The sequence below is a fragment of the Adiantum capillus-veneris genome, chromosome 11 (assembly GCF_014529385.1).
Source record: "Adiantum capillus-veneris isolate H3 chromosome 11, ASM1452938v2, whole genome shotgun sequence".
Lineage (NCBI taxonomy): Eukaryota > Viridiplantae > Streptophyta > Polypodiopsida > Polypodiales > Pteridaceae > Adiantum > Adiantum capillus-veneris.
Genome location: NC_140941.1, coordinates 156,492,593 through 156,564,681, shown reverse-complemented (window position 1 = coordinate 156,564,681; position 72,089 = coordinate 156,492,593). Strand labels below are relative to the sequence as shown.

General features: G+C 42.8%; 1 non-coding gene and 1 pseudogene across 1 annotated transcript; both read right to left on the bottom strand.

The window, feature by feature from the left end:
• Window positions 1–39,632: 39,632 nt before the first annotated feature.
• On the bottom strand, window positions 39,633–46,575 carry LOC147448284 (callose synthase 12 pseudogene; annotated as a pseudogene).
• Window positions 43,159–43,235, bottom strand: LOC147448285 (small nucleolar RNA J33). Its single transcript, XR_015189751.1, has one exon. It is a non-coding gene; the product is annotated as a small nucleolar RNA J33 (small nucleolar RNA).
• Window positions 46,576–72,089: the final 25,514 nt, after the last annotated feature.

Below are 72,089 nucleotides of genomic sequence, written 5' to 3'. Positions count from 1 at the left end.
ATTGACGACGCTCCATCTCTCTTTGCTCCGCCTGAGTAGGCCGAGGCGGGCCATACTCTCTGTCTGAATCTTCGTTGTGATCCCAGCCCGCATCTCCAGATGCAGAGGGAGTCGACTGATCATTGCCTGAAGCCATAGGTGCCGCGGAAAAAAAATTCGGGGATCGGATTTCTCGTAGAAGAGAAATTGGCCGTGCTCTGATACCACTGTAACAAACTTGGACACTCCAAGTCAAGAATCAACCGCGACAGCACCAAATAACCACTTCAAAACAATTCACAGATCACAATAGATTTGCACTGGCCCGGCGGAGTTCCGTGCCTAGAGATATTGGCCCCAAAGACTGGCGCCCCTTTCGGTATTTCTTTTTGTATTAATCAATCATCAAAGTACAAGAGAGCGGTTAGGGTTTCACTCTCAGACTCTGCGTCCAGATGCTCTGAGAAGTGAGGCCCTCACCACTAATTTAAAGGTTACAAGGGATGCCCAAAAGCAGAGGCCCAAAAGCTTTAAAAATCAAAGCATCAGTTCTCTCTCTTAGAGAGAGTCTCTTTTTTTTTTTAATTAAAAAAAAAAGCAAGTTCTCTCTCTTTTATGCAAAAAGCAACGCCCAAAAGCTGCCAGCGCAAATTGCGGCGCAATTTCCGGAAAATCTGTACAACCCTGCCACGTGGCACTGGCGCCAGAAATTAGGGTTTCAGCCAGCAGTTAGGGTTTCCAGAAATTAGGGTTTGCTGCGAATTAGGGTTTCTGGCAGTTTTTAGGGTTTGCAGGAATTTTAGGGTTTCTGGCAGAAATTAGGGTTTCTGCTGTCCGCCACGTCATCACTTTGTGACAGGCACATTGGGGTCCACTATTTTAATTATAGCTCCATGTGCATAGCTTCAAAAATTCTAAAAAAAATTGAGCTCACACGCTACAACTTCCATGTTGAACACTTCTTTAGATTCAGAGCTCTTCTATGCGCCAAAACTCAGCCAAATACTATATTATTTGAGCCCCAAAATTCTTTTGGTGGTCCCCTTTTAGTAGACTCATTCCTTATGCATCCCAAAGAGTCTCTATCCATGTCTGAAAGCACCACCGAGGGCCTTGAATTTCCTTACTAATATGCAAATGAGGTCTCCTTTATTGATATTTTAAGACCTAGCCCATAATGCAACTAGTCAACATTGTATTATTAAAAAAATTAGAGGTGGAATAATAGTAATTACATGGTGGAATGAAATATAGTTAAAATCCCAAAAAATTATAATGAGATAGAAATAGGTAGATCAAATAGTAATGGTCATAAGTTTTATCTTTTTGTGAATGTACAAGGTATAAAGTAGAAATAAACTTAGTTGAAGATAAATAGTAAACGTGAACAAACTAGGTGAGGTTCTTGCACAAAGGAGATAGGTGGACCAAAAATTTGAAAGGAGGCCCTCAATATCTATCTACATGTGAAGCACCTCTTATAAGTAAATTTATTAACTCATCAATAAGTGACATCTCTAAAAAACATGGGAGTTTTAGTTGCATTGTTGGACCCAACTTTAATTCCCTATATAAGTGACCCTAGGAGTCACTCTTCAAGCATAAGTCAATACCCTTAGTATAAGCACCAAGTACCCGTAGTACATCAGCATCTTTGACGTTTTTGCATTAGATCAGGCCATCAGTACTAGCATTTTCAGTTTTTAGTCATAACCTTGCCGTACCGTTGCAAATCGAGCCGTCAGTACCACCACTTTTAGTTTTCAGCTCAAGACAGCAGATCGGCCAGTGTTTTCAGATTCAGCCTTCTAATTAGCCAGCATTTTTCAGTTTTCAGCCCATCACTGACAGTAGATCCAAGCATCAAGAGCCTCGTCGTAGTCGAGATTTCATTGAGTCTCCCTAGTGTTTTCAGTTTTCAGCCTTTAGCCTCGTAGATCCAAGCATCAGTAGCAAGATGCCATCAACATCTCAGCATCTAGGACCATTGTATCAACATGTCACGTGACACATCCAACACTCCGTGTCCGTGGACAAGCTACAGCATGATCAGGGTTCAGTCAATCTAGTCAGTCTAGATTAGAAGTGATCTGGCACTTTTGTGAGTCTATTCGTAGACCGTGCATGCCCAGTCACTTAGCATAGATGCATATCCTCTGGTTGCACACAGCATGATCATCAGTATTCCCTTCAGAATCCATTAGATTCAGTTAGGAAAATTTTCCAATGCATTTAGCCTATTTTCCCTATTTTTGGTATTTTTCACTTATTATTTTTAAGTGACTTTCCAACAAAAGTAGGTACGGCAATTTTGCTGAGTTAATATATAAGCAAACACAAGTTAGCACTTTCTGGCAGAAGAGGCAGCAGGAGCACATGCTCAACAGGCACCTTCTCAGCAAGAACCCATCAACCTAGCGTTTTTGGACCTCCCTAGCAGTACCCCCAGACCCCTGACGTTTTTCAGCCCTTGCATCATCGCCATCAACAATTGAGCCCTAGTGTTTCCTGCTTGGCATCGCTATCACCTCCAGAACCTCAGAAATTCACTAACGCTAGCAAAGGCAGTAGCGTTTTTGGTTTTTAGCCGTGAATGCAGCAGATGCATTAGCGTTTTTGGGTTTCATCAGCAGCTACAGCAGGCAGCCTCAGCGTTTTGGTTTTCAGCCCTTATCACTGCAGAACAGCGTTTTCAGCCCTATTGGATAGCATCAGATTCAGCCTTAATTGATTGCAAAAGAACCCCCATTTTCAGCCATAAAAACGCAGCCAAAACAGTCATTTTCAGCCACCGAAACAGCCCCGAAATTCAGCAATTAGAAGACCACAGATTTCAGCCCTAAAGTCGTCGTCGTCAGCACTGTCGTCGTCATCGGCATAGTCCCAGATTGCATCAGTCCATTGCATCGTCATTGTACCACTTTGTGCAATCAAAGAGTAGACCACTCTCGCCGATGAGAGTGGGGCCTTCGGAGGAGGGTTTTACAATGTCTCTGGTGTCGTATCTCTCTTCTCTCTCTATCTCTCAGTCTCATACACTTTCACGCACAGTGTCCATTCACTTTCTTTGTGATCATAGCACTTTCCATTAAGAACGGAAGGCTCTCCCTTCCATAAGAACTAAAAGGAACCTTGAGCAGAGTTCGGAGCACTCATCTTGAGCAAAGCGCAAACAATCATTTCGTTGCACCTAACACAACATTTGTGCAAACTAAAGCAAATACCTCTCTAGGGATAGAGAGGAGGCCCCTTGGAGGGGGTTTTGGGACCCCATCTTGGGTTAGTCTCCTTTCTCACTCTCTTTCACTCACAGAACCTGCACTCAGAGTATCATTCTCTCTTCTCTCTCTAGTCTTTGCGTTTCTCTCATGAAGTAAAAGGAACTCTCTCAAGAAGTAAAAGGAGTCTTGAGTATGCACTGAGCACTCATCCTCCATCAATCACTTCCGATGTACATTACAATTGTAGGTTTTGCATCACCAGTAGATGTCCCGTTATCTGAGATCTTGCTTGCACAGTCTTTGTGGTTGGTCCATGGAGATTTTTAGATGTCTCTTTGAGGAGTGGGCCACTATGTGTCGACATGTTTTTTTGCGGAACACGTCACATTTTCCTTGGGCTAGAGAGAGCTTCAATGATCAGATTTAGAGTGTAGGTTTTACATGAGGACTCCTTGTGGAAGAGTGAGGCTATTTATGATACCATACAGGAGCAGACAATGGTTTAGGCCAACTACTTTCTAAATATCCAGACAATTAGCAGATTTGTTTGAGAGTCAGTTTAGTGAGGCCTCGAGGAAGTTGGTTTGGTCAGAGAGATGTGCATCTTGGTACCTTAGCTTTTGTGGTGGATGACAAGTGGGTCCCTCTTGCCTCGCTTACATGATAGTTGTGCCATAGGTCTGCATCCTTTTTTGGGTACATCGTCAAGAAATGTTAAGAGTGGATGTGGATGATTTTGGAGGCACAGCCTAGGGGTCTCAATCCCTTGGCTTTAGTGAGCTTCCACATGAGGTTTGTATAGCGGATGCTTTATATCAGTCAAATACACAACATTTGACTTTGTGGTTTTCGCTACACTTGAGGTGGACAGAGCTTTGGCCAGATTTGTGTAGACTTGATCACAATCTAGATAGCTACATTTCACCACCAGATTAGAGTATCTTTATCCCTAGATATATCGTGTGGTTTGTTTTTGAATTTTTCCTCATGATCTGTATGCCTTTTATGGTTTTCTCATATTTCTTGTATATGGACCTCTGGTCGATTTTATGTAGTACAAAGAGACAAACCCCCACTTTTATTGCGCACACAGAGAGAGAGAGAGAGAGAGAGAGAGAGAGAGAGAGAGAGAGAGAGAGAGAGAGAGAGAGAGAGAGAGAGAGAGAGAGAGAGAGAGAGAGAGAGATATGAAATGATATATTAACGTCTTCAAAAGGCCAAAATAAAAGACCAATCTGTTACAAATTGGTGAATTTGATATTATGTTTGGGTACAAAATAGAGATTCTAAAATGAATCTAGAAGTGCTACTAGCTGGAACTATGTGGGGTATGTTTGATCACTGATACAATGGGGGCGCTCAAGACAAGAGGGTGATATAATGGGTGATGAATCCATCCTCATCTGTACTTTGGATGTCGAGATAGTATGGCTCGAATCCTCTGTTGTAGTTTTCGTCGATGCCGTGAAGCTCCTCTCCTCGGTCGTGGGTGTCTTGATCTCCCTAGCTCCAATGATCGGTCAATGAGAGTACCGCGGGTGTGAGTATGAGCTGAGCTTTGTAGTGGTGGCCCATAAGCTGTGGATAAAGGAGACTGATCTGGTAAGCGCCTCTATTTCCACAGGGGCGCTGCTAACTTCGTTTCAATGATCTTGTGTGGCACGGAGGCCTTGGCTCTAATCAGCCGAGAGATCATAGATACCAAGGGCCTCTCCATACCCCTCCACCCATCCTCACCCATAGAGGGTCCCCAAACCTGAATCCCATAGAGCACAATTTTGAAGCAACCAAGGTATCAAATAGCCAGAGCTTTGTTCGGGGTTCCGGGAACTGAACTTGGGAACACTTCCTCTTCAATCCTTCCAAGGCCACACACGCTTTGGTCAATCTAGTCTTATTTGCTCTTCAAAGAAAACCTTGGGCCCAGTGAAAACTACCCCAAGATAATTGTATGCATCATTGTACTCCACAGTCTCATAACCATGAGTGAATGTAGGTGCTTATCTCTTGATCCATTGTAGTCTGGTGTTAAACACCATAACCTTGGTTTTACCAAGGTTTATAGACAATCCACTAATGCATCCAGATGTCGCTACATACCCCCCTCTCTGTCAATGTAGTCAGAAACCTCATCTATACACATACAAAATAGAGTACGAGACAATGGACAACCTTGTTTCACTCCAATAGTGGAGTGAACTAAATCAGACAAGCTTCTGCTACAGTCTAGCGTCAGTCTTAGCTTAGGACCTAGCCTGACACTTTGTGAGCCTCTAGCAGGACGTGCGTGCCCAAGCTGGTCATAGTTGCATACCCTCTCTTGCACAGTACTGCATTCCAGCATATGCACTTTACCGTGTGTGAACCACCTCTAGCATGGCATTTTATTATTAAGTGACTCTTGGAATTCCAATTGTGAGCTGATTTAGGAGGCTGCTTGACCCAGCATTCGACACCTATAAATGAAGCCCCTTGGGCGCTAGAGAAGGCAGAAGACGCAAGGAACCAACAGTAACACAACACCCCGCAATGTCAAGCACCAAGTACCCAACGTTTTCCAACCCTTCTCATCAGCGTTTTCAGCCCTTTAGCACCAGCGTTTTCAGCATGGAGCATCTCAGAATTCAGCCAGCAGTTCAGCGTTTTCAGCATGCAGATTTCAGCCCCTTCATCGCCAGCTAGCTGTAGATCAGAGCCGTTAGTCCCTAGCATTTTCAGCATTCAGCCATAGCCTCTTCGTCGTCGTCGTCTTCACAGTACCAAGCACCAACACTGTCAGGTGCAGCGGAAGTGTTTATGGATTTAGCTCGGATCTAGTACTCCGCACCAAACACAAGGAACACTTTACTTCACTTGAAAGAACTGAACTGAACTGAACTAAACTAAAAGAAAGAGAGAGACAAGAGAGAGAAAAGAGACGATGCAGGAATGTTGGGTCCCACCCTCAAGGGCCCCCTTGCTTTGTTGCCAGAGCAAGTACTTTCTTTATTCTTGCACAATGCTGGTACAATGATGCTAAATGTTGAGATACTGATGCTACTGATGTTGTGTATTGGCTACTGATGGGACTATGTCAACGATGATGAGGTCGACGAAAAGGTACTGCGGGGGACTATGTCAACGATGATGAGGTCGATGATGAGGTACTGCGGGGGTTTATGTCGACAACGATGACGACGATGACGACAACGATATCAAGGTTAAAATCTGAAAATGTTGATCAGATCTGAATTTGGAAACGTTGATCTGATCTGAATTTGGAAACACTGATCTGATTAGAATCTAGAAACATTGAACTGAACTGAAATGTTGGTGATGCTGGGCTTGAAACGCCTGATGGCTAGTGGGGAAAAAAGTTGAACTTCTGTGGCTGAAAACGTTGGGCTAATCTTGGAGAAAACGCTAGAGCTCGTGAGGTGCTGCTTGACTGCGGGTGCCTGCCTCCTTGTGTCTCTGGTTCTTCTGCCTTCTATTGAGCGCCCAATGGGTTTCTTTTATAGTTCCCTAGCCATTTGCCCTACCTACATTCCAACAAGGGTAAATGAAAAGTCACTTATTAATAAATGGCCTATAAGAGGTGGTTCACGATGTACATTGCCTACATGTTGAGAATGACTGTTCCGTTCAAGAGAGGGTAATGCAATTGTGACCGGCTTGGGCATGCACGTCCTGCTAGAGGCTCACAAAGGTGCCAGGCTCAGTCCTAAGCTACTGGATCATGCTAGACTGTGGCAAAACATATCCACGTAGCGCAAGTGAAGTGTGCACGTGACAAGCAGTACCAAGCACCCGCAGTACGAAGCACCAAGTACCCGCAGTATCCAGTCCTTATCCTCACAGTATCAAGCATCTACGCAGTATCCTTCTTAGCAGTACTTAGTATTAGTAGCATCAAGTACCCATTAGCATCTCAGCATTGGTATCTCAACATCTCAACATTTAGCATCATCGTATCAACATTTTTATGCAAGAAAGGAAGCAAGTACTTGCCTTGGCAACAGAGCAAGGGAACCCTTGAAGGTGGTTGGGACCCGACATGCCGTGTCGTCTCTCTCCTCTCTCTCTCTCTCTCTCTCTCTCTCTCTCTCTCTCTCCTTCATCTATTCAGTTCAGTTTCTCATTTCAAGTGGAGTAAAATAACCTTGTGTTTGTGCAGAGTACTAGATCTGAGTAAAATCCTTAAACCCTTTCGTTGCACCTGACATGTCACGTGACACATCCAACCCTATGTGTCTGTGGACAAGATACAGCACGACAAGGGTTCAATCAGTCCAGTCAGTCTAGATTAGAAGTGATCTGGCACTTTTGTGAGTCTATTCCTAGACCGTGCATGCCCAGTCACTTAGTGTAGATGCATATCCTCTGGTTGCACACAGCATGATCATAAGCATTCCCATCAGAATCCATCAAAATCCTTCAGGGAAATTTTCCAATGCATTTAGCCTATTTTTCCTATTTTTGACATTTTTCACTTATTATTTTTAAGTGACTTTTGTTGGAAAGTGGTAGGGAAAATTGAGTAAGTTTGTATATAAGCAAACCTAGACTAGCACTAATTGGCAGAAGAGGCAGCAGGAGCACCGCTCAACAGGTACCTTCTCAGCAGGAACCCCCAACAAGGCCTAGCGTTTTTGCTACACAGCAGAGAGACTAGCGTTTTGCACCAAGACCCCAGATCAGCCAGCGTTTTTGCATTTGCAGATTCCCGGCGACAATAGAACATCAAATCAGCCTAGCGTTTTGCATTGGCAAGACAACCGGCGACAGATTTGCGGGTGAAAGCATGAATAGGTGGAAAGCTATATATGTGATATAATTAAATAGCATAGCATGACATTGGGGGTGTGGTCACTGGTGCCATATTTTAGACGTCCAAATTTATATTCTAAAAAATGTTATACTGAAAAATTCAACCTCTCTCGCGCGCGTGCTCAAGGTCTACTGTGCTTAGAGCTTCTACTGTGCAAGCTTGGCTGCTTAAAGGACGATTGCAGTAACGGCTCTCTTCTCTTCGAGGTATGTCTCTCCCATTGAACATGTACACTCTCTACTGCTTGAGCACGCGCGCCCCACCTGGGATCATTTAGCTACATTAAGTTGCATTTGGAGCTGCATGAGTGCCACACCTTGCTCATTTGCAACAAGAGACGAGCAAAACCTAATGCTGCTGCTGGCTGCATGAGAGGACATAGACTCCCGAGGTAATTTGCTAATTCACAAGCTGCATGCAATCTTGGTGCAAATCCCATAGCACATCACCTTGAATGCCTTGCTTACAAGAGCAGGCCCATGAAGTTCTTGTTTCTTTTTAGCAGGGATGATAAGCGAGGGCACACTACGTCTCATGAGTTCATTGGATGATGTGCAGGTATATCACTTGAGACTGCATCATGGCACCTTCCTCAAAGCATCCGATTCAAGCAAGCAGCAGTCTAGTTAGGAACATCGAACCACCTCTGCATACGAAGTTTTGTCGTCTTGCCGAGGAATTTCATATGGAGCGTGGATTGCCATTGGAGGGAGTTGATCCGTGTAGCTTGACAGGAAACAATGACATCTCTGAGGAGGACTGGGAAGCTGTCTTTATATGCCCAAAGCCTGTTTCCGGTAGCCAAAAGAAAGTGAAGGTATACCATGCTCGGTCGGAGTTCTTACAAAAGCTTGTGTGGAGACATTGGGATGTCTACCAGGAGGGTCCCTTCATGTATGAAGTAGGGACTCAATTTGCAAAGGCCTTTGCATTGGAAAACTGCAGTGAATCTGGCAAACATCAAATTTCTTGGGCTATCTTTGCAGAGAGGGCAATGAGAGCCTCAGAAGAACGACACAACTTGCAAAACAAGATCAAGAGGTGGGAAGAGCAGATGAGTGGTAGAGGGAGAGGTTCCAAAACCACTGTTGCCTCTACCAGATCATCATTGAAAACAGAAGGTACGTTTGTACTATTGTCAAGCGTGCCTACAGGAGGATGCCTGGTACAATTGGCAGAGGAGGATAGCAGGGCACTTGCAAAAATGAAGAATATTGCAGAGGGCAGATTGCAAGACTATAAGTCAAGACTTGAGGGTGCAAAGAAGCAGGTAGAGGATCAAGTCAGAGAATTGCATAGGACTGAGGGTGCACAAAGCTCAAACACTTTGGCCATAAAGTTGCAAACGGAGATTGATTGCGTGCAAGACCCTGTAGCTCGACAACGCGTGATTGATTTGATTGGACAGTTCTCGAGTACTACTAGAGAGAACGTTGCTGAATTAGAAGCCAATGTGGCTAAAGCAAAGGTGCATACCCTCCTACATGTGCTTCACTTTGTTTTGGAGTATGTGGTTCACTTCCATGTGGTTATGTGGTTAGAGTGTTTTGGATTGTATGGTTATGTACTGTATGAGCATATTCTATTTCTGCTATGTGCTATATAGCACAAAATATGTGCTTTATGGTCACAACATAGCCATCATCTTCATGGAGTGGGTGGTTATATGCTATGTGTGGTTATGTGCTATGTGCTTTATAGTTCAATCTAGGTGCAACATGTTCACAATAGTACCCTCATCTATTTGGAATGTGTGTAATTCTATGCTATGTGCTCTGTGTGGTTATGTGCTATGTGATACATAGCACAATGGACATGTGTAATATGTGCTATATAGCATAACTTGTATGCTATATGCTCACAGTATAGCCGTGAAGTGTGTTAAATATTGATATGTGCTACATAGCACAATCTTTTTATGTCCTATGTGCTAAATAGCACATTTTGTGTGTTATATGTTCACAACATAGCCCTGGAGTGTGTGGAATAGTGAATTGTGCTATATAGCACAATCTCTATTTTTGCTATGTGCTACATAGCACATCTCTAATTATGCTATGTGCTACATAGCACAATATTTGTGCTATATGCTATGTGCTATCTCTCATATAGCCCACTGCATATCATATACCCAACAAGCTTGTGCTATATAGCATATAGAGAAAATGTCTGGGCTATATTTGGTATTTTAAAAAGTCTCTCTACTATGATCTACAGTGCATACTCTATGTAGCACTTATAGCACATTATTCTTGGACTGTGCTATGTGCTATATAGCACAGTGCATATCATATACCACATCAAGCTTGTGTTTATAGCATATAGAGTAAGTGCTTGTCTTATATGTGGTATTGCAAATAAGGGATAAGATTCACGCTGTATATTCTTTTCAGCAATCTGCTTTTGTTGGGTTATTGAGACTTAAATTAGATGTGTTGTCTTCTTTGTTTCACAAGCACTACTTGTAGAAGTAGAGACCAACATAGCACAGGAATCAGAGTACTTTAAATTTTGTGTTACCATGGAGAGGACTTCACATAACGTGGGGGCCAGTTTGATGAAGCCTTTTCCTCCTGTGGATTTTAAGCAGAGCATTAGCGAGGTGGCACTTAATGGGTTCTACCATTGTGTAGGATGTGGATTCCCGTTCGATGCCAGAAGCTTGGATGTATTCTCCTTGCCTTGCACCCATGTGTACCATATGCTATGCTTCGCGCATGTATGTAGGGACTATGGCTATTGTGTTGCACTAGATTGAAACATGTCTGTTTCCCCTAGAGCTAAGCATATGATTGGTCTGAAGGTGAAGAGTGAGATGAAAGAATCAAGTGTAGGTAGTCACTGTGTCAATTATTTACTAGTACTATTGCAGGCCCACTTTCCATTGGTAGCTTAAACTCTTGCATTTAATGAAATCATTTGCAGGTACAGACATCGCAGCAGAGACCTGTATACAAGAATCATTGAGGACAAAAACAGAGAGTCTCTACGCAGGCCACTGGTAGGTACCAAAATCAGTATTTATGTGTGTATTTTGGAATACTCCAAGTGAGACTTTGTAAATAGCTTGCTTTGTAGAACAATCATCGCATGCTTGCTCCAACAAGACCATGCATTCCACAAGGAAGAATGGCCTGATTACCCCAGGGATGCAGCCAGGCCTTGAAGCGGAGTCTACCCGAGGGATGCAGCCAGCCCTTGAAGCGGAGTCTGCCGTAGGGGATGCAGTACGTGGAGTAGTTGAAGACATCTTGATGGCAAAGTCTTCTGCAGTCAAATCACCTAGGCAACAACTAACTCCAAGAAGACTGTTGCGTTCTCCGTTGAGTGCCAAAGCATCACCAAGTGTGGACACTAGAGATGAAGCATCAGATGAGGCAGTTGCAGATGCGGTGAAGGCAACACCCTCTCCAGCGGGGAAGAAGCCAACACCAAAGCGCAAGAAATCGACTCCCAAGAACTTAGGTGGAAGTCCCACAATGGATATACCTCTTGATTTATTTAGGAAGAGAAAGAAACCAAATGCAAAGCAATGAGTGTGTTTTTGTTGTAACTTCATGCAATTAGAAGATGTCTTTAGAAGGCATGTGCAATCCTTTGCACCTCTATTGCATCCATGCTCATTGATGAATCAAGTGTTGGAATTTGTTAGTGACATGTCTCTTAATTCTTTGCATCGAGTCGTTGCAAACTATTTGATTTATTTTCTGTACATGTTTAGTAATATGTTTCTACTTTCTCTTGTCGTAGATAATCAAGAAGCTGAAAAAAGAGGAACTTGCATGAGACGCACTCGCTCTTCAGGGTTTCTAGATGAGGGGTCTGTAGGTTTACTGGCTCAGTCTTATCTTGTGAAGAATCCAAGAAGGGGTGCTACAGCTTCAAGGGGGGTTACAGGCAAAAAAAAAGTGTCTTTTGATACAGTTGAGGGGTCCGTAGGTTTACTGGCTCAGTCTTATCTTGTGAAGAATCCAAGAGGGGGTGCTACAGCTTCCAAGGGGGTTACAGGAAAAAAAAAAGAGTCTTTTGATACAGTTATCCCTGCACACCTACTAGTACTGCTGAATTTGTTCCAAGTGTGCCTAATGCAGTTGATGTGCAGGTTGTGCATGATGATGTGCATACAGATGTTGACCGTGCTAAACTTGAAAAGGGTACATTACCCACCCCCACCACAGTTGAATCTGGCACAAATGCCATTGATGATGCTATGGTAGTTGATGCCTGCACAGATGCCATTGCTGATGCTATGCTAGTTGATGCCTGCACAAATGACATTGTGGATGCTATGAAAGTTGATGCTCGCACAGATTCTACTGCTGATGGCAATGTTAATGATGGTGGAACAGAAGGTATTGTTCATGCTGTCATAGATGCCCTTCTTGATGCAGTTGTGGCTATGGGTACAGATGCCACTGTTGAATCTGACACAGATGCCATTGATAATGCTACCACAGTTGATGCCTGCACAGATGCCATTGCTGATGCTACGGTAGTTGATGCCTGCACAAATGACATTGTGGATGCTATGGAAGTTGATGCTAGCACAGATGCTGTTGCTGATGGCAATGTTAATGATGGTGGAACAGAAAGTATTGTTTATGCTGTCATAGATGCCCTTCTTGATGCAGTTGTGGCTATGGGTACAGATGCCACTGTTGAATCTGACACAGATGCCATTGATGATGCTACCACAGTTGATGCCTGCACAGATGCCATTGCTGATGCTACGGTAGTTGATGCCTGCACAAATGACATTGTGGATGCTATGGAAGTTGATGCTAGCACAGATGCTGCTGCTGCTGATGGCAATGTTAATGATGGTGAACAGAAAGTATTGTTCATGCTGTCATAGATGCCCTTCTTGATGCAGTTGTGCCTATGGGTACAGATGCCACTGTTGAGGATACCAGAGGCAGGGGTGAGGAGGTCCTCATTGAGAGAGAAGCTGGAACACGTGAGGCAGTGGGTGCAAGTGATGTCACAGCCCAAGCCGAGGTGGTCTGTCCAAGTGATGCAGCTGACGACATTGTTGATGCAGAGGAGGCAAAGGGTACATATGCCGTTGTTGAAGATCTGGGAGGCTTGGGTGAGGAGACCTCACTAAGAGAGTACCTGGAATAGGCTCAGCAGTGGATAACGGTGATGTCGCGGCTTCTGCCGACACATCAGAGACAGGTGACAGAGCAGTTCAATCGGGAGAGGCAATGGGAGAAGTTGTCGTGGCTGCTACAGACATGAAAGAGGCAAATATACATAATACAACCGAGGCATGTATAGAGCAAAACAATGAGACAGGGAAAGGCACAGAGGTGTCCACTGACAGAGCAGCTCAATCGGGAGAGGCAATGGGAGAACATTTCATGGCTGCTGTGGACATGAAAGAGGCAGTTGCACATGATACAACTGAGTCTTGTACAGATCCCACTGTTGGGAATACCAAAGGTAAAAGTCTAGAGGTTTTTATGGGTTGAGCGGCTGCTACAGATACAAATGAGGCAGGTACAAAGAATGCTGATAAAGAGGCCAAAAATGGACATGAATATGAGAGGCAAGAGAGGCCGGAGTGTCTTGTGGTAATGCCAATATAGATTGTTGCACTGCCTCCTGCGTCTCTTGAGGACAAGAATTTATGCATCATATTGGATGTGAATGGGCTTCTCATAAGTAGGTATAAGGTCTCCTTCTACAAAGGAATAGCGAGAAGCAGTACTCCTGATTGGGCAAGATCAAGGTATCAGATAGTCACTGGGCCAAATGCTATAGGAAAGATGCAATTTGAATATGTGGTCAGGCCCAATGCATCAATCCTTTTGCATGCACTGCTGCAAAGAGTACAAGTTGCACTATGGAGCTGCATGACCCAGGACAATCTAGCACTTGCTTTGAGTGCATGCTTTCCTGGCTGAACAAACAATTTTTCCTCGATATTATCGATCAAGAGGGGTGTAGAGAGGCGAGCTTCAATCTAAATGAAGTTCTTGGGATCCCTCCATGTAGAGATAACGCAAAGCCGATATTTTTCAAGTGTTTGAAAGACTTTTGGAAGCACCAGCCTAAGTTCAACTCTGATAATACACTGGTGGTGGATGACACACTCTACAAGTGTCTGCTCAGCCCTCCTGGGACTTGGGTCTGTCCTACTTCATTTGAACCAGTAGATATTTGTCAGTCCCCAATTTACCTGGTTAGCACATTGTTCCCTTGGTTAGTCAAGTGGACAGTCTCACCCAGCCCTAATGCTTATGCAAAGATGAACCAGTTTGAAAATCCTTCGGACATAATGTCTGCTCGTGTCATCAGCCACTATAGAAGTCAACGAGAAGTATGTAGGGAAGGTTCATTGTGGTTATGGAATCATGTATATAGCATTTTGCACACTGAATGTACTTGCGATTACTATACAAAAAACTGACCTGTTCAAAGTTCTCTAAACTTAATGATTGAATGATGTAATTTTATTTTGGTGATATGATGTTGTCATACTTTGATAGAGTCCTGCTACATGGCACACATAGTAGCATAGACAGGACCATCGGGCTATTATTACACATAGTTATGCTGTATAGCACTCATACTGCAAGAAATACTATGACATAATAGCATAGATAGGGAGATTGGCCTCTTATTACACACACTTACGCTATATGGCACACATAGTGCTCTCAATATGTAATATAGCTCTTTCACATACCACACATCATCATATCATAGACAGGAACATTGTGCTATGTGATACACACACTTTTACTGTATAGCACACATGTTGCTATCTTACTACAATAGAGTCCTTTTATAGCATAGACAGGGACATTGGGCTATTATTACACACACTTGTGTAATATAGCACACATAATAGCCTAGGTAGAGACAATGGACTATCTTGACACATTATTTGGCTACATATCACATATAGTAGCATGTACACAACTCCATAACACCCAATGGGTAGCTATTCATAAGAGTGAGATGATTGTAAGAATGAGACATGTTTACCTGAGATTCATCAAGAAAGTGAATGGGATGCTCTTGATAATGTTTTCTTCCCAATCGTTTCCGACAAATATCTTGGCTAACTTTTTTCAAGGTGCAACATGTTCACAACAGTAACCTCATTATCTGAAATGTGTGTGATTCTATGCTATGTGCTTTGTGTGGTTGTGTGCTATGTGATACATAGCACAATGGACATGTGTAAGGAGGTACTGAATGGTGAAGGCTATATAGAACATAATATAAGCCTGTTAAATAGGTATCATGCTGCTTCATAGGGCATGGCATTGTAAATGGTTTCATGTATTTCCGGAGATAAATAATATGTCTTTGAGGCAGCATCTACCAAAGGCATGTCAAACTTGATTGCCCGAACAAGATGAGAGTATAGGTTAGTAACTCCCCTATCATCAAGTAGAGTGTAGTGATTTGGGTCCCCCTCTTGCTGTTGATATAACACCCTGTGACAACATAAGTGTTTTTATCACATTTGTTTCTCCACTTATCCCTTAAGATGCAATCTGTCATCCATTTTCTCTTTGTTCATCTCAAAAGAAAGAACTCTACACCTTTTGCATTGCCAGCGTCTGCATTGATTGCAAAGTTATCACCTGCAATGAGATACTCACTCAGCATATCCTGGGATCCCTCAAACATTGCAGCTTCATCTTCTGGTACCTCAGTCTCTCCTGCTACCTCAGAGAGTGGTTTCAATGCCTTATGTGTCCACTTGCCTGTATATGATTTGCTGGAACAAGTCCTCCAATGGCCCTTCATGCAAGCATCACAAAAACAAGAAAGCTGCCTGGTCCTTAATTGAGTAGGATCATGACGACAAAAGCCTGAAATGCAATGGAGTGATCGAGATCCTGGTACTCTCTCAAAACCCCATAGATTAGACCTGTCCACTTCTGTCTCTTTTACTAGCCAAAATTTCCTGTTTATAGTAGGACCTGCTTTAGTGGATTGTGCATAAGAGTTACATGCAGCATTGGACATTGTTCTCGTCAAAAATGCAACCACGTCTGCAGCTTGCCTAAGAACAACTCCATTACTCTTGAGTTGTTCATGTGTAAGGGCTCTCTTTATCACAGCGCCAGCGCCATCATACTCCCCCTTGCCATGGCCAGAGCCAAAAAAATTCCATGTCATCTCTGTATCTGTTAGGTGGTAATATCTAGCAACAAAGTAAAATGGCCTTGCAGCCTTGAATTGCGAGGTTGCACCATCCGACCACACCCAATGCTTCTTGAAATTCAGCCCCTGGTCTTTAAGCCACTGATCACAAAGAAGAAAACAATGCTGGACAAATAGCATATCATGTTGCCTATCATCGGAGATGTAGAAATGCATATGCTTGATAATATTGTCATCTTCGTTGTCACGCATGTATGTTATGTGAACAAGGATGTTGCATTGATCTGTATGCCAATGCATGGATTGTACTTCATTTTGCTCTTTGAACGAGTAATTTTCAGCAAAGTCTACTACAGATATAATGGTATCTGAAGGAAACACCTTCAAACATTCTCTGTATTGATGTGCCTGCCATCTGTAAGTGAAATTGTGCTCGATGAAGATTCCGATGTCGTCTTTTATCCTCCCTGTCAGCTCACTTAAAGCCACCTGTTTGAGTGACAACATCTTTTTCTTACTTAGACCACGCTTAGTTTGAACTTTAATGTCCTCGAAGACTTGCAGTGGAACTGTCTTTGTCATCTCTGCAAGTTCTCGTGGACAAAGACTGAGCTTTTCCACACCACAGTTTTTGCATTGGCCCATCAAGCAGGTGTGTTTATGGAACATATCCCCCTCAGCCTTTGTACATACGCATGATTCCCACAACTTCGTGATCCTTGAAAACGAGTGCTCAACAGCAAGACATTCTGCATTCACCCCATTTGATTTGCAAACATTGCATTTACATGTACATGACCTCCCATGAAAACCAAAAGCAGATGAGCGCATAACATTAAACGCATCTTTGAGAGACATAAGTTTGATATGATAAACACAACAGCAAGTATTTCGATTTTTCAACTTTCGCACGAACCAACGCTTCAGCTTCTCAAAGGACCTTTGCCCAATTGTCATATGTGGGTGGCTATCTTTAAACTTCAAGAAATACTCTGTCTGCTTGAAAAAAAAATGCATTAGAATTACATTTTGCTATATATCACACATAATAGCATAGCTATAGATGCATTGGTATAAATACATATAGCTATGCTACGTAGCACAGATAATAGCATAGATAGATAACTCAGCTTTCATTACATGCTCAATTTTGTTATATAACACATAATAGCATAGATAGGGATTTTTAGCTGTTATTACACACACATCACACACGTCTGCTATATAGCACACATAGTGCTCTCATATTATAACACAGTTCTTCTACATAACACACAAAAGAGCATAGACAGGGATATTGTGCTATTATTACACATATCACACTCTGCATAGCACACATAATAGCATAGACATGAATACCGTGCTACTATTATACTAACATCTGCTATGTAGCACACATAGTGCTCTCATAATATTATATAATTTGATAGCACACATAATACCATAGATAGGTATATTGTGCTATTATACACACGTCTGCTATATAGCAGACATGATGTTGTCATACTCTGATAGAGTCCTACTACATGGCACACATAATAACATAGACAGGACCATCGGGGTATTATTACACATAGTTATGCTATATAGCACTCATACTGCAAGAAATACTATGACATAATAGCATAGATAGGGACATTGGCCTCTTATTATACACACTAACGCTATGGCACACATAGTGCTCTCAATATGTAATATAGCTCTTTCACATACCACACATCATATCATAGACAAGAACATTGTGCTATTCTTACACACACTTTTACTGTATAGCACACATGTTGCTATCTTACTACAATAGAGTCTTTTTACATGGCACACTTATAGCGTAGACAGGGACATTGGGCTACACTTGTGCAATATAGCACACATAATAGCGTAGGTAAAGACAATGGACTATCTTGACACATTACTTGGCTACATATCACATATAGTAGGATGTACACAACTCCATAACACCCAATGGGTAGCTATTCATAAGAGAGATGTTTCACTTGAGAGTTATTCATTGTAAGAATGAGACATGTTTACCTGAGATTCATCAAGTAAGTGTATGGGATGCTCTTGATAATGTTTTCTGCCCAATCGTTTCCGACAAATATCTTTCTTGTTTGGAGACACCCTACTATGCTCTATACAAAATGTAATAATTGTCTGCTTCAATTCCTCCGATAAGGACCCAACATTTCTAGACTTCCTTTTGAATAAGTCGAACCTCAACGTACTTGACATAGGATCGCTGTCAAGTCTACCCAAAGCTGAATATAAATTCCTTGGATGAACATTTAATAGCTTTGCCACTTTATGTAGAGTAACACCTCTACCTTGGCTCCCATTATCATGCAGTAATCCATTCACCAGCATGCTGAATGTGCTTCGTTTTAAAAACATCTCGTCAGCTGATTTTGGAATCTTTAATTCTTGTAAGGAGACCTTGAGTGCAGAAATAAGGCCATTTGCAGGAAGATACAAATCTTCACAGAATGGCAAGATTCTATCATCATTGAAAACACCTTGAAGAATTGCATTCTTATCTTCTTTCCCGTAACTATGCAACTGTCTCACAATGTGTTGAACAATATTCTAAATAGTATGTTGCTTCTTGTCTTCCTTTGTGTGTACATCGACGTCCTCCCTATGACAATCTTCCGCTCCAATGTTGACGCTTGGCTGTACTTGCTTTCTTGCACGACATTGCTTTCTGTACTCACGTTTAGCCTGTGCTTCATACTTCCTCATTGCAATAATTTCATCCTCATTTAGACAAGCCTTTCTCTTGGAGTGCACTTGCATATGAACTATATCTATTCCATGTGCCTCATCATAAAATCCGTCGTCCACCATCCTGGAACAGTCTGCAGTAGTTTGAAATGAATGAAGTCGTACAAAACTTCCTGATTGCAATAGTGAACTGAAATCCATTTGTGCTGCATTGTTGAGTTCAAGAAGCTCCATTGCTGCTTGTGAGGAGGTATGAGCTGGAACCAAAGCGAGAGGAAGGGAGTCTCCATCATCCATATTCTGAACTGGAGAGTAGGAGAGAGAGAGAGATGGAGATGGGCATTGGAGGCCATCTGAGAGAGAGAGAGAGAGAGAGAGAGAGAGAGAGAGAGAGAGAGAGAGAGAGAGAGAGAGGTCCACGCATGCTAACTGCTCCATGTCTTTCAATCCGAGTAGTGGAGTCAATTATCTTACCTATATTCTTTTAAAATTTATTGACTTAAAAGCCTAGCTATGGTGCCATCCATAGCATCATACTTGGTGTCCATGGACACCAAGTATTTAGACACCATTCTATGCTTTCACCCTTGCAGATTTTCAACCCTAGCGTTTTTGCATCTGCATCATAACCTAGCGTTTTGCAGATTGTCCGCGACGGAACCTCAGGAACTATCGCCGTTTTCAGTTTTCAGCCCTTAGACACCGCAGATCAAGTCCTGTACCTCGCAGATCTCACCTTCCCGCAACAGATCCTCGCCGCTCGGTCAGTTTCTGCAAGGTTTACAGTTTCAGCCCGGAAAACGCAGTATTCAGCATCTGCGTTTTCAGCGCGTCATTGTCGCATTGTCGCCATCGACATTGTCACAGACAGAGTCAGAATTCAGCATATAGAAGATTTGCAGATTTCAGTCCTTAGCGTTTTCAGATTTCAGCCCGTCTCATCGTCGTCGACATCGTCGGCAAGTCCAAGCATTGTAGAGATTTGTGCAATCATAAGTAGACCGCTCTCGCCATAGAGAGTGGGGCCTTCGGAGGAGGGTTTTACGTCTTTGGTGTCGTATTCTCTTCTCTATCTCTCAATCTCATGCACTTCCATTCATAGTGTCCATTCACTTTGTTTGTGTCCATTGCACTCTCTCACTAAAGGAACGGAAGGCTCTCCCTTCCGTAACTAAAAGGAACCCTTGAGCACAGTTTGGGGCACTCATCTTGAGCAAAGTTAAACATTCATTCCGCAGCACCTTACATTGGTATCAGAGCTTTGGCAGTGTTCTGTATCACTCAAGGAAAGAACCACAAGAATCATAGAAATTTTTTTGCTTGTTGAGGTCGCACGAACCCAAGTTCGCTTGGGCGTGTCGATTCCTAATCGTGCTTTTGAAGAGTGACAGGAATCCCAGGAAAGAAGGGCTTGTCCAGCCTCCCCTTGTGCCTCTTTTCACTCATTGAGAGCGGACCGTGCACTTAGCGGCCGGCCAATTGATGTGAGGTGGGAAAAAGCAACCTTGGTGTGAGCGCAAGGCCGCCAAGGGGTGCGCCCACGGAAAAGAGCAGAACTCGGGTGAAGAGAAGATCCTTCTCAAACACAGATTGCAAGCGAAAGAAGAACCCAAGAACCTCAAGACCCTCAAGAACCCCAAGACCCACAAGAACCCAAGTTCCTCGTGAACTAAAGAACCCAAGACCACAAGAACCCACAAGAACCCATGACTTCAGTAGATGGTCATCACTCGAAGCAGAATGGATACTTCGCTTGGAGATGATGAGCATGAGAGAGGCGAAGAAGACTTTTCCCTACCAGGAGGTTTTTTCCAACCCTTCCCCATCAACGCCAAAGATTGCACCAGATCCTATGAAGCTTTTCGACAAGATGGTGATGGACATGAAGTTAGACCGCAAAGCACGAAAAGCAGAAAGAGAAGCAGAAAAAGAAAGGCCTACGAAGAAGAAATGACAGCCATAGATCGTGACTACGAAGAAGAAATGGCAACCATAGAGCGTAAGTACGACTTGTAAGCCAAAGAAAGTCAAGCCAAATTAGATCGCGAGAACAACGAAAGACAAGCACAACATGACCGCGAGAACAAAGCAAGACAAGAATAGAGCGACCGACACATGAAAGAGTTCTTGCGACTCTTTTCTCAAGTGTAGGCACATATGCAAGAGATTCAGGAGACGGAGACTCTCTGTCTCTTCTTCTCCAAAGCATGGCACATAGGATTTGCATGATTATGAGAAGCATGATGAATTTAATGATAATGATGAGCATGATGATTTGAATGCCAATGATTTGCATGATGATTTGGTTTGCAATGACAAGCATGATGATTTCCATGATGATCAAGATGTGATTTCTCACAAGCATGACGATTTGCATGAAGATGACGTGATTGTTCACAAGGATGATGAGTTCGTTGATACTTACTCTAGTGAAGCTAATCTCATTGCAGAGACGATCAATCATGAAGACCCGATCTTGGCTCTCGAGCCTAGGTCCCAAGAACCTCTTCAAGAAGAACCGATCTTGGCTCTCGAGTCGAGGTCCACAGAATCCCCACAGGAAGATTCGATTAAACAGGAAGAACCGATCTTGGCTCTCGAGCTTAGGTTCAAAGAACCCTCACAGGAGGTATTATGTGTTCACATGATTAGTCCGCACGTATTGTTCGATTGTTTCATTCGTGATCGTTTTCTGTATTTTAGTCAACGTCTTTATGTGATCCCTTTTCCTAGGCATGACATATTGTACGTTGAGCACGTTTCCCTCATGAATGAGCATGAATGTATGTGGATTGTTCATAAAAAGCTGAACAGTATGTATGTAAGAAAGTCACATTCCATGTCTCTTCCTTGGCATGACGCATTTGTAGAAAGAAAACATGAAAGTATGAGCACCAAGCATCGGCATTTCCGTTGTGAATTGCCACAGTTGATTGATTTAGATCAGCAAGACAAGATTCAATCTCATTGTTTGCGTGTGTGTGGTGAACGGTTTGGCACTCCGTCTCTTTGTTCATCTAACTTGCATGCACAGTCTTTTAGGAAGACAAGATTTTTTCCAGTCACCTTACATGGAATAGGTATATTCATGTTTTTGTGTTGGAAGTGGTTTCAAGAATTTTCAGCCATGGAGATTCTTGAAGAAGAAAGAAGCACGACTCTCGACGAAGTTGAAGCATTGAAGGAGCCTCAAAAGACTTTGTCGCTTTTGGTGCGGCCCAAAGAAGCAAGCATTGCAAACCTTTATGAAGTTCAAGTACCGCACGACCCACACATCAGAGTGGGCCGGCGAAGAGTCCCTTCCAGGATTCTGGATGCTATTGGCGATCTCCCTCGACGCCATACAGTTCAGAACCAGTACCTCACTTTGAAAAGGAGGGGATATCACGTGACACATCCAACCCTATGTGTCCGTGGACAAGATATAACACGACAAGGGTTTAGTCAGTCCAGTCAGTCTAGATTAGAAGTGATCTGGCACTTTTGTGAGTCTATTCATAGGCAGTGCATGCCCAGTCACTTAGTGTAGATGCATATCCTCTGGTTGTACACAACATGATCATAAGCATTCCCATCAGAATCCATCAGAATCCTTCAGGGGAATTTTCAGTGCATTTAGCCTATTTTTCCTATTTTGACATTTTTCACTTATTATTTTTAAGTGACTTTTGCTGGAAAGTAGGTAGGGTAAATTGAGTAAGTTTGTATATAAGCAAACCTAGACTAGCACTAATTGGCAGAAGAGGCAGCAGGAGTACCGCTCAACAGACACCTTCTCAGCAGGAACCCCCGGCATAGCCTAGCTTTTTTGCTACACAGCAGAGAGATTAGCGTTTTGCACCAAGACCCCAGATCAGCCAGCGTTTTGGCATTTGCAGATTCTCGGCGACAGTAGAACATCAGATCAGCCTAGCATTTTGCATTTGCAAGACAATCGGCAACAGATTTGCAGATTTTCAACCCTAGCGTTTTTGCATCTGCATCATAACCCAGCGTTTTGCAGATTCTCTGCGATGGAATCTCAGGAACCATAAGTGTTTGTGTTTTCAGCCCTTAGACACCACATATCAAGTCCCGAACCTCGCAGATCTCACCTTCCTGTAGAGCAGATCCTTGCCGCATGGTCAGTTTCCGCAAGGTTCCTGGTTTACAGTTTCAGCCTGGAAAACACAGATTTCAGCATCTGTGTTTTCAGCGCGTCGTCGTCGCATCGTCGCCATCGACATCGTCACCGACATAGAGTCAGAATTCAGCAGATAGAAGATTCGCAGATTTCAGCTCTTAGTGTTTTCAGATTTCAGCCCGTCTCGTCATCGTCCTCATTGTCGTCGACATCGTCGGCAAGTCCAAGCATTGTAGAGATTTGTGCAATCATAAGTAGACCGCTCTCGCCATAGAGTGGGGCCTTCGGAGGAGGGTTTTACAACGTCTTTGGTGTCGTATTCTCTTCTCTATCTCTGAGTCTCATGCACTTCCATTCACAGTGTTCATTCACTTTGTTTGTGTCCATTGCAGTCTTTCACTAAAGGAACGGAAGGCTCTCCCTTCCGTAACTAAAAGGAATGCTTGAGCACAGTTCGGAGCACTCATCTTGAGCAAAGTTAAACATTCATTCCGTTGCACTTTACATGACATTGGTATCAGAGCTCTGTGCGTGCTTCGGTTTCGCGAACTCAAGGGAAGAACCCCAAGTACGCAAGTACCCCAAGTATACCAAGAACCCCAAGAACCCAAGTAGAACCAAGAACCCAAAGAACATCGCTTAGTTGTTTCTATGAAAGAACCTTCGTGTCCCAATCCCGGACTTATTAGCCACTCCCACCCTTAGTCCATGCGCATTGGACGCGCTTCCGTCTACTCAACCCTTTTTTTGAACGAAGATTGACATCAGATACACGAAAATCTAGATTTTGAGTACCGAGATCTACTTGCCTCCTATGCCGATATTGAAGGAGTTGGAGATAGGATCCCTAACCCTCTTCTGCATTCGCCTTCGCACCTAGCGAATCCACTTCCGTCAACAAGCAACCATTGGAAATACCTCCGAGAATCCTTACCTTTCATCTCCACCCGCAATATTTTCACGACAGGACTATTCGAGTGGTAGTACTTGCTCGCAAGGCAAAGTCAGCACCAAGGCTGGTATTCTGCGACAGTAGTCAGCCAACCTAGTAACTCGGTTGGTCGGTGTTTACATCGCAACTGTCTCTACATCCGCAGTATCCACAAGTTTGGAGGAGTTTTCATCGGTTTGTGCATCCACAAGCATCGGAAGCATTCACTTCATAAGTACAAAGAGAATCTAAAGGTAGAAGCTCTGCAATTGTGCCTCACCTTTAATAGGAGAGGATGTCACGTGTGCACTACACTTGTGCCACGTGGACAAGCTTCTGCTACAGTCTAGCGGTCAGTCTTAGCTTAGGACCTAGCCTGGCACTTTATGAGCCTCTAGCAGGGCGTGCATGCCTAGGCCGGTCATAGTTGCATACCCTCTCTTGCACCATACGACATTCCAGCATATGCACTTTACCGTGTGTGAACCACCTCTAGCATGGCATTTTATTATTGACTTTTGGAATTCCAAATCGTGGGCTGATTTAGGAGGCTGCTCGACCCAGCATTTGGCACCTATAAATGAAGCCCCTTGGGCGTTGGAGAAGGCAGAAGAGGCAAGGAACCAACAATACCACAGCACCCCGCAGTACCAAGCACCCAGTGTTTTCCAGCCCTTCTCATCAACGTTTTCAGCCCTTTAGCATCACGTTTCAGCATGGATCATCTCAAACTCAGCTAGCAGCTCAGCATTTTCAGCATGCAGATTTCAGTCCCTTCATCGCCAGTTAGTTGTAGATCAGAGCCATTAGTCCCTATCATTTTCAGCATTCAGCCATAGCCTCGCCGTCGCCGTCGTTGTCGTCTTCACAGTACCAAGCACCAACAGTACCAAGTACCCACAGTATCCAGTCCTTAGCCTTCAGTATCAAGCATCTACACAGTATCCTTCAGTACCTTAATAATACCCAATATCAATAGCATCAAGTACCCATTATTATCTCAACATCTTTAGCATCATTGTATCAACATTTTTGTGCAAGTACTTGCTCTGGCAATAGAGCAAGGGGTCCCTTGAGGGTGGTTGGGACTTGACAGGCCGTGTCGTCTCTTTTCTCTGTGTGTATATGTCTCTCTCCTACATTGTATTTAGTTCAGTTTCATTTCAAGGTCACGTGACACATCCAGCCCTATGTGTCCGTGGACAAGCTACAGCATGATCAGGGTTCAGTCAGTCCAGTCAAGTCTAGATTAGAAGTGATTTGGCACTTTTGTGAGTCTATTCGTAGACTGTGCATGCCCAGTCACTGAGTGTAGATGCATATCCTTTGGTTGCACACAGCATGATCATCAGAATTCCCATCAGAATCCCTTAGAATCAGTTAGGGAAATTTTCCAGTGCATTTAGCTATTTTCTCTATTTTTGGTATTTTTCACTTATTATTTTTAAGTGACTTTCCAACAAAAGTAGATAGGGCAATTTTGCTAAGTTAATATATAAGCAAACCGAAGTTAGCGCTTTCTGGCAGAAGAGGCAGCAGAAGCTTACCGCTCAACAGACACCTTCTCAGCAGGAACCCCCATCAGCACCCTTGGCGTTTTTGGTCTCCATCCTCGCCACAGTTACCCCAGCGTTTTCCAGTTTGTAGCATCGCCTGCAATATCAGATCCCTAGCGTTTTGCATAGCGCCAGCACTTACCCCAGATCCCTGGCGTTTTCAGTTGCAGATCGCCATCAACAGTTCCCGACAGCCTAGCGTTTTTGCTAACGATAGAAGAACAGCCAGCGTTTTTGGTTTTCAGCCCTTATCGCTGCAGAAGTTCAGCGTTTTCAGCATTCTACAACAGCAGCAGATTCAGCCCTAGTTGGATGCAGAAGAACCCCATTTTCAGCCCATAAAAACGCAGTCAAAACAGTCATTTTCAGCCACCGAAACAGCCCCGAAATTCAGCAGATAGAAGACCACAAATTTCAGCCCTAAAGTCGTCGTCGTCACCATCGTCATCGTCATCGGCATAGTCCCAAGTTGCATCAGTCCATTGCATACGCATTGTACCACTTTGTGCAATCAATAGTAGACCATTCTCGCCAATGAGAGTGGGGCCTTCGGAGGAGGGTTTTACAACGTCTTTGGTGTCGTATCTCTCTTCTCTCTCTATCTCTCAGTCTCATACACTTGCACGCACATTGTCCATTTACTTTGTTCGTGATCATAGCACTTTCCATTAAGAACGGAAGGCTCTCCTTTCCATAAGAACTAAAAGGAACCTTGAGCAGAGTTCGAAGCACTCATCTTGAGCAAAGCGCAAACAATCATTCCGTTGCACCTAACATTGGTATTAGAGCTTTGGCAGTGTTCTATATCACTCAAGGAAAGAACCACAATAATTTTCTTTGCTTGTTGAGGTTGCTCGAACCCAAGTTCGCTTGGGCGTGTCGATTCCTAATCGTGTTTTGTTGAAGAGTGACAGGAATCCCAAGAAAGAAGGGCTTGTCCAGCCTCCCCTTGTGTCTCTTTTCACTCATAGAGAGCGGACCGTGCACTTAGCGGCCGGCCAATCGACGTGAGGTGGAAAAAAGAAACCTTGGTGTGAGCGCAAGGCCGCCAAGGGGTGCGTCCGCGAAAAAGAGTAGAACTCTGGTTGCAAGCGAAACAAAACCTCAAGAACCCAAGACCCCCAAGAACCCAAGTTCCTTGTGAACTTAAGAACCCAAGACCCCCAAGAACCCAAGTTCCTCGTGAACTTAAGAACCCACAAGAACCTACAAGAACCCACGACTTTAGAATGATCATTACTCGAAGCGGAATGGATACTTCGCTTGGAGGTGATGAGCATGAGAGAGGCGAAGAAGAATTTTCCCCACCAGGAGGTTTTTCCGACCCTCCCTCTTCACCATCTACGACAAGGATTGCACTAACTCCTATGGAGGCTTTCGACAAGAGGATGATGGACAGGAAGTTAGAAAGCGAAGAAAGAATCGCAGCCATCGAGCGTAAGTACCAAGAAAGAATGGCAGCCATAGCGCGTGAGAGCAAGCAAGCACCCTTGGAAGCCAAAGCAAGAGAAGTGGAATTTGATCGAGAGAACAAAGCAAGAGAAGCAAAATTTGATCGCGAGACCAAAGAAAGAGAAGCAAGATTTTATCACGAGAACAAAGCACGAATGCAAGAGATGTTGCGACTCTTTTCTCAAGTTCAGGCACTGATGCAAGAGATTCGGGAAAAGAAGACTCTCTCAGTCTCTTCTTCTCCAAAGCATGACACACGGGATTTGCATGATTGTGTGAATCATGATGATGATTTGATTGACAATGACTTGCATGATGTTTTGATTGACAATGATAAGCACAATGATTTGCATGATGATTCGAATGACAAGCATGATGATTTGGATGACAAAGATAAGCATGATGATTTGAATGATATTGCTCAACATGATGATTTGGATGCCAATGACAAGCATGATGATTTGCATGATCAAGATGTGATTGCTCACAAGCATGATGAGTTGCATGAAGATGATCTGATTGTTCCCAAGGATGATGTGCTAGTGGATGCTTTTTCTAGCGAAGCTAACCTCGTTGTAGATTCGATCAATCACGAAGAACGGATCTTTGCTTTCGAGTCGAGGTCCAAAGAACCCCCACAGGACGATTCGATCATTCAGGAAGAACCGATCTTGGCTCTCGAGCCTAGGTCCAAAGAACCCTCACAGGAAGTATTATGTGTTCGCATGATTGATACGCACGCATTGTTCGAATGTTTCATTCATGATCGTTTCCTGTATTTTAGTCAGCGTCTTTATGTGATCCCTTTTCGTAGGCATGACATATTGTATGTTGAGCACGTTTCTCTCATGAATGAGTACGAATGTATGCGGATTTTTCATGAAAAGCTGAAAAGTATGTATGTCAGGAAGTCACATTCCATGTCTCTTCCTTGGCATGACACAGTACCCGAAAGAGCACATGAAAGTATGAGCACCAAGCATGGGCATTTCCGTTGTGAATTGCCACAGTTGATTGCTCTAGATCAAAAGAGAAAGATTCGATCTCATTGTTTGCATGTATGTGGTGAACGGTTTAGCACTCCGTCTATTGGTTCATTTACATTGCATGCAGAGCCTTTGAGGAAGACACGATTTTTTCCATTCACTTTACATGAAATAGGTATGTTCATGGTTTTGTGTTGGAAATGGGTTCAAGAATTTTCAGCCATGGAGATTCTTGAAGAAAGAAGAAGCACTACTCTCGACGAAGTTGAAGCATCGAAGGAGCCACAGAAGACTTTGAGTCGCTTTCGGCGCGGCCCAAAGAAGCAAGCATTGTAGACCTTTATGAAGTTCAAGTACCGCACGACCCACAGATCAGAGTGGGCCGGAGAAGAGTCCCTTCCAGGATTCCGGATGCTATTGGCGATCTCCCTCGACGCCATATAGTTCGGTACCAGTACCTCACTTTGAAAAGGAGGGGATGTCACGTGACACATCTAGCCCTATGTGTCCGTGGACAAGCTACAACATGATCAGGGTTCAGTCAGTCCAGTCAAGTTTAGATTAGAAGTGATCTTGCACTTTTGTGAGTCTATTCGTAGACCGTGCATGCCCAGTCTCACGGAGTGTAGATGCATATCCTCTGGTTGCACATAGCATGATCATCGGAATTCCCATCAAAATCCCTTAGAATCAGTTAAGGGAATTTTCCAATGCATTTAGCCTATGGCTCTAGATAAATTTCGGCTAGCTTCGCTGTGTGTAGGTCACCGTGACCTGCGTAGCTGGTCGAGGCACTTTTTGGGGGTGCAGCGCACAGCTTCAAAATATTATTAGCACACGCTCCTTCCCCTGCATGGATGCGCACGCAGCGCAGCGGTATGTACAGTGCCTCCCACAGCAAGGTTGAGGGTTCGAGTAGACCGTGTGCAACCCGTGTGTTGACTTTTTAGTCAAAAGCTCCCAGCCGGTTGCACGCAACTGGTAACCGGCAAGGTTACCTTCGCCACGAGAGCAACCAGGTCGAGATTTAACGAAATCCTTAGCCTATTTTTCCTATTTTTGGTATTTTTCACTTATTATTTTTAAGCGACTTTCCAAAAAAAGTAGGTAGGGCAATTTTGCTAAGTTAATATATAAGTAAACCCAAGTTAGCACTTTCTGGCAGAAGAGGCAGCAGGAGCTTTCCGCTCAACAGGCATCTTCTCAGCAGGAACCCCCATCAACACCCTTGGCGTTTTTGGTCTCCATCCTCGCCACAATTACCCCAGCGTTTTCCAGTTTGTAGCATCGCCTGCAATACCAGGTCCCTAGCGTTTTGCATAGCGCCAGCACATTCCCTAGATCCCTGGCGTTTTCAGTTGCAGATCGCCATCAGCAGTTCCCGACAGCCTAGCGTTTTTGCTAACGATAGAAGAACAGCCAGCGTTTTTGGTTTTCAACCCTTATTGCTGCAGAAGTTCAATGTTTTCAGCATTCTACAACAGCAGCAGATTCAGCCCTAGTTGGATGCAGAAGAACCCCATTTTCAGCCCATAAAAACGCAGCCAAAACAGTCATTTTCAGCCACCGAAACAGCCCCGAAATTAAGCAGATAGAAGACCACAGATTTCAGCCCTAAAGTCGTCGTCGCCACCACCGTCGTCGTCATCGGCATAGTCCGAAGTTGCATCAGTCCATTGCATACACATTGTATCACTTTGTGCAATCAATAGTAGACCATTCTCGCCAACGAGAGTGGGGCCTTCGGAGGAGGGTTTTACAACGTCTCTGGTGTCGTATCTCTCTTCTCTCTCTATCTCTTAGTCTCATACACTTGCACGCACATTGTCCATTCACTTTGTTCGTGATCATAGCACTTTCCATTAAGAATGGAAGGCTCTCCCTTCCATAAGAACTAAAAGGAACCTTGAGCACAATTCGGAGCACTCATCTTGAGCAAAGCGCAAACAAGCGTTCCACTGCATTTAACATCAAGTGAAGTAAAGAAACCTTGTGTTTGTGTGGAGTACTAGATTCGAGCTAAATCCTTAAACCTTTGCGTTGCACCTGACAGCCATGATCCCCCAAATCAACAATGGGCACTCCCATCTCGTGTAGTCTGCACATCAATCTGGCACTATCTGGCACTGGGCATCATGTCAAATGCTTTGCGGAAATCGACAAAGCTACAATAAATCTCTCTCCCATGTGCTCTACCCTCCTCAATGATGGCTCTGAGTGTCTGAATATGGTCAAGGGTGGAGAAGCCTCTCCTGAAACCGGTCTGTCCCATTGCCCGTATGCTCTCACTCTTTGCCTATCTGCTCAATTGCTGCTCAAGGATAGATGCACACAACCTTGCCAATGTGTGTTCAATCATAATAGTACGGTAGTTTCTAGGCTCCGTAGGATCACCTTCCTTGAAGATAGCACAATAGTAGACAGTCTCCAAGTCTCAGGTAGACCCTCACACATGACACAATTGAACAAAACTGCAAGAAGCTTTGCCAACAAATCTCTAGCATGTATAAAGTGCTCTGCTAATGCATGCTTTTAACAACCCCTCCCAAAGTGTCACCTGTACATAATAGAAGCCAAATGAAAAATTACAAAAAAAGTAAAAAAAAAAACACTGGCCGAGCAAGCTTGCTTGCCTTTAGCAAATGCAGGGGATTTAAAATGCGCTTCGTTTTAGTTACGTGCCATCTCTTGGAATGCTTCAAATCACGGGTTCTTTCAGTCAAAGAAAAGTGGACCTCGGAGAGTTTGCTCGGAGTCATTATGGAAAAACGCTACTGGTTCTGGATGTTTTTTTGGCAGAGATGGCATCCCTCGGAATGTGGTGATAGTAGCATAGCCACAACAAGGGAAGTTCTGGGTTGTTTTAACGAAGGTCAACGGTTTCAGGTGAGCAAAGTCTTCCAAAGTTGTAAAGACAGTAGTATTAGAGAAGGACGAGAAGATCTTAATGGCTTTTCAGTGAGGACGTCATTTCTTGGGACACTTGCATCACGAGGTATGATAACTGGAGGCATCTTCTTTTTATCCTTTTTCCCCTATGGGGATTCACCTCAAAAGATTATATATATATATATATATATATTAAAGAGTGGAGTTGCCAATATGGCCACCACCACCCCTACCTTCCATAGATGCTACCTTCCCATAGGTGGTGCCAAGAAGAGGGGGGGGCCTCCCCTCCCCTCGCCTACCCGTACACTCTCTTCCACAAAGTTCTCTCTCTCTCTCTCTCTCTCTCTCTCTCTCTCTCTCTCTCAATCACGGATTGCTTCTCGGCGTTTGGTATGACTGAAGAAGAGGGCGTTTCTAGCTTGGCTAGAGCGGGATTTATATGAGTTGTTTTTGAGCCAGAATTCATGCAAAGGCATGGCGACTTTTCCATGAGCACTCCCCCTCACCGATCATCACTTCTACGGAGGTATGGGGTCAATATGCATCATCTCTCTACACAGTCTCGGGGCAGCCACCTCTTCCAAGTCCGCTAGAGTCATGCCCGCACACATGTGCTTTCTTTACCGCGAAGATGGTAAAGAAAGCCATTGATAGGATGAAGACTAGGAGAGCATATGATTACGATGGCCTTGTAGTAGAGTATTTTATACATGCTAGAGATTTGCTTGCAGAGCTTCTAGCAGTGATGTTCAACCGTGCCATGTCCAAGGGCCCCCCTTTCTATGGTGGGAGAGGTCTATGCTATTGATTGCACAAATCTAGTACAATGGTCTAAATGCAATGGACTTGCCGACGATATCCACGACAATGATGACGACGACAAGGACGGGCTGAAAACTGAAAACGCTAGGGCTGAAAAGCTGAAATCTGCAAATTGCTTACTTTCTGCTTAATATTGACACTGTGTCGGTGAGGACGGTGATGGCGACGACGCAACGACAATGCACTGAAAACGCAGATGTTGAAATCTGTGGACAGCGGGCTGAATCTAAAAACACTGGCTGGCTCGACGATACGGTGAGGATCTGCTACGGGTAGGTGAGATCTGCTAGGCTAAGGGTTGAATCTACTGTGTCTAGGTGTTGAAAACTGAAAAGTTGATGTGTTGGGCTGATATGACACTGGAATCTGCAAACGCTAGCTTGAATCTGCAAATTGAAAATCCAGGCTGATCTATAGCAAAAACGCTAGGGGATCTGCATCCAAAAACGCTATCTGCTGTATTGGCTGAAAACGCTAGGGCCTCTTGTTGGTCTTGCTGAGAAGGTGCACTGTAAGTTCTTCTGCCTCTTTTGCGAGAAAGTGCTAGCGCTAGGTTTCTTTTATACTGCCTTAGTAAATTTGCCCTACTCACTTTTTCAACAAAAGTCACTTATTAAATAATAAGTGCAAAATGAGTAAATTGGGAAAATGGGTTCTATGCGCTGTAAAATGCTCATGATGGGTACTGAATGTCATGCTGATGATCATGCTGTGTGCAACCAGAGGATATGCAACTACTCTAAGTGCCTGGACATGCACGGTGTGCGCACAGGCTCACAAAGGTTCCAGAACACTTCCTAAGCTGACCTGAATCCTAGACCTGAGATAGCTTGTCCACATGCACATAGGGTTAGATGTGTACGTGACATCTCCTCTTTTTCAAAGTGAGGTATTGGTACCGAGCTGCATGGCTTCCTTGTAGTCCGCCAACAACTTTGGGTAATCTCTAAAAAACTCTTCATCAACCCACATTGCCTCGTGGGTTCCTCGATCCTTGAACTTCAAAAAGTACTGTCTGACTTGCTTGTTTGAGCCATGGCGAAATCGATGTAACAACACTTGCTCCAGCTCCATGACTACAGCTTCATCGATGATCTCCGGCTCTTCTTCTTCGGAAATGTCCTTTGGAGGTGTGCCCTGAAACACTTTAACCAAGACACATGGAAAACGTTGTGCATTGACCATGAGTTAGGCAATTGCAAATTTATAGAAACCTCATTGATCTTTTTAATGACAGGAAATGGACCATACATTTTGAAAGACAATCTTTCTTTCTGACTTGCTTAAGACGTTGCTTCATGATTCTTAAATAAACCCAATCCCCTTCCTTGATAGAAACATCGTGACGATGCTTGTTAGCCTATCGTGAGTAAGACTCCTGAGACCTGCTTAGCCGAAGCTTCACACTCTCAGAAATCTCATCCAACGACTGACTTTCACCATTGGCATCAGACATTTGACTAAACGAGCGAGTCAAAAGTGACTAAAACGGACGGCCGAAAGCTGTCTCATACGGAGTTCGACCAATGGCAGAGGAAAAAGAGTCATTCACAATAGCCTGAACCAATGGGAGTTAGAGCTCCCAATGAGACTGCTTATCATGCACATATGACTTTAAAACATCAAAAGGCAAATGATTGTAAATCTCTGTCTGACCATGTGACTGTGGATGAAAAGTCGATGAAAAATTCAACTTAGTGCCAAAATTTTTAGAGAGTGCGCGCTCAAAATTGGACGTGAACTTAATATCCCTATCTGAAACAATCGATTTTGGCAAACCACAGAGGGGGTATCAATGCTTTAGGAACAACCGTGCTACATCTTGTGCGGTGATTGTGGCCTTACAAGGAATCAACATGCAAAACTGCTAAAATGATCAACAATTGTCAAACATTGAGTGTTCCTTGAATGCAAACTAGGTGAAAGGTTAGTCACAAAATCCATGGAAATATCCTGAAAAGGTCCATCCGGAATCGGCAGCGGAAGCAAGAGGCCTTGCTGCTTACCCCAAGGAACTTTTACCTTTTGACAAATAGTGCACTGTGTGACATAACGATACACATTCTTTCGCATTTAAGGCCAATAAAAGAATCTTTCTATTTTTTTCAGAGTAGTGTTCATTCCCCTGTGTCCACCCGTGAGAGAGTCATGTGCATCGTGCAATATGGCTGTCCTGAGAGAGGGCAACACACATAGACGGTGATGAAAATATAACAAACCATCACGAATAAGATAGTTGCTAGGCCCTTGGGAAGCAAGAGCTTGCAACCATTGCTTACCAAACTCGGAATCTGCGTACTCGTTCTTCATGTTGTCGAAAGACACGCCCTGAAGAGAAACTGTGGATCTTGACTCAAGAGTCAGGATTTGTCCTTTGCGACTTAAGGCATCTGCAACAGGGTTAGCTTTACCAGCAAGGTAGGATCCGTACGTACGTACGGATCTGTACGGTACGGTACGTCCGTACCGTACCGTATGTTTTTTTTTTTGGCCGCAGTGCTGTGGGTAATATGTGGAAATAAACCCTATTGTGGCAAGAATTTTTGGTTTGCCCTTATTTAGCCTTATCCCAACACCTAGTTTTGTAGACATTTTGATACAACTTGCATTTATAGAGCACACACGAACGTCATTGCGGTGGTGAATATAGGAGGGCAAGCACGATCAGGAACTCGTATGAAAGCTTTGCCTTGGTTTATAGAATAGTGAACTAACATCCTTGGAGTGATACTTATGAATTTTTTATCAAGTATAGACCATATTGTAGGTTTTTGGAATTTTTTATCAAGTATAGACCATATTGTAGGTTTTTGGAATTAGAAACAAAAAACCTACGAATTTTACATACCTAACAACTCTATCCATTCGGTACTACGTACAGGTCGTACCGAATACGTACCGTACCTTACCACCTTGTTTACCAGGCACATACTCAATCAAACCTCTAAATTCCTCAAAAAATTGTGACCGCCGTGCTTGGCGATCACTCCAATGTGCACTAGGCATAGACTGGAGCCACTTGAGGGGTTGGTGATCTGTGCGAACTGTGAACTCTCTACCATACAAAAAATGCTTCCAATGCTTGAGAGAGTGAATGGCAGATAGAAGTTCTTTGTCATAAACGAAATAGTTCTTTTCTGCACTATTTAGATTCCGACTAAGGAATGCAATTGGACGGCCATGCTGTTGAAGCATAGCGCCTATGGCGACATTGCTCACATCCATCCATACCTCAAAGGGGTCATCCCAAGAGGCAAGGATAAGACACAGCGCTGGGCAGCTCTTTTTGTCTCTTATCTCTAGCCAATGCGATGATACTCAAAGATGACCAATTGCCACTCGTGAGCTATGCGGCATGTATGTGTCCATGTAGCATGGTCTCTAGATGAACCCCTCATCTAGCTCACTGTAATACAACATCTTCGAGGCAAGAGGTTGTCTAGGTGCGATGCATGTCTTCGATGTAGAGCTGTCATAGATTCTGTTTGAGTATTGTGTTCCTTTCATTGTGTGAGAGTTGGATGAAGGGCGAGTCCGGGTGATAGTGGAAGGGTGGTAATCTATCCATGTCCAGTCCATGTGCTTTGAGCCACTCTCTCACCTGCAAGCGCCGAGTACGAAGACTTGTGCTGCTCGACTGACTCTGAAATTTGTCTGGGGGCCTTGAGGCTCCGTGTGTGAGTCTAGCTGATGGCATCTCTCTCATGCTCTGAATGAGGCGGAGTGTCTGAAAAATAGCCTCGACTAGCATGGGTGGAGTGGCTGATTCTGATTTAATTATGTCATGTGGTATTGAGGGCTTTCTGAGCGACCCCTTGGTGGGGGCTCTTTAAAGTGTGCTTGATGACATCTCTCATGGCCATAGCCACATATCCTATAGATGAGTTTGTTCGTAGCTGCCTTTGCCATGGTGAAGGACACGAGTGGGCTGGCAAAGGTGAATCCCAAGTATACATAAGACTCCACCACCTCTACCTATCCACCTATAGCCATAAAGATTGCCGCACTCCTGACTGTCCTGGAAGTATGGAAGACCATGAGCTTGGTTTTCCTAGGGTCATTGTTAGCCCTCTCTGTGTACACAACATAGAGAGCCTCGAGGTATTGCTTTAAATCCTCCTTTGATTCAAAGATGAAAATAATGTCGTCAACATAAAGCATGATATGTATTGGGGTACCTCCAAGGTTTGGACCCTTGCCACCAGCCCACAGTATGTAATGTGATCCCTCATCAATGTAGATCCCGAAGAGGGTCAGGGAGAGAGGGCATCCTTGCTTCACACCAATGGTGCTAGTAATAGGGTCTGATAAGCCTCCGGGGCATTGTACTCTCCTTCTCACCTACTCATGTAAAGCATGTTTAGCCCAAGTCATTTGTGAAGGTACACCCAAGCTCTAGAGGCAGTGATAAATCCTCTCACGAAATGCTTTGCGGAAGTCCACAAAGAAGCAATATAGTCTCTTGTTTTGCGTTTTTGACCCATCAATGAGGCACCACAGAATGAAGATGTGATCTATAGTAGAGAAGGCTTGTTTGAGACCTACCTGTCTGGGGGCTCCAAGTCCGTCCCTTTCTGCCTATGAGTTCAGCTCTACCTCAAATACTGCTCCTTAGAGTTTGGCCATGGTGTGGCCAATCATGACGGTCCTATAATTTCCTGGGGCCAAGGTGTTGCTAGACTTGTGGATAAGCACAATAGTGTGTCTAGGGCACTCCTCTAGGAAGCCCTCCGTCATAGCCCCGTTGAAGATGTGTGCAATCAACGAGGCGATGGTGTCGAGTGTGTAAATGAAGTGCACTCTGTAGTCTTGTGTGGTCAGCAAATCTACGGTGTTGTAGTCCTCATATGGCTCGTGTTATCATATTTGTGATGAAGAAAGTGGAGATGGTGGGTCGTGGCTTTGGGATTGGAGGCTGCCTAGGAATCTCATACAACCTCTGAGCATGATCATACCATGCCTGTGGGTCCTCAATGGGTGTGGTTGGGCGAGGCTTTCTAAGAGACCCCCATGTTGTCGCACTATCAATGCTTATGAATAGGTGGTATAGCTCAATCTCCTCGGCCTCCTCGAAAGCTTGCCGCTTACGGTGTGTGTGAGTCTTCATCTATCGTTTGGCCTCCTGCTTTGTAATCTTCTCAAGAGCTCTCTATGCTCGTAGGATACTGTAAAGCTCTCTGCACTAATCATCATACTAGTGATTTTGTGGCGTAGTTCCTGGGGAGGGAGGGGGGGGGGGGGTACGTTCGGTTTGAGTAGTTTGTGGAAAGGAACTGAGGGCTGATGTGTGTAAGACGGATGAGATTAGGAAGGTGAGTGAACAGTGGTGCAGATGGGTCGAGTTGACAAAGGCCCACATGAACCTCGGTCTCTGTTGAGTTATAGGGGCTAGTTCTTGAGTGAAGTGGATGGTGAATGTGAAGTAAGTGTAGCAGATGCGTGGGAGACATGGAAGTTTTTGTACACTGTATGAATGCCCATGTCATACCGTCGTATGGTTGTAAGGATACAAATATGATCCACCTTTTTGGCCTTCAGAAGGCCATAGGAGAGTGGGTGGAGAATTGGTGCACTTTCTGGACCGTTGATTAAGAATCACGGATTGGCGACACATGTCAGGTGAGCTTGTTTTATAATGTATATGGGTCTTTCCATCATTTCAACTTGGTCCCTTCTCAATTGACTTCCTTGTTTAATAAAGTAAATGGGTCTTTTCATCATTGTAATTTGGTCCCTTTATTTAATGCTCACTTGACTTTTGTTGTTTTTTAAATCTTTGTTTAGTTTATAAGTTTTATAAATGTGATATTTTCCTTTTATAATGTAAGTGTCTCTTTTCATCATTGTAATTTGGCCCCTTTATTTAATGCTCACTTGACTTTTTCTAAATCTTTGTTTAGTTTATAAATGGGTCTCTTCATTTAAGGATCTAATTACTTTCTTGTCAGTTTTTTGATTTAAAACATACTTTTTTCCTTACAAATTTTCTTTTCATTTATAGACAACTTCTAACTAAAAATTTGTAAATTGTCCTTGCGTGAAATAAATTTTTCACCACTAAGAAATTTTTTTCTACTTTTGTTTTTGATATGCAAATGTCACCTTATTACTTTGTGTATGTATTATTATTAGGGATTAGTTTTTTAAGAAATTCATAACTAAGAATTTTTTTTCCAACTTTTTGTTTTGATAGGTAAATGTCACCTTGTTACTTTAGTATATGTATTATTATTAGGGATTAGGTTTAGACATTTTCAATATTCATTTCTATCTTAAAGATATTATGTATTTATTATTATTAGGGATTAGGTTTAGACATTTTTAATATTTATTTCTATCCTAAAGATATTATGTATTTATTTCATTTAATAGCATGCATCATTTTATTGTGTAATTTGTTTTATTGATATATTTATACAAGAATTAGATCAATCCTTAAATTCTCACTAATATTTTATATGCTTTATGTTTTCATGAGGTAAATTAATATAACACTCATATATAAGGGCATAAGGAAAAACGGAGATTTTTGGTGCAATTCCTTTACCATTGAATTGAATTGTTGGATGTTCTCCATGTGGCATTTGAACGTTTTTGGATTTTAATGTGTGCATATGGGAGTGCCCCCCACTCTCTCACTTCGTTGGAGTCGAGGTATCTCTCTCTCTCTCTCTCTCTCTCTCTCTCTCTTCTGTAGGCCGCCGTAAATCTTTACCTTGTTTTAAACAATTTTGCAAGCTGCACCTTGAGTCTTCGGTCATTGTGCTCACTCCCTAGGTCAATTTTCATTTTTAGGCCCGTTAACCTTAAACCTAGGTACAACCCTAAATCATGAGGTGATTTGTAGATGTTTTTTATGGTTTTTAAGAGGTACTTTAGAAGACATACTGCTCTTACCCAAACCGCACGGTATAATTTGAAATACAATGTATTTTACGTACGAAACCGAATCGTACTTCACTGTACGACCATACGGCGACAACAATGGTGGGAGATGGTGACTCTAGTTAGAGAAAGAGAGAGGTAGGCATGGTCAACTCTGATGGGGATGGGTGGGATGGTGAAAGAGCTATGCGATGTAGAGATGTATAGCCTCCCAAGGTGCCATAATATAATCCATTGTACTCCCCCCCCCCAAATGTACGATTGCATGTAGCATGCATGTCAGACCTCTAGACTTTGATCAAAGTGCCCATCCCGTTATATATAACTAGACGGTGCTGGGAGCCGAGTATGAGTAAACGGTGGTCGGGATGGGTTGTGCTTGTTGAGACTTGGATGAGGTCCTCCATAGCATGTAGTATTTCTTGGTTCTCGAAAGCATGGGTCTCACATTGGATGTTCGGGGGTTGAAGTCTCCCATGAGGAAAACTTCCCCGAGCATAGAGAACTCCGCAACACCCTTTATCAAGCATGTGTATGGTGACTCTCCCCCACCAGGTGTGCCCTGGGTATCCACACTTAAAACATCAATTCTCCTTTTTATATTTCTGAAGCTCTTTGGACGAGAGCTTGTTTTGCCCATCGTATACACCCTTCTCTTTATTCTTTTCGTTGACCTTGCAATGTTGAGAAATGCAAACATTGTAGGGAGCCTTCTCCTTCTTCTCAAATGCCTTACCTTGATAATGCATCTTGTTCCCTCCCCCTGGTCGGTGGTTGTAAATTTGAAGCTGTGGGTGCAAAGCAACAAAGGGCGATGTATATAATCTGCCCTTGTGTAATCTTTGAGTGGATCCAAATTAAATGAGCCTCTGGATCTCGTGCTACAATTTGTATCCTGCTCTGCCACTCTTGTCTAAAGAGAATGGCGACTCCTCCAGACCCTCGGGAAGTGTTCTGTCGTGTACACTTCCAGTGGGTGGACTCCCACTAGAACCTGTAGATCCTTGGTAGGCCCCTCTCTAGGCTCTCTTGTGTCTCTGTAAGTAGATTGCTCTCACCTCCTCTAGTCGCTCTTAGAGAGAGAGAAATAAAATGAAATGAAATGTTATATTAAATGTCTTCAAAAGGCCAAAATGACCTATGAGACCAAACTGACACAATCCTTGTGGATCTAATCCAATGTTTGGTTACAAAAATAAAATAAAACAAAATGAAGTAAAGTGAAAGACTAAGCTAAAAGACTAAGATTGTCAAACTGTAATCATCATCATCATCATCCATGCCCGAGGATGCCCGGCATCGAGCGTTGTCCGAGAAAGTATTGCATCAGTCGCTGAAGAGCTTCGTCAATGTCCGGCTCTGTAAATAGTCGTACTGGGCGTCTCCCATGTCATGCTAGAATAGTCCTGATTCTCTAATGGAGCCTCCGTCAATGTCGTGGTCGCCCTTGTAGATGTGGGCTCTAGCTCTCCCGAGGTCAGTGACTTTGTCCACTAATATACCTCTGGTAGAAGTGGGCTCTGAAGTTTGCTGTGAAGCATGCTCATTGGCTGCTTAGTCCTTGCTCTAAAGAAGTCAGTCATCTTTCTCTGTGAATTGTCTCCCATTGTCTGGACTCCTCAAGAGACTCTCCCTGTGTCTGCGCAGCTCTAGCAAAAACAATCCGAGGCATCTCTGATCTTGATATCTCACGACTCTAGCCAACGGTCCAAAGCCCTCTCTGAATAGACAGTGAAATCGGCCTCATATCTCATAGTATACCGGACAATGACAACTGTGATGTAACTGTCTCTGGCTCTATATGACACAATTGGCATATCCTGTCTTCTGCTGGTACTCTCCTAAATGTGATAGTCTCAATCTCAATCTCTAAATCTGCCAGAGAGAGAGAGAGAGAGAGAGAGAGAGAGAGAGAATTGAATCTCAAATCTCAAATTGTTTAGCTTTTCACACATAAAGATGTACCATGTCACAAGAAAACAACTCAAAATCTTGGGCAGCAGATTATGTGTGACCCAATACTTTGACCCGAGGAAAAACACCTTTACACTTGGGTTGATGTGTAACGTAAATTTTGATGATTAGCTGATGGTTTCCAGGTCTGTCTGCAGAAATTTTGTTATGCTCCTTTGACTCTCCATTAGGGTGGATATTGAAATTTGAAAAGGTTTGCTACAAATTTCTTATTGCATATTGTTACAAAGTTGTGAGACTGATTTGGCATGTTGTAGAACTTCTATTGTTTTTCTGCTCTGAAGTCATTGCGTCTGTGCCTCTGTCAGTCTACTGTTTTTTGTCTGAATCCGCTTGATTCTCGGGTTTGTTTGCTGCAAGTAGCCGTGCAATATTAAGGCCTCTGCTAAAAGCTTGGTTGAAAAGAATGCGGTTCTGCATGTCCTGGAAGCCTGGAATCCATGATAAGACAACGAGAGGGACAAATACAAGGACACCAATGCTAAGGTCAAACAAGCGAGCCACTGAAACTAGTACTTGCCATAGGGGTGTGGGCTCCAAGAAGCGCCTAAACACCAGGGCGATAGAGAGCAAGCCCCAGGCAGCAGGCAAGAATGCTAACAGGCTAAGAAGAGTATCCCCAATCTCAAAAGAAGTCTTAGTTACAAGTATAATGATGATCACTACTATGAAGACTGCTGTGAGTGCTTGGACCAGTCTATGGTAGAGATGCTTTTTCACTGCGAATCTTTCTTCTGCGAAGTATAATATCATGTAGATTACTGCAACAACAGCCATGTAGACCCATGAGAGAATATAAACAAGGATACTTTTCTGCTGGCCAGCAATGTTTAGCTGATAAACCACACCATACTGCAAGAAAAAGAAACGCAAGCTGAGCACTATCTCAAGGACTGCTCCCCAGAACCCTGTGTTTTTGAGGTGCTCGTGTTCTTTATCCCACCAGATATGCCAACCCTTTTTTGGGTTGGCATTATACTTTTCCCAAGTTTCTTCCTCTTCTTGTTTCGGATCCTTATACTTGATAAGCTTTTTGTCCCACATCCAGTCCCAGAAATCATCAAAATCTTTGAACAATTTAAGTGAGTCAAATCCCAAGGTATTGAACAGAAAGGGTCCTAGCACCCAGGAGAGGGCTAAAAACCAACTCGAGAAGGTTATGAGGATGTAGGCGGTGGTGCTGGTAGCTCCAGCAGCACCAAAGCACTGGTAAATCACGAGAAGAATAATCAGCTCCACACCTTTGACAAAGTGGCTTCTTGCAAACAGCATGTAAGTCCTGTAGAACTTTTCATGCTTTAACACAAAGCCACGGCCAGTTGCACGATACCCAGCCCCCCCATGGAGTACAGTCCTGCCAAAATAGTGGGCCCTAGTACCAAGAGAGAATGTAAAGAACACTGAAGCTAACTGCAGCTGCATGATAAGAAAATCCCAGATTGCAGATTTGAAACCATGCTCAATGGAATTCTCAACAATCATGGGAAGGGCTGTAAAAATGCCTAGCTGGACAATAAACTGCTGATTCAGAGATGCTGTCAGAGCGCGGTTAGTAAAAGCGCTCTGGCTTGTGACAGACTTTTCCAAGCCACTCAGCGCTAAATAGACCCTGCCCCACAAGAATGCATACACTGTGAGCACCACCATCATGTTGCTGATGAAGAAGCCAACGGTGGTGTAATAGAAGGAAAGCATGCGAAAAAAGTCAAGATGGTGACCCAGGCGATAGACATCGCGGCTTAAAACCTGTTCACCATTTCCACCAGCAACTTTGGACTCAAATATGGCTATCTGACTAAGACCAAGATCTCTTCCCTTGCCTGCTTGAATGTACTCATGATGAGTCACATTACCGCCTCTTAAAGTGCAATTGAATCCAGCAAAGATATCTTCACTGACATTGATCTTGCTTGATGCCTTGCTGATGCCACCTCTTGTCGCAAACCATAGGCGGTCAAACACATCTGGATGACCATAGTGCATTCGCACTTTTAGAGGCTTTGCCAGCACACGCTGGCCCAGAGTGACGAAACTGGTCTCTTGAGCAGACATGAAAGATGCCAAAGATGAAACAGTACCTGTAAAGACATGCTCTCGTACACCCAAAATCTGCGGCCTTCTTAATCCATGGTGCAGTGTAAACTCCTGGAGCAGATTGCGGGCTTTCAGTGTCTCCTCAAAATAGTTATCCTGATTCATATCAATAGTCTGCAAAGCATCGCCTCTTGTAAAAATCAGAGCATGATTTTGGTTTTCAGGCTTCCCCTCGCCCAGTTTCACCGGCCCTGGCAACTGCACTCTAAAAATCTCAACCTCCCTGTCGAGGAGAGAATCATACTTCACAAGGACAGAGAAGTGCTGCTTAGATCTGCCATTTGTACTCACATCATCAACATATGCAATTCTCAAAGCCTTATTCTTTTTCATCAAAAACAAAATGTCATCTGCTATTTGGTTCTTCTTGGCTTTTTGTTGGCCGTACACCTGGCATGTCACTACATATGTGAATTTCATGCTTGCTATGGCTTCCTGTTGAGCCTCCTTAAGAAGTCCACTGATACCACTCCTGGTGCGATTTAGAACCCAGTGATGGCTGGAGCTGTATGGCAAGGAATGATCAGCGGCGGCTTCCGACCTTCTGATAGTGGAAGCAGCTAGAAGCTCTCTGCCCACTTGCATGTCCATTTGCGATGCCCCATCAAGATAAGCGAGCACCTTTAGTGCCTTGTGATAATACATCATACCCCGAACTGTGCGGGCAAGTGTTTGCCCTCTGTATGAGGCCCACAATCTCAGCTCCAGGGCCTTGTCAAGGTTCCACAGCTCATGATCATGCTTCACTCCCCGCTCACGTTGCATGCGCTCCTGGAAATTTGTCCACTCATCTGGAAAAATTTGTTGGAGATAGGAGATGACAGAAAGGCCATCTTTAGTTGTTTTGAGCAGGCTTGTTTTACTGTATAGAACAGTCTCTTCATAATAAGGTGTGAGAACACTAAAACCAAGCATTCTTTCCACTGGAGGTGCGTGGGGCATGTTCATAAACAATGAGTTGCCAAAGAAGGCAATCCGCCTTCGGGCGTCAAGGTTCTTTGGGATGTCACTCATGGTGTTCTGTGTGGCAAGGAGGGTATGGAATCTCTTGAGCTGTCGGAAGAAAGCTGCATCATTTGGGTCTTTTTGGTCTGGAAGCTCAACAACTTTTGTAAACAGAAGCTCTGCTCCAGAGCCAGATCCACGGTGGGACTCTTTTGCCTGGTTTTCTGATCTCAAATCACGGTCCACAGCTTCATACAGATTTTGCAATGCTCGAACCACTTTAGGAAGCATATCTTTTGGTTCATTCTTTTTGTCTAGCAGTTTGCTCACAAGGTCCAAAACGAGCTTGTGAATTAAAGGAACTTTTCCCGGCACATACTTTTGTAGGAAAGTGCCAGACTCCAAAGAACTTTGAATTCCTGCAAAGATCCTATCCACTCTGTACCATTCTTCACTATTTTCCCTGATTATTCTTTGGAGAACATGCCTAGTACTTTGATAGCATTCTAGAATCGCACATCGCCTGTATTCAAATTTAGAGATCTTTCTCCACAGTCGCTTATCGTCCATTCCTTGCCATCTCTTGACTTGCTCCAAAGCAAGAGAAAGCTCATTGGATAAGAGTACACAAGGCCACTGCGCTACATTGATATTCCAGGCAGGGGATGGCACCTCCAGTAGTTGCACCTCCAGATCACTGAGAATGTCTTCCTCACGGAAGGTGGTTATGATGGAGTTCCATAAAAAAGAAAATCTTTCGGCTTCAAGAGAATCAGCTGAGATCTTCCTGTAATCTGCGCCGAATCCATACCTGAGTTTAATTCTCTGCTTAAACTTTTTAAACCAGCTGCCCCACTGGTTGATGTGCAAAAGGGACTCCTCGGGTGTTAGGTTGAAGGCTATAGCGCTTGCAAAGAATGGGAACCGCATCTTCACCTGCTCAAAGTTGCGAATTTCGCCAATGTGCTCAAGCAGCCCCACCAAAGAGCCTGCAAAGGAGGAGAAAACTGTGTACCATATCTGCACATCCATTAAGTAGACTAGCAAAACAGGTGCCCATAGCACAAACACAGCCACTCTATTGCTTCCTTCACCCCAAAACTCAAACCAAGAGTATTCGATATTTCTGAGAGCCAATAGCTGCCTGGTGGGCTCCACAAGGGGCCTGATCTGAAGGAAATAGCTGAATGAAAACTTGGTCACAAGCACAATCAGCCAGAAAAGGGTGTATTTGATGTTGTCCCAGAGTCCTTCACGAAGGCCACGGCCAACAAAGCATCGTGACTGGAACCACCATGTCAGAGCACGAGAGATCTTTGAGTTTGATCTCTCCACAAAGTTCCTCACCCATGGAAGGAGGAAGAAGGTTAAAGCCAGCACTTCTGGAAAAATGAAAATTGCTGCCGCCACAACTAACCGTCTGAATGCACTATTTGCATCACCAGACCAACTCCCCACATCATGCCTTGTCTGCCATGCCTTTACATAGAGAACTACAAACAGCACCGCCCAGATAGAAGCCACAATCATCTTGGCGAGCATGCGCACACCAATGACGACTGTCTCTACAGAGATGAGACGGAACTGCATCACCATATCCAACACACTTTGAAGGACTCTCAAGCCTGCCCATGTGATGAAGACACTTAGAGTTAGAGCCTGAGCGTCTTGCTCCACAAGCAAATCCCATGGAGTTTTCTTATTGTTGTGAAATGAAAGAATGATCATGGCCTGCAAAATGAGGAGTAGGCCAGTCCATAGGTGATCAAAGCTTCGGTATATGTTCCAAAAGGATCGCTGCTCAACGAAGCCTGTCTTTCCAACCTTACGGGATGAGGGGGGTGACATAAATGAGCAAGTTGGATTCATTGGCCATGAGAGCTGTGTGAAGCATCTGTGTGACCAAAAGAACTCATTCAAGTCATCATAATTCCGCCAGACAGAGTGGGGTTTGGCTCCATGGTGAGAAGCCTCTGCTTCTGCCTTGACAAGGTTGTAAAGGGGTGTGACAACCTTGTGGAGAAAAGCATTCTCTCCAGTGTAGCTTGGCATGAACTCTGGAGTGGTACTATTGTCAAGTTTGTGCTCTAACACCTTGTTCATTTCACCCGCCATGTTGTGAAAGAGGAAGCAGATGCACTCGGGCATAAATCGGAGGTTAGCAGCCTCTCCCCAGATGAGGAGATAGAGACCAATGTAAAGGAGCTGCCTTTGCTCTTGCTCATCACTACCTGTGGATAGCCAGAGATTGTTGGTTTTCCCCAAGAAGGAGCACCAGTTGACGTAGTTTTTGAGCACCTTCTTTCTAAGCTTCTCCACCATTTTGCTATCCATGCGATCAATGGGATCCGGAGGGGGCTGCATGCGCATCTGGGAGTTTGCTAGCAGCATGACTATATGTTCTCGCTGGTTCTTCACACTGCCTGATTGGAATCCGAAAAGCAAAGCAAGCCAATCCAAAAGATCCATGCCCTGCCTCCATCCTTTGGGCCTAGCCAACCCCCCCACTGCTTGCAAAGCAGCCTGTGCAGCACGCACCTCTGGAAAGCGGACAATATCATTGTCTGCAAGCATGTCATGCAGTGGCAAAATGTTGAAGGTCTCTTCCTCCGCAGCTTCTTCATCTGCAGCTCTTGCTGGATGGGGCCTATGGTCATTTCTGGACTCTTGATAGTTGGAACCTTGTGAACCTGGCTGTGGCCGCCATTGACGTGAACGATCCATCAGTGCTATCTTAACTGCATAGACTTAGCTAATTAGGCAGTCATGGAAGCTGCTCTCTTCAGGATCGATGGTGGGAAATGAAATTTCAAGCATGCATAATTCTCTAAAAGTAAGCAGCTTGCTGTGGTGAAGCTGAGAAGGCGGCATGGAAGCTGCATTAGAGAGTTAAGGATGGGAGTGAAACGACGCAAAAGATTAAGGCAGGTCAATGCCAATAGACATGAATAAAATTTCAGGTTGAGCTTTGGTCGCCTGAGTGAATCGTGGGTTGGCAGGAAAATGTGGGTGAAGTGCTTGGAATGTGGTAGTGGCAGCTGCTGTCTCTGAGAGAGAGAGAGTGGGAGCTACTCTGACGTGCGACGTGTACTGAGTCTTGCGACTGGCTAAGAGAGAGAGAGAGAGAGAGAGAGAGAGCGAGCGCGGAAGAGCGGAAATATTATGATGCGGGGATTAATTTACAAAACCCTTAGAAAAAAAGCCACACTAGCGTCAAAAGTCAAAATGTATTGTACAAATATTGCAAATACCATGGCCAGTGTATTTTGGACCTTGTACACGATGATTTTGAAGGAGTAGGGAATGGCCATTCCCTCTCGTCAAGAGTCCTTGGGAGGGGGCCCATAGATTTTTGCAAGCATAAGAGAAAAGGTGATTGGCGCGACAGGTGTCGCAACTGAGCGTTGATTGGAGCTTAATGTCCACAATCACTTTTTATGACGCTTGTTGATTTGTCAGAGATCTGTCGGCTCCTGCAAAAATTTCGCTCAATAATGGACAATAGACGAACAACGCTCATTGCATCCCCCTCCCCCCCCCCTCTCTCTCGACGAAGGACCTTGACGGAGTAGTGAATGGTCACCATTCCCCATATTACTGTGATTGATGGAGGTCGGGAGTAGTATTATGGGAATGGTCACTAAAAAATGACCATTCCCTCCTGTCAAGAGTCCTTTGGGAGGGGCCAATGATTTTTGCAGGGACGGGAGAGAGGGTGACAGGCGGAGGCATGTGTCACAATCGAGGATTGATTGGAGCTTAACACCCACTATCATTTTTTATGACGTCTGTTGAGCGTTCAGAGATCTGTCGGGGCTGTTGCAAAAAGGACACTCTGGATGCCTGGACAGTAGATGGACGACGCTCATTGCATGCCCCTCGATTAAGGATCTTGACGGAAAACCGAGAAAGGTGTACATAGTGTTTAAAATTCTTGATAATTAGAGAAGTATCACTTCACATGGAAAAAAAAAGAAAGAGAAGTATGCTTTTGCTATGCGATGAACCGTAGAGACTGAGGATGCTATTGATGGCTTTGCCAAGATTGCATGAGCCAGGGAGTGATTCGGGCAGCTTTGACAGAGATCGGAGGCACTCTTGCCTGCTTCGGAGGCGTCGAGCATAGCGTGCCAGTTGGTTGTGAGAGTAGAGTCTGCATTGCAAGAGGTTGGGGGCCATCTTGGAGGGGAATTTTGGCCGATCCATGCCTCACTCGTGGGCAGCCTCATTGCACACTTTCTTTTGTCCTCGGGGCTTGGCGGCAGCCCCCCCTGCACCTTGTAGGGATTTATGCTCGCCTTGGCTTAGTGGGTCTTGCTTGGGCATAGTGGATGAGCGCAAGTGTCCATTGGGTGGCAGCCAAGGGACCCCCTTTTTCTATACAAGATTGGGATGTACGGGTTGACAGACCAGGTCTTGCTCAATGGTTCGGTTGGTGATGGTGCAAGGCTCTCCAATAAAAGCATGCTCTCAAGAGTGTATGGATGGTCGGGTCCGTTTATGGATCATGGTTGATTGCTTGTCCGTCTCCTGGTGATCTTCGAATCTATCCGACTGTGTTATTGGCATCCATGGGTGAAGTGGTTGTTCCCCATGGGTGGCGGCTCCCCCTTACATGTCATTCCTTATCTTCTCGACAATATGGTTTTTTTAATAAAATATTCTGTTCCATTATGTCCTTTTGTACTCGATTTTCAGGCTTTCATGTAAAAAGCATGGTCTATGGACTCGTGTGGTTTTCGGTTGTGGTTATAGATGCCTTGGCTTGGTGTGAGCAGGGCTCTTTTTGTAACTCTTTTTGGTATATAATATATTGTGGTGTGTGGTCGTGTAGGTAGAGTCCGATCACCTAGGGGTCGTGTAGGTAAAGTCCGGTCACCTAGTGTGGTCGGACTCTACCTACACGACCACACACCACAATATCACTCACAATGTGTGAGTATTGCCAAAAAAAAAAAAAAAGGAAAGCTAGAAAGAGAGGGAACTGGCAAGCCTTTTTTTTCTCGTTGCAATGCTTGCATTATGCGGGTTATTTTATATTAAAAGAAAAGACTAAGGATTGAGGTCAATGTTTGGGGAAAATCAATTTGACAAACTCTTCCCGAACACTGATTGTGGTGTGTGCAATTGTGAGATTGAGGACCTAAGGGCTATGGATCCCTCATGTGGTCCTTAATAAGCAGGGTTAGAAAAAACCAAGGGTCCAATGTATTTTAACCGGTTGAAATCCTAAAATACCGGTTAGATTTTGAGCTTGCCTTGCAGAAAACGGGATTTTTTCACAAGTTATAGTGTAATTACCGGCAAAAGCTTCAAATTTTGACCTAAAATCCGAGAGAATTTCAAGATTGCCCTTATTTTCTTAGGTTAGGAAAAATGTATTTTTCTAGCTCTGGCCTTTAATAAATGCGTGTTAGTCGTGAGGCTTGGTCCCTTGGGCCTTGACCATTCCAGCTCTGGTCTTTAATAAATGCGTGTTAGTCATGAGGCTTGGCCTTGGGCCTTGACCATTCCTTGAAGGGCTCCTAGGAACTTTGATTGAAGTGTAGTGTCTACATGGGCGTTGACTTGACTATGGAGCTCCTACAATCCTTTATTTATAAGTCATGCTCGCAAGTTGTGCAATGTACAGCCATCGACTTTTGACATTTCATTCACGTAGGTCCGCTATCTTGCCGTTGGATCCAAGAGAAAGAAGCCTGTCCTTCCAAATTGGCTTTCATCTCGAAACTATCAAACCAAGTTTGAAGACTTGCAATGCATTACACCGTACACATGATGAGGTTAGTCTACACTTTCTAGTTATTCTAAGGATCTTTGAAGAAACACTACACACTCTTCTGAGTCCTGACGTATGCTAAGTAGGGACATACAGGAAAATGAATTCCTTTAGTGTTTTTCCAATGTTTTTTGTCATCAGATTTTCAGATTGCAACTCTCACTCTCTCACTCTCTCTCTCTCTCTCATTCCTAAGATGTTAAAACTTCTCATTGTGTGTGTGTGTGTGTGTGTGTTGGGGGGGTTGGGCTTAACCTTTCTATCACCTGAGTGTGGTAGATTGGTTATCATTGTTCTCATTTTAGTAGTACGTGACTTGTCCGATAGGTCTCTTGGGATTGTTCCGTACAAACTTAAAACTTCTTCATCATCTTCTTCTACTACTCTCTCTCTCTCCTTCAAATGCGGCCAAATATTACAAATTTCTTTCTCCTCTCATGATGGACTTTTTGCCCAAGAACACCATTTTGCCGAGGAGCATGAGGCTCTATACATTGATGGTTTATCCCACGTTGAGGAAAATTAATCAAAACTTATGAGACACGTTTTCCCCCAAATATGTACCACAATATCTTTGCTTTGTAAAGATATGCTAAGGATTGAATCGATCTTCAATAATTGTTAGCACTTGCTCAAGCATCTGAGGACTAGAAGTCATCTATGATGTTATCATCATCCTCTTTGCAAAGTCTATGAAGCAACTACCCTCTTTGTACTCTTTGGTTAAAATTAGCAAAATTTTAATTTGCATTGTTCTCTTGTACCTTGAAGTTTCTCTCACACTTATGTCTACTTGCAATGAATCAATGCAAGCATGCGTAGCACTACAAGTGGTATCAGAGCTTCCAAGTTAGGCTAATTCACTTGACCTTGAACCTAGGTAGTAGGTGCATACATTCAAAAGTCCGGTTTTCCTTTATGTCTTACAACTTGGTTGAGCCGCTTTATTTGCGTTGTTTCATTACTCAGACCCAAATAACCTCTATACTCAAATAATATTACTTAAGGACCAATGCCTCCTATTTTCTTGAATCTCACTTGCGACACTATCCACTTCTTTCATGAGTCCACACTCACTTTCTCCCTCAACCATATAGTAGGAATGTGTGCACCTACTTATGGAGACCCTCTCATGTAGCAAATTTGGTTGATTTATCTCTCCTATTAAGGGATTTTATTACTCAGGTCCAAATAATCTCTATGCTCAAAGAATATTACTTAAGGACCAATGCCTCCTATTTTCTTGAATCTCATTTGCAACAATATCCACCTTCTTTCATGAGTCCACACTCACTTTCTTCCTGAACCGTACAATAGGAATGTGTGCACCAACTTATGGCGACCCTCTCATGTAGCAAATTTGGTTGATTTATCTCTTCTACTCAGGGATTTTATATTCACGTGATCACAACTTTTTTTTTTTTGTTAATAACACTTGTTAATAACATGTTAACTTCTTCTCATGCTCATAGAAATGCCGGTTTAGGGTGACTTGGAAACCGGCCAAAATCTTGCCGGGCTTTAGAGAAGCCTGCTGAGCATTTGCGATTCTCGGCAATCTCCATCGGGGGCGTCAGTAAGCCTGGTGGGGTACATTATTCTATATATAGGCGGCCCCAACAGGCCCCTTGGGATATTGTTCTTGATCATCTTCTCACCCACAAGTACCGGCATATGTATGTGGGTGTGTGTGTACTCGTTCAAGCAGCTGCACACAGTCGCAGTGCGCGGCTAGATGTGGACAGTTTGCTACACGAGGGGTGCGTGCGTGTGTAAAGCCATTCTTCGAAAAGGTGCTTATCATGGGGCACGTGCTCGGTAACGTGATGTGACTGAGTAGTGTTCTATGATATGTATGGCACGTCGTAGTGGTACTAGTCAGTAATGAAGCTATAATAGTATCTTTATGATGATGTTACCTTTCATTTCCTTTATCAAACGCAGGCATATGGTCGGTAACGCGGCTAAGATATGTCTGTATACAATTCCTATATTCTTAGATTCGAGTGACACCTTGTTGGTTCACAGCAAAATGGTGTTGTTCGCTAGTGCATGTTGTATTGTTTGCATATTGCAGCATTTGGTCAGTAACGCAACAAAAAAATGTTATAAATTTATTTGGTTTGCCGGTTACGCGGATTTTATTATTTTTGATGTGCGTGACTCTTTTGAAATACTTGGTCGGTAACGCGGCCTGAGTATTTCTTGGATCATAATTTACTTCATATTATCTTCCTCTTCAATTTGATGAGTCTAAAATTTATGACATATCATCTAACCTCTCTCTATCTCTATCTTCAAAAAAATAAAGATTCACACCATGCAATCTCTCTCTCTCTCTCTCTCTCTCTCTCACACACACACACACACACACACACACACACACACACACACACACACATTAAGAACTTGTAAAACAATTGAAAATGCTACATATAATTCACTCTATTTCTCTTTATGACTCTCAAAATATAAAATAATCTTCAAAAACTTATTCCCTATTTCTTCAAATATTAAGTAATTATAAAGATAATTCAATATTACCTAGATCTCACTCTCACTCTCTATCTCTCTTTCTCTCTCCCTCTCTCTCTAAAAATGTAAATCAAATTAACCATCCCTAGAAAGCTACTTTTTGTTACTCTATTTTCATGATTTCAAATGATATGTAGTGCAACTCTCTATATCTCCCTCTTTGAAAATATAAAACAATTCCAAATATTACTTTTCTCTATCTTTAAAAAATTTAGGAAACTACTCTAAATGTTTTCTAATATCCGCTGCCTCTCTCTCTCTCTCTCTCTCATTTTAGTGTAAATAGATAGCAATGTGATGTTTTGCTTGATGTACAATTTAGTATCTGGTTACTATTGTCTGACACTTTGTTTTTATTTTTATTTTGAAAGCTAGGATGCATATTAAGTGTTTTGTGTTGTAATATTTCTTGAAGTATAATTAATGGTCTAGTTAATGTTGTTTGACTTTTATTTTAGTGTAAATGGATAGGAGTGTGATGTTTTGCTTGATATACAATTAATTATACGGTTGCTACTGTTTGACTTTCAATTTTTGTTTTTATTTCGAAAGATATGGATGCATATTAAGTGTTTTGTGTTGCAATAGTTGTAGCTCTCGCTATCTTTGCGACCACTATGCTTTCCACCGCCGACGAGCGAAAAGTCATCTTGCGTGTCCTACACGAATAAGCAGTCATTATAGTATCGCAAAATGCAGATGAGGCTATAAGGAAAATCAATGAGTCTGACATCCTCATGCAGGACCTTGTTGAGCAGATCTGGAAAAATAGATTGCGTCGTCTCCAAAGAGAAGGCAATGCAGAATTGTGTGATAGACAGAAGCTAGCCGACTTTGACTATCAACATAAAACTTGTACCATTTTGGGAAGTATGCGAGTAGCATACGAGGATTTAAAAGATTTGGCGCCAGCTTCTGTAGATGTACATCGATTGCAGCTATTGGATGCAATATGGGATGAACAGAAGGTGATGAGCAAGCGCATGAAGGCATTGGATGCAAAGTTACTTTAAAAAAGAGTGCGCATCTCCCAAGACACAACCGTTGCATCATCCGAGCAGCCAGATGTTACAGGGAGAGGGGCAATTGTGTGCGTACATCTTATCGAAATCCCACATGAGGCATTAATCGAAGGATAAATGATTGGTTTAGGGGCCTTTGGTGAAGTAAAAGAGTACAAAATACGAGGTATTTCTTTTCTTTTGGAGCACATAACATATTGTGGAAAGATGTACAAGGAAAACAACAGCTTCAAGTTTGAGAGCTTTCAAACAGAGCAGGACATGCAAGTATTGCACCCAACAATCGTCAGGTGCATTTCTTTCACAAATGAGTCGCCTTGGATTACAATATTTCCTTACTATAATGGCGGCTCGCTCGGCGACATGCTCTTCAAGGTGCCCTATGATTACAATGAATTTATGAGAGCGATGTATCACTTGGATCAAGGGTGAAAAAGCGCCCCCCCCCCCCCAACATGCGACTAAGCCGGGAGCAGCTTGCCAAGGTGAAGGAGATAGTGATGAATATGCCCCACATTATGCATGCTTTGGTAGATGGCATGGTAGCCGCACATATGGCGGGCATTATTCACACCCACCTATACTCATCAATGTAGTGCTGGACTTTACTAAAGATATGAAGGTACGCATCGGCATCATTGATTGTGGACTTCTGGTAAGAGCTCCCAAAAAGTGATTTTCGCTTAATTTTGTGTATGAGGCATACAAAAAACTAGAAAAGGTGGTAGAGGCCCAAATTTGTGTATGAGACATACTAAAAACTAGAAAAGGTGGTAGAGGTTCAATCCACTGTTGAGCGAGAGCGACATAAGCAAGGATGACTGGTGCCCGAGTTATATGATCCCTTTCTTGCAGATGCCTATACTCCGACAAGCGAGTTTTTGCTCTGGGATATTTACTACAAGTGCTGTATGACTTTTGGAAGGCAATGCAAAAACTGTGGATGGGCGGCACTACCCACGAAAAAGCTACCATCGAAGCTATACATTGTAGAGCCAGAAACTGGATGTCCCTACCAAATTGCAAAGAGAGAAAATCTATGATGTAAGTGGCAGAGTTTTTTAGATCATTGAAGACTGAGCCAACAAGAGCACAATGCGCGCTAATTGAACTCTCTATAATTTAATCCAATTTTGTAATTGAACGTGATTTTTATATTTCTTTGAAGAAAGGATGATGTGGTCAAGATAATTTGAAATGTGTTTAAGAAAAATTATTTGGTCTCATGTTTGAGGAGTACTTGTCTTAATTGGATGCTTTCCATTGATTATCACATTCCATCTTTTAATCTTTGAGGGCAATGATCAATTTTACTAAGATCCTTATATCATCTTTATTTTGTAGATATGGTAGACATATAAGATAACGAACACCATGAGTCGGCTAGAAAGGCATACGAGCGACTTAAAGCTCTCGCATATGGTTTGACTACCTGCCATGCAACTAGAACGGCTTGCAAATTGTCCAAACGGGCAAATCCCAGTCATGCCCAATGGAGTGAAATAAATAAACATGTCACAAAGGATATGATCAAAGAGATATGGCTGTGCCCAGAAGGTGACATTAAGAAGGGAAGATGGAAGGTTTCAAGGTACCAAAATAATGACATCAAACTTAACATCGAGCGAATCTTCTTGGAGGTGTACCGCCACCCTCTCCATGATGTAGATGCACCGCTCTACTTCACTAAAATGTTTTATATACATTTTATCCTAGATAGGCCAATGGACTTCACGTCCAGAGAGGTCCCCGTCAGCACCCATGATATACGTGAGGAGACAGTGACATTCACAAGACAAGAGCTTTCTCTTATGGTGGAAGGGGCTGGAATGGAGTTGAGCAAGGTCAAGGAAAGCTTGGGGTCCACAAAGCTCGTAGAGAAAGAGCAAGAAGCAGTGAGACTATCGCAAGCGTAGACCCCCCTCCCCCCAACCACGGCAAGGATTGAAGTACAACTTAACAAGCTTAGTCAAGATGTGCAGGGCCTGTCTCAACGTTTAAATCCTATACGCCAAGGAATCATATCTCCCACTTTTTGATGCATCCTCAGGTTGTGGGAGTCTGAAATGTAGCTAGCAGTTCCTCCACCAACCAATGTCCCCTATGCTACAAAGTCTTTGACGGTTGGAGCGGCCATTATATGTTGCTATGTGGACACTATTACCACCTTATATGCTTGGTGAGACAAATGAAAAATATGTCCACATGCACATTGTGTGGTGTAGCAAAATTAATGAAGGCCCATATACCATGCTTGGCATGGCCAATGAATACAAACCACTGGGGTTGCAAGAGGCAACTCCTAGTGTACTTCGAAATTTGTTCTAGGAAGAAAACTAATTGTAATCTTTTACTAATACGACACTCTTTTAAAAATTTCAATGAAACTGTTGCTTAATCTTCATTGTCATCATATTCCAAGATTATTTCATCTATGTCTACTTTGTCGCATGCTTGATTGAGCTCGTCTAAGTCAATATCGAGTTTTTCCTCTAGCTGAACGCTTGTGCACAACACACGTCCAACGTCAAAGTGTTCGTCTTCTACATCATCACAATTGTACATCCATTTGGGCATATCTTCTTCATATTCTTTGCTTTCAATGTGACATAGAATTTTGTCATTGCAATACATGTAAACAAGTTTATCTACTCGATCTACAAGAAGTGGGTTGCGAGTAGTGCTTTGAATATATTTGCACATGCTCCAATTTCTTTCTAAGCTTGAATTCGAAGAACACTGGCTTAAAACCTTCATCACAAGGTTACACAAAAAAGCATAGTGTTCTCCACCATTCATCATCCACCATATCCATGCATGATGCTTTTTTGCCATTTGTTGAACAAGGGAGTTTAAAAACAGACCTTCTTTTAATCGAAAGCAGGATATTTCTTTTATGCATCTTTCATGATCATGAATATTGGCATAGAAAGTGTTTACCACTTCGTAAAAATCATGAACCACTTCAACATTGGACATCAAGTCCATATTCTAGTATTCAGGATCTAGCATGTAAGCAACACTGTGTAATGTGTATGGGCTCCAATCCATCTAGCATGAAAGTATCTTAAGAGGACTTTCCTTTGTCGGGAACACGTCAATGCTTTTCCACCATTGAATGCTCTAACTTTTCAAGACACTCCAAACTCTAATTTTTCAAAAAAGTGTGGCTGTAGTATCGACAATCGAGGCAAACAACTTGGTATCATCACTTTTATACCAATCTTGTAATACAAGATTCAAACCATGTGTATTGCAACCAAAGGAAAAACATGCGGGTACCGTCGCTTTAAGATTTTACCAGCATTCTTGCACTCCTTTGCATTGTCCATCACAATTTGGACTACTTGTTTAGCACCCACTTTCTCTATCATAGAAGCATTACATCAACAATATAAATTCTAAACTTAATTAAAACATGTGAATCCACATCACGAATGAATGTTTCACCTCCAGGTGAACCAATTCGTGGCTTTCTTTGTATATTATACCAGCCGTCACTGACTACAGTACATCCAGAAAGCTTTATACTGCTAAGAATTACCCTTTGCACATGTTTTTTTACTTGAGCATAGCATTTCTTCAATAGATCATTTCACATAGCATGGTATGTGGGCGGTGAAAACCCTGGTCCAAACTCACCAATTCTCTTTCATGCTCTCTTCCAATGCTCACTGTCCACCATCATCATAGCACTCCTTGAAAAATTAATTGCTTCAATAAGAGCAAGCTGTGCATCATCAAGTAGACCTTTACGTAAGATTTTTTGCAATGAAGTTTGATGCATAGACACCGTTCCCATGCAAAATGACGCTTCGATGAAGATGCATTGGGCAGATTTCTTTTTGACTGCACATTGGGATTTGGAGTGCAAGCCGGCGATGCTTCCAGAGTTTGTTGATTAGAACCATGAATTCTGGAATCTCTGAAACATTAGTAGTAGATGTGTAATGTTTCATTGATGCTTTCTTTCAAATTTCTTATCTCAAGCGTTTGACCACTGCAGTTGCACTGGGGTGGGTACATGTACGATCTCGTTTCTTGGGTCCACCTAGAAAATGTTCCCTTAGTTGAGATGCCCCACCTGATTTTGTTGTATGGCATAGATTACTTTCCCAATCTATGAATTGATCATTGATGTTAATTGCATATTGCCACTCTATCCCAAGTGCCTTTTTTTGTTGCTATTTTGAATTTGGGTTCTATCACTAGATCCAACGTTTTCTTCCATCTCAAATAACGTATTCAAGAAACCATGGAACAATGAATAATAACTAAGTAACAATAAATATACTCACGTATTACAAAACGAACATCTCTACACAAACATACAATGATCTTTGTTGATAAAATATAGCCACACAACAATTTAAAACTATTTTAAAAATTCAAGTATTGTGTTTTGCTTTAACAAGAGATTGCCAATTATATTGTTATTATTTCTACTTTAACAAAGAATGACATCCATGACAACTCATGCTAACTCCAAAGTATGGCTCAAAGTTTTTAGGTTATGCAATATTTTTCTCTTAAACTTACTTTACACGCATAGTCAAATATATATACCTACTTTATTGATAGTTTTGGTGTTCTCTAAAATGTCCACATATATTAATCTTTGTAGATGTACAAATATAAATTTTTATAACCTCAAGCATCATAGCATGATAAATGCAAGTAATATTTAAACCATGTAAATGTGTGTTTTTAAAGTAAGATACATGAAATTGATAGCATACATACAATGCACATTGCACACCCAATGAAGGATGTCTTTCATACCCAATGTGGAACAAGAACCAATACTAGCCCTTAGGCAAGAATCTTGGATCCATCAAATCGTTTATAAAACAACATAAGGGAGAAAGAAATATATAAATTATCTAAGCTGCTCAAATGCAAACAAGCTCAAGTGACTCCAATTTTGTCCCTAAATCTCCGCAGGTATTAGCCACGGACCACACTCTGTCCACAATTCAAAGAAATGAAGACTAGTGGCTCAGTAGCCTTAGGTGAGTCTATAACGAAAGATGATCATGCCTAAAATAAGGAAGTTATTCCCAAAAAGACACTCCTAGCCAACCGGGAGTTCTATACAAAGGCTATCTTTTCCCAAAAGCTAAGAATGCGGCTAATCTTCTACTCTTTATAAATATGACATAGCCTTGGGATTTAGATATTCTTGGCGAGCCCAACGGATATTTTAAATACTCGGAGGGGATCTTCAAGAATGTCTAAATCCCGGAGGGTTTACAAGCACACCAAGTTTAAGTCGATCATTGAATATAGATGTGATCACAACATAAATTATGTTATTAATGTGTTCACACATTTGTGAACATGTTAATGGAATCCCTGCTATTTGATGTTGACAGTTGTTGTGCAAAGATAGTGGATGATGCAACAAAGCTTGCAATGCATTTTTGAGTTAGAACTAGAAATTTGAATCGGTCTAGTATACCACTAGGGGTTACTCTGCCTAAGATTAGTCTTTCCAAAGAGATTTTTCAAATCTACCTTGGGTCTCTAAGTAGTACTAAGAAACAATCTTGTACCTCTTTGGGTTTTTTCTTCTTTGGCTTTTCATTCAAGAAGCATTTAAAAGCTCTTTAGAATTTGTTGGATTATTAAAGGTCCACATCAAGCTTTGGACCACTTGTTGAGGACGGTTTCATTCAAGGGCCTCAAGAGCTTGGAATTCACCCATTAGAGAATTCTTTTAATTTCCATTGAAACTATCAAGTGGACCATTTGACAAATTGTCCACTTCTTGGGGTTTAGGCCAAGTGGGCGGCCACCCACCACTAACAATTCACTTATTCTTTGGATAATATAGAAGAATAAGGAGCGGTGAGCAATCTTCTCATCGAGAGCTCCACCAGATCGCGTCTCTACTCCACTGCACTACACCACACACTCACACACACACACTCTCACATATGCTTACAAGTGGTATCAGAGCATGGCAATTGTCGATCCGCTCTCGATGTGAGCACGGGCTTCACGACAAGCTAAGGTTTGCTTGGCAAAGGCCTGCAAAGTAAAAAAGGACAAGATCGATGGATTGCAACACTATGAGCTTTTGAGTTCGGAAGCCAAAGGTGAATAGCACCGCAAAATATTAACACTAATGAAGAAATTAAAGATAGCGCTAAATTAATCAATAGTGCTGGTAGCTTAAAATGTTGGTGAATCTTTGGGCTCTCGTCACAGGGCTACAGATACACAGTGAGCAAGGAGAGCACACACACACAGAGAGAGAGAGAGAGAGAGAGAGAGAGAGAGAGAGAGAGAGAGAGAGAGAGAGAGAGAGAGAGAGAGAGAGAGAGAGCATTTTCTTGGTCTATGCAATCGACATGAGAAATTTGGTGAGCAGCAAAGCATCTGCGTACCTGTATACACACACACCCCCCTCCGGGAATAGATAGAGAAATCTATCTTATGGCATCGGTGTCTCTCCCATCCATTTTCTCTCTCGGAGACGCATTGGAGAGAGAGAAGAGGGACTGATTTTGACACATACACAAATCAGCCCAACGTTCTCCACTCTCTCTCTCTCTCTCTCTCTCTCTCTCTCTCTCTCTCTCTCTCTCTCTCTCTCTCTCTCTCTCTCTCTCTCTCTCTCTGCATCGATTTTCACAGCATCGGCTCGCCGATTTTCAGTTTTCTACATGTTCAGGTATAGCATCAGCCTCGACTTCTTTTCAGAATCGACATCGACATCAACAAGCAAGGTTTTTGATGCATACACCAGAGTGCTTAGTGATGTATGCCTTTTGTGGTTTAGAGATCACGTTTCTCTGAGTTTGTGCCATAGTCGCATTGGCTAATAGGTACATGTGGAGACAGGTTCATAGAGCTTGTTTGCTACAGATCTGTCCTCTCTTCTATAGTTTTTAGAAAGTTGGTTTTGCCATACCAGTTCTGGCACATATATGGCATCTCTGGTAGCATGCAATGTTGTATGTAGATTGCGTTTGAGATTCCGATGGAGAGGTACTCCCAGATTGTTACTCATTATGGCTGGTCTTTTGGTTTTGTGAGTCATTTTATGCCTTTATGCTATCAAAGTTTTGCCGATTTTGCATCTAGCATCTGTCTCTTTATGCCATTGACAAATTTGCCTATGGTTGAAGATTCTTTCTCTACTGGGAGTTTTATGTGCTGGTTTATGCATGATTAGCACTTGTGGTGCTACTGTGCTATGTTGAGAGAGGTTTTCACTCCCCGCAGGGAGAGACATGGGTACAAATTTTCTCGCATCTCTTTTAGCACTTATCTAGTACGACATTGTGAAGTCATTTTTTGGCTTGTCTTGGCCATCTCTGACTCGGTTTGGGAGAGCCCATTCTAAGATTGTGGCTAGTCTTTGAGTCTGCATAGCCTTTTGTAAGGGTCGTTGCGTGAGGTTTTCTGAAGCCAAACACTGAGGGTTTGGTTACCTAGTGTGAGGTGGATTAGGTTGCTGGAGACCCTTATGCCATATGTTATATATAGACGGGTATATGTGCTTTGACGGCGAGTTGGCAGTCATCCCGACAGTTTATTTGAGCAGTTCATGGCAGTCTTTACCCGATGATTATACTTTGTTGGTTTATGTGCTATTTTGGGTCTCTTTTTTCTTGAGATTTTGATCTCCAAATAGAGGAGACTCTGTCGGATTTTTCTCGGGAGTCCCTCAATGCGATCTTGGTATATTTGGTTTTTCACATAGTGGTTTTGCTGCATATTGTCTTGAGGGTTTTCTCATGTTATAGGGGAGACTCTATCAAAATTTCACCCAAAAATTTTGCCATAAGATTTTTTTGGGTGACATTCTCTTGAACTATGGCTGCTAGTAGTGCTTCGAACAAGGATGAGTACTACAACAAAACATTTGATGGCAAAAACTTTGCAATTTGGAAGCAACACACGCAAGATGTGTCGATCAATAAGGGATTGATAACAACTTTGCGTGAGAGAAAAGAGAATGCATATAGTGATGATCAGTGGGAAGATTGAATGAGCGTGCTATGTCGGCCATTCACTTGCACCTTGGTGAATCCATCCACTTCACAATAATCGATAAGACCAATGCCAAAGATTTATGGGATGTCTTATGTGTAGCATGGGATGGAAAAAGTGCCTCAAACAAGGTTTTTCTTATGAGGAAACTTATGCGCATGAACATTAAAGAAGACAACAATGTTAGCTCATATTTGAATGACCTCAACAATGTCTTTTCACAGCTTACTTCCAAAGATCTTAACTTTGATGATGAAATAAAGGCCATCCTCTTGCTATGTTCCTTGCCATTGTCATGGGATACATTTAATACAGTTATAAGTAATTCTGCACCTAAGGGCAAGCTTGTTTTCAATGACGTTACTAGCACGTTGCTCACTGAGGAGATTAGACATCAGTCTCTTGATGCAATTGGGAATGGTGATGCGTATATGGCTAGTGGTAACCGTGACAAGACATGGCAGTGTGGTCATAGTCATGGTCAATGTGTTGCATGCATTCCAGCGTGAAAAGGGCAGAGAAAAAGGAAAGTTCGACACACCTAAGAGCAATTTGAAGATTGAATAACTTAATGTTGTTGAGTCTCTAGCTATGCTGAGATTGTTCTTGATGTGACAAAGCTATCAGATGTATTGATCTTCACCTCAGATTTGAGTCTTGATGCATTGCTAGCTCTTGACGAGTTTTATACCGAGAATTGGATAGTGGACTCACATGCGAGCTTTCATGTGACTCCTCATAACGAGTGGTTCTCCACATATACTGCTACACATGGTATAATAAAGTTGGGGAATCCTTATGAGCTTTGCGGTATTGGGACCATAAAATGTTGTATGGGTAATGGAACTGTGTTTATGCTACAGAATGTCAGACATGTACCCAAATTGACAAAGAGTTTGACGTCTGTTGGGCAATTAGACGATTTAGCTTACACTACCATTTTCGCACATGGTCCTTGGATCATAAAAAAGGGAAACCTTGTCATACTTGAAGGCCTGAAGTCTGGCTTGTTGTATTCACTTTATGTCGTAGTGAAAGAGAATTCTATTTGCGTAGTCGAGCTACTGTCTACTGAGTTGTGGCATAGCCTGCTGGGACATATGAGTCAAAAAGGAATGAAGGCATTGCAATGTTGTTGCTATATCCCCGTGTTAGAGTACTCTAAATTTTCTTTATGTGAGCATTGCATTTACGGAAAACAGACTAGGTTGACCTCAACGCCTTTAGACTAGGAATTAGGAAGTCCTCTAGATCTTGTTCATAGAGATTTATGAGGACCTATGCCTATTAAGTCTCTAGCGAGGGCACTATACTTCCTAACATTCATAGATGACTCTACTAGGAAGGTGTGGGTTTATCTCTTGAAGCAAAAGAGTGAAGTCTTTAGTGTCTTTCAAGAGTTCTTAGCAATGTTAGAAAACCAATAAGGTAGAAAGCTTAAAGCTTTGCGAACAAACAATGAAGGCGAGTATATTTCCTTTCAGTTGTTGAAGGAATTTTACAGTAAAGGAGGCATTAGAAGATAGTTCACCACACCTTACACACCTGCTCAGAATGGTGCAACAAAAAGGATGTACAACTATCTAGGAAGGGGTCACTTCTATGTTGTCTATGACCACTTTACCTCAGGAGTTTTGAGAGGAGCTATTATGACATATTTTTACTTGATTCCACAAGAGACGTGGATGGGCAAACAACCGAATTATGATAGATTACGTATATTTGGGTGTGAGACATTATCACATGTGCCAAAAGAGCTTAGACAGAAGCTCGATCCCAAATCACACAAGTGCATCTTCATCGGATATGGTGTGGATGAAGAGATTGGATATCATCTCTGGCACCCCAAATATAAGAAGGTTATACGTAGCTCACATGTGATATTCAACAAGTCTAAGATGCATAGACATCCAGTGAAAGAGATTGAATACTGCAAAGTAAGGTTTGAGGATCTTGCCTCACCACTAGTTACGCAAAATGTTGGACGTGCTAGTGACACACCTTCTACTACTACACACACAAATGTTGCTCCAGAGAGAGTGAAATCTAGCAGTTAGACACTTAGAAGATCTTCTCGTGTATCTTGTGCACTTGAGAATTTTGAGGCAGGATTGGACTATTTGTTAGTCATTGACTGCGATGAGCGCACTTGTTATAAAGAATCTATTCAGATGGAAGATAACATGAAGTGAGAGCAGGCTATGCAATCTGAGTATAGCTCAAGTTTAGACAATGAGACTTGGAAATTGACAGAGTTACCAGAGGGTAAACAAGCATTGCCTTGCAAATGGGTGTACAAGAAGATGTACACGACCAAAGATCCCGAGCCTAAGTATAAGGCTAGATTGGTTGCTAAAGGATTCAAGCAAAAGAAGGCGTAGATTTTGATGAGATTTTACTCCAGTGATCAAGATGACTACACTCCATCTTGTGCTTGGTCTAATAGCCATATAGGACATGGAATTGGTCCAAATGGATGTGATGACGAGCAAGGCTCAAGGCAGTGATACATCAAGTTTGCTAAGTACATTCATTCCCAAGGTTATGCACATAGCCAAGAGGATCACTGCTTGTACACAAGGAGGTTGAACGATGTTTCTCTCATCATTCTAATTTTGTACGTCCAAATTTGAGATTGCACTTCTCAAGGATGCCTTAAGCAAGCAGTTTTCCATGAAAGATTTGGGCTATGCACATGACTTTGTTGGTATGCGTATAAAGAGAGATTGTCAGCATGGAATACTTGAACTATCATAGGAAGAGTATATTCACAAGGTCTTGTAAACTTTTAACATGCAAGGGCGGAAGCATTGAGTACCCTAATGGATGCATATGTAAAACCTAGCAAGAATGATTTCCCAAACCGGATGTTGAAAAGGCAAAGATGGAAAAGGTGCCATATTCTTTGGCAGTTGGCAGTCTTATGTACGCCATGGTTATCATGCGAACAAACATAGCATTTGCATTGGGAGTGGTCAGTGGGTATATAGAAAATCCGGGCAAAAAGCATTGGGAAGTAGTGAAGCATATCTTGAGATACATCAAGGGTTCATCTAGCGCATGCCTACACTGTGGGAACAGTGATGCATCCATAGGTGGATACATTGATTCCAATTATGCGGGTTGTATGGACATTCACATTTGACTATGTCTCCTTGTTTGCTAGAGCAGCAGTCTCTTAGAGATTGTGTCTCCAAAATTGTAGTTCGTCTTCCACCATTGAGGCTGACTGTGTTGCAATTTTTAGTGCCAGCAAGGAAGCTATGTGGTTATCTCATGTAGTGGGAGACCTTGGTATAAACCAAACTCTAGTGCTACATTGTGATAGCCAGGATGCAATTGCGTTAGCAAAGAACCCCGTGTTTCATTCCAAATCAAAGCACATCGAGGTTAGGTATCATGTGACACATGATATTTTGGCTAGTAAACACATTGGGTTAGCCAAAGTTCACACGGATGAAAACCCAATAGATGCTCTGACAAAGAGCCTTTCTTCAAAGCGGTTTTCACATTGCATAGAGATGATGGGTGTAGAGTGAAGCCATGGTCATGCTTCACACTTATATAGTTGTTAAAACCAACCCTTACACTTTAGCCACTTGGGCCACATTGGCCTTAAAGTGGGAGATTGTTGGGGTTTAGGCCAAGTGGTTGGCGGCCCATCACTAACAATTCACTTATTCTTTGAATAATATAAAAGAATAAAGAGCGGTGAGCAATCTTCTCACCGAGAGCACTAGATCACGTCTCTGCTGCAGTGCACTACACCGTGCACTCGTATGCAAGCGCTCCCGCGTACACTCACACCACTTTAGCTTTAGACCATTTTCATTCAGTTGCCTTAAAAACTTGGAATGGGACTATCATAGAATTCTTGCAGGTCCTACTCCTACATTCAAAGCTGGCTCAAGAAAGATTCTCCAAATCCACCGAGACACATTCCATATCAAGAAAGATTCTTCAAATCCACAGAGACACATTCCATATCAAGAAATATTTTCTAATCGTGCATTTCAATGCTTGGAAAACAAAAATAAAAGATTATCTTATGATGATAAACATTTGGAGTGTAATGAAGCCACCATCACTTGCTATTGAGGAAAGGGAGTCCGAAGGAGGGGTACAAGTGCTCATCCACCATCCCTTGTTGTTGAGAGAGAGGGAGCTCAAAGTAGGGGTACAAGTGCTAAAGCTAAAGCCAAAGATGAGTGCACACTTGTTGAAGAGAAGCTGAGAAAATATTTCTTCTTTTTCTCTCTAATGAGGGACCTCATTGATGATAGAAATGAATCTTGACATTGCTCAATCAGACTGCCCTGTTGATGGCGCACAATTGTCTCTGTTGTTAGAATTGTAAAATGTATAAATCACAAGTAGTCTAGATGAGGAAATATCTAATAGGGTGGAAAGAACAAGTCAAGTTTTGGGTAAGTGATATAGATACAAAAAAAGAGGTTCGACCAAGTGCGCGCGTGCACGCACGCGCGCGCACACACACACACACACACAGTAGTACTTAGCTATAATTTTGGTTTTTTTTAAAAAAAACACCCCCACACCATGGGACTAGGCCCGTATGTATTACCTACGAGTAGGTTTTTTGTCTTATGGTTTACTATCCTATTGCCATTATTTACCGTGAAGGCGCAGGGGCTCTCTCTACAACTAGAGGCGGCCTCACTGTCGTGTAACATAGTCGGTATACTCATGACGATTTTACTCATGGCTTCGATCTAGGCAGACCGCCTCTCTCCCTCCTTCCTCTATATAATGAGGTGAGGGCACCTCTTTGGCCCTCACTTAGCTTTGTTTTGTTGTTGCCTTACCTTGAATTTTTTGCGAGGTACTGAAGCATGGAGCTGACTTCGTCAAACACTCAGGTCTGCTTCCTCGGCCATATGTTTTATGATTGTAGGTCTTTTGAAAAAATTACTGTTGAGGACGGTTTTTTTTAATTACTGTCCTGCGTTTTTATGTTAATGTTAACATATTAAAAGGTGTTTTTTTTTGCATATCTGTGGCTGTTGGAGCCCCATTGGTCCAACTGTTATAATGAGCCCATCTTGTAAAGCATATCAAATTCCATTTTTTATGTCAAAGACATTTTATCATTTTGATCCATTCGTCTGGATTATGTAAATATTAGTCAGTTAGTTAGGACTCAGATTTATTCCCACTTTGTAATCATGAGCAAGAGAACCCCATGTACATTTTTGAGCCAAGGTGAATAAAGTATAAAAGTCACCCAGATTTATTCCCACTTTGTAATCATGAGCAAGAGAACCCCATGTACATTTTTGAGCCAAGGTGAATAAAGTATAAAAGTCACCTTAAAACCATTTTGGATAACATTTTTTGAATTAATCCTATGTCGTACGAGTCTGAGAGAGAGAGAGAGAGAGAGAGAGAGAGAGAGAGAGAGAGAGAGAGAGAGAGAGAGAGAGAGAGAGAGAGAGAGAGAGAGAGTGTCTTATCCTCTTCGCTACGTGCTTCTCCCTCACCGGATTCACGGCGCGACCACACCATCGCGATAGTCTCTCCAAGAGCTACGCACCCACGCCACGCATTCGCCGTTTCGAGTTGATCGCGATCGATTCTTCCTCGAGCTTGTTTTTCTTGTAAGTAGCACAAACGGTGTCTGTTTTCAATAATCAAGTGCTTCATGGAATGAGCAAGAGATTAGCTACACATAGATACTGATAAACTTAAGTTTCGCCCACTTTTGTATTATGACCTGTTGGTCTATCGCGACAGTATTCGAGATAGCTAGGGTTCTAATCTGGTGAGATTAGACTTATAGGTAAATATGTCCTAGTGAGAGGATGGTGCCTAGCAAGTTTGATGCAATTCCGAGTTCATTGGACGTGTAAACTGTGTTGTGAGCGTTAAGGGATAGAGTGGGTTGCAATCTATCAGGGTTAGTTATTGATGCATCATAAAAGTGCGTATGTGTAGATTGGTCTCAGCCTGCTGACAAGCTAACGAGATTGCCTACGTGCACCTACGGGTTAGTCGTGTCATCGGATGATAAGTATGTTGTCTGTGTCATGCTCGTGAGTATGAACAGGGGAGTAGTTTTGCCATAAAACATTGGCGCCGCTGCCGAGGACACAAGACCTTAAGTAGGGAGATCTACGTCACTCGTGTAATGGTTAGCTTGCTTTAGTTTTGACTAGAGAGAGCTGAAACTTTTAGAACAAGATCCAGGATAGAGTATCCTGAGGTCTAGTGGATAGCCAAGAAGCCTGTGTCTTGCCGAGGGTCTGCGACTAGTTAGATTTAGTTAGGTAGGATAATGTGGAGTTATGGTTTTTGGTTTTTAGTGCTTGTTATACTTGTGAAGAAAGAGAGTAGAAAAACGCTGTAAAACCGCAAAAAACAAACAAAAAGAAGAAACAATAAGGCTGTTTGCTTGCCTTGAAAGCAACACTCACCTCATATACCCTTGAAAGGGGTGAAAAGAGTCGACATTGAAATTTATGATCCAACACTCGAGAAAACATAAAAACTGCGACCAAAACCAACAAAAAAAAAAGAAACAGGTGATTGTCATAAGGAAACACTAAGTGAACCTAAAGGGGCCAAGATGAGATATAACCATTAGCCAAGGGTAAACTGACTGTGTCATGAGGTATGACTGATGTGCACAAGTTTAAGATGCAATGTCATCAAATTTGCATCACTTCAAGTGCAATGGAGTGTGAATTGTCAGAGAAAAGTGAAATTTGTGAAGTGATTGAGTTTGAGGTCAAAATAAGTCCAAAATTCACAAAACTTGGGGGATAGACTTATATGGACATAGGGAACAAGACTATGCAAAAACAGACAAAACATTAAGTCCCCATTGCTCACTGCCTGGTCTATCGCGATAGACTGGTAAAGGTGGTGTTTGTCTAGCAACAAGCAAAAAAACCTTATACCACAAGCTTAACACATCAATACAAGGGTACTCACAAAAATTGAGTGAATTTGAACACCAATTTTGACCCCAAAACTTCAACACTGGTGTTTGGAGTCTGAATTCAGAGACAAGGGCAAGAAGTCTTTGACCAAATGTCCAAACAGTGCCAAAATTGGTCAATGCACTACACAAGGGGAGGCTAAACCAACTGTGGAGAAAAATTTGGAAAAAAGCTGAAAATGGAGAAAGTGCCCAGTCTATCGCGATAGACCAAGGAACTTTCTACTGGGGAACTTTTCTTTCAAATTTCCCCTAGGGAGAGCTTTATCAGGGCCTAAATAGCAGACACACCAAAATTCAAGGCATTTAGATCACTGAAGGTCAAGCTGAGGGTCAGATAGAGAATCAAGCTCCGACTAAAATACTAAAATGGGACCAAAACCCAACCCAAGTGTCCAAACTTCACAAAACTTGGGGGATAGGCTTTAGAGGGTAACTGGAACTCAAGGGTAAAGTCACAATTTTGAATTGACTTGTGCCAGAGCAAAATGTCAGTCTATCGCGATAGACTAAGAAAGTTGTGAATCAGACACTTTTTGCAATTTGTGACTATACTGCTAGGACATACTCTCTATATAGATCCCAGCCATCATTTCATAATTGAAATTGGACCACCAGAAGACTGACTAAGTGGTTGCTGTATATACTTGAAATATTTTTGGTAATTCAGGGAAAACACTTGTGAACAGACTAACCATCCTTGTGTAGATCTCGGAAGGAGGTCATCACAAAGCTATATAGGAAGGAGTCCAGGTAAGCTTTAAGTTTGCAACAAAACTTTCATTCTTATGTATTTAAGGTCATGAGCCTTTGTTAAGTCGGGAGCTAAAAGTGTCAAAAGTCAAATTAGCACCACGTCCACAGAAGAGAGTGTAACACAGACGAGACTAGACCCATTGGCACCAATCATTGAAGAGGGTAGTGATACTGACACTTTGTCGGAAACGTCCTTCTTCATGATGGGAAGTCAACAACCAGGAGGTTTCATCGGTGAAGGACCAATGCCAGGAGGGAGCACCTCCCTACATCCTTTAAACGAAACCCAGTTTACTATAATTTTCTTGGAAGGAACTAACTCGAGGGGAGCCCTAGTCTATTCTGACTATCGGGGACGCAAGTGTATTTGTATTGAAGAAAGACCGGCTCAGAGACTAGAGATAATTCGAGTCTACGATGATGGAGACAGATTTAGAGACAAAAAGGGAAACCACTATCTGATAGTGAGTAACCCTGAGGATTACAACAGATATGGGGATAACGTGGCAAAAGGGAAAATGATTTCAGAAACCCAAGAACCGCCTCCTAGCATTGATCGACCTGGAGCACTTTTTATGTATGATAAGAAAGCAACCAGGGTCCCAACCTATAATGAGAATGTAGGGATTTACAAGCATGAAAGCGAGGGAATATTCTCTTACTTTCGATGCAAGGAACCCTACCCAAATGAATTAAGCAAAGACAAGGTTCTTTACTTATTTTCTTATGAAACTGCTATGGGGAAGGATATTGTTTTTGTTGACAGAACCACCACTCTATGCACGGTATCAAGGAGAGAGTAAGCCAAAGACTCAGGGGTCAACTGAGCTTGGAAGAACACCCCGAGAACGATTTCGGAGAGATGAACCATCTCTCACGAGAACTGTTAGGAATTATGGATTAGGAGCACCATTGGGAGAAGAACCTGGCCACTACAGAAGACCAGAGGAGGTATATCGACTTATAGGATGGGGAAATCCCATGATGAGATTTGGAGACCATCGTAGAATTAGACCTTCTCAAGTGCAAAAATGGGTAAACAAGAAATATACGGGAAGCAGGGATCCAAGAGATCATGTAGCAGCCTTTGTGCGTGTAATTAGAGCTGAAGAGGTGCTAGACTTTCCTACCCAATTTGCAGGATTCGGTTTAACCTTAGAGGATGATGCGGCTACATGGTTTGACTCGGTGGAGCGAAGAGACTTTGAGTCTATGGAGGAGGTGTTTGATGAGTTTATCGAGGAATTCTCACAAAGGAGGATAGCTCATAATACAGTCTCACAAATCCATAAATTCAAACAAAAAGATGGAGAGTCCGTGCGAAAGGCCGCCCTCCGATTAAAAAAATATGTTAAGTTCTGTCCCGTGGAAGAACTGCCAACTCAGTCCAGACTTATGCTTATATTTATCCAAGGACTAAGGAATGCAGATCTTCAAAAGGACTTACATATTAAAAGGAGCACTACGTTGAATGATTTAACCAAGGAAGCTCTATACCTTGTGGACAATTGTGCGGTCTACAAAGAGGGTGAGTTCAAGGATCTTGACGATGATTTTTCCTCACAACAAAGCGGAGGCAAGTCTGCTAAGACAACACTGAAGGGGGAAGTAGCGGTAAGCCAAGAGCAGCTTGTAGAGGAAGTGCTTAAAAAGATTAACTTGTATTCCAAACCACAAGCTAAACAACCAAAATGGTGTGTAATTGAACAAACCCCTCAAGTCCCACCGATGCCTAGATATCAAACAGGGAACCTACCAGGACCTGTAGGCGTAGAAAGACCACAACCAGTGTTGGGAGAACAACCACCCCTACCAGGATTACGACCAGTCGGCATAAGATACACACCCACAGTAACTGAGTCGGACGAGAAGGCTTTGGTACCTATGCATGCATACTACGACGAGCCCAATGGATATGCGGCGAACTCTGTCTATTCTCCACCGGACGAACCCTCTACACCAGAACCATGGAGCATGATAGGAAATACAGGACCGCCAACTGCTGCACAGGCAGCGGGAGAAGGACGATATAACCTGGATGAAAGAACACTATTGTTCATAGCCAACGGAGGCAAGAGCAGGCAAAGAATTGCACACCAATAAAGAGGAGCTCCAGGAGCACCTCAACAGCCTAAAGGACCATGCTACAAGTGTGGAGGAGACCATTGGCTGAGGGACTTCCCTCATGACGAAATCATTAGGGTCAACGCATATTGCACGGAGTGTGGAATTACTCACTTAATCCCTGATTGCCCTAAAAACCCGAGCAAAGGAGCAAAAACTACCTTGAATATGCTGAGAACGCTACCGTCCAGTGGAGGGTCAGAAAACGAAACTCCGATTCCTGTTAAGGTCTTGACGAGAGCCCAAGCAAGGAAAAATGACAATCAGCCCAAGAGTAACAATGAAAATCAAGAAGAAATCAAGACTTACAAGTCTAGCGTCAGTCGTGATAATCCTTGGAAAGAACGAAGAGAGAAAATGAAAGCTAGACGTGAGCGAAAACAAAAAGATGTAGAAGCTGAGCTGACGATAGCTCGAGAGCAACTTAAACAGCAAAGAGAGTCCGACTCTCTAAAATCAACGGAAGGACCAAAGAGTGCAAGCTCAGAAGGGTCGGTATTGGTAGATAAGATCAATGAACCCTTAGATGCAATCTTGCAAGCATATGAAGCAAGATTGAAGAACAGACAGACCCTAGAGCAAAGGTGGATGACATATCCATATCCAGAGATAGAAAAACAGAGACTAGAGATGTGCAAACAACTGATTAAAACTGCACAAGCTTTACTGGAGCCTCCACCTATGGAAGCAGGAGATAGAGTAATCAAACCACCAAACAATGAAACACCTCACAAAACCGAACAAAGGATACCCGACAAGATAGAAAACATTAAATCCTTGCCGGATGTAGAGGATGCAAAAGGCGTACCTAATAGCACTGATGAATCACTGAAAGGTTTTCCACCATATTCCCCTATTGTGGAAGAAAATTGGCCTGAAGAGCTATGGGAAACGGTGCGAAAAGATGAAGAAAAATATGAGACAAAAATAGTCGAGTCAGCGCCTTTCTCAGAGCTGAACTTGAATAAGACTCCATGGGATCTGGACGTTAAATCATTTCAAGGGGATAATGGTTCACTTGCATCCGAAGATAGCAGACCACAATCTCTCAGAACTTTTCCATCATATATGGGAGACTATGAGGCAAGGTCAGAAATTCGAAGAGTACCTTCTCAGAGAATAGGCGGTTCAAATCAATTGGACACTAAAATCCTGACAGACTTGTTGACCACTCCGGTCAAGTGTACAATCACATTGGCAGAATTGTTAAAAATTAGGCCAAGCATGTGGACGGAAGTGGGAAAATGTCTTGAAAAATTTGGCATAAGGACGCCTCTTAAGTTCTTCGAAACCGAGCTTAATGACACAGAACTGAAGAAAGTCAACACTAGACCAGTGCCACTCAACAAGGTAGGAGAGTATTGTGAGGGTGAAGACGGCAACACAA